Genomic DNA, 67,808 nt, shown 5'->3' on the forward strand with positions numbered 1-67,808 from the left:
ATCTGCTTTTCTGGGTGCCTGATGTCCTCTGCCAGCATTCAGAAGTTGTTTTGTGGAATTTACTCAGTGCTCAAATGTTCTTTTGATGAATTTGTGAGGGAGAAAGTGGTCTCCCCGTCCTATTCCTCCACCATCTTAGGACCGTCCCCAAGGCTATGGTTTTTCCAGTAGTCATGTATGGATGTGAGAGTTGGACTACAAAGAAAGCTGAGTGCTGAAGAATTGATGCTTTTGAACTGTGGTGTTGGAGAAGACTCCTGAGAGTCCCTTGGACTGCAAAGAGATCCAACCAGTCCATTCTAAAGGAGATCAGTCCTGGGTGTTCTTTGGAAGGAATGATGCTAAACTTTAAACTCCAGTACTTTAGCCACCTCATGCGAAGAGTTGACTCATTGGAAAAGACTCTGATGCTGGGAGGGACTGGGGACAGGAGGAGAAGGGGATGACAGAGGATGAGAAGGCTGGATGGCATCACCGACTCAATGGACATGAGTTTGATTGAACTCCGGGAGTTGGTGATGGACAAGGAGGCCTGGTGTGCTGCAATTCATGGGGTCGCAAAGAGTCAGACATGACTGAGCAACTGAACTGAACTGAACTGAGACTTTTGGATAGCAGCCATTCTGACTGGTGTGAAATGCTCCCTCATTATGGTTTTGATTTGCATTTCTCTGATAATGAGTGATGTTGAGCTTCTTTTCATGTATTTGTTAGCCATCTGTATGTCTTCTTTGGAGAAATGTCTGTTTAGTTCTTTGGCCCATTTTTTGATTGGGTATTTTGTTTTTCTGGAATTGAGCTGCAGGAGTTGCTTGTATTTTTTTGAGATTAATTCTTTGTCAGTTGCTTCATTTGCTATTATTTTCTCCCATTCTGAAGGCTGTCTTTTCACCTTGCTTATAGTTTCCTTTGTTGTGCAAAAGCTTTTAAGTTTAATTAGGTCCCATTTGTTTATTTTTGCTTTTATTTCCATTACTCCGGGAGGTGGGTCAAAGAGGATCCTGCTGTGATTTATGTCAGAGAGTGTTTTGCTTATGTTTTCCTCTAGGAGTTTTATAGGTTCTGGTCTTACACTTAGATCTTTAATCCATTTTGAGTTTATTTTGGTGTATGGTGTTAGAAAGTGTTCGAGTTTTGTTCCGTTACAAGTGGTTGACCAAGTTTTCCCAACACCACTTGTTAAAGAGATTGTCTTTTCTCCATTGTATATTCTTGCTTACTTTGTCAAAGATAAGGTGTCCATAGGTGCACGGATTTATCTCTGGGCTTTCTAATTTGTTCCATTGATCTACATTTCTGTCTTTGTGCCAGTACCATACTGTCTTGATGACTGTAGCTTTGTAGTATAGTCTGAAGTCAGGCAAGTTGATTCCTCCAGTTCCATTCTTCTTTCTCAAGATTGCTTTGGCTATTCAAGGTTTTTTTTTGTATTTCCATACAAATTATTTGCTCTAGTTCTGTGAAAAATACCATTGGTAGCTTGATAGGGATTGCATAGAATCTATAGATTGCTTTAGGTTGTATACTCATTTTCACTATATTAATTCTTCTAATCCATGACCATGGTATATTTCTCCATCTATTTTTGTCATTTTTTTCTTTCTTTCATCAGTGTTTTATAGTTTTCTATGTATAGGTCTCTTGTTTCTTTAGGTAGATTTATTCTTAAGTATTTTATTCTTTTCGTTGCAATAGTGAATGGAATTGTTTCCTTAATTTCTCTTTCCAGAGTGGTGATTAAGACGCACTGCTCACATGGGGCAGTACACTCACCAAGCACCTGGTCGCCTGAGCTTCTCGTCTCTTTTACTATATTTTTGAGTTATTTTCTTAGTGGTTGTGCTGGGAAATACAGTTCAAGCCCTCTGCCTTCCCTCTGTAGTATCTTCCTTCCCTTGCCCCACTCCAGCCCCAGGTCATGAGTCATGGGTGGGAGTCACTGCATCTGAGGCTACAGCAAAGGCAGAGAGTGTGGGTGAAGGGACAGGATTGGGTCCTGCTTGTAGAGCAAGGATCCTGGAGGAAGGGGTGAGTCCCACAGGGTGGAGAGAAAGAAGTGGAGAAAGAGGAATGTGGTCTATATGGGGAAGGACGGAGGGCCCTTCCAAGGAGTGACAGGGGCTGCCTGGAGGATGCCCCTGGGCCTAGCTCTCTTCTCTGTTACCTTAGGGATAGAGCCTGCCCTCCTGCACCCCTGAGCCCTGTGCCCAGCTTAGAGATGCACCCCTTGGAGACCTAGGAGATGGAAGAATTGTCATGAGCCATCAGAGATGTACATGAGAAGCTTGGGTGGTGGGGGCGGGGAAGTGCCCCGGAGGCTGTGCCCAACAATGCTGAGGGCCTCCAGGGACAGGGTATGTACTTGGCTCTGGGTCCAGGAGGCACAGTTCTAGGAACATCAAGTACAGCTGAGGGGGACAGGAGCAACTTATTTCAAACCACACGGGTACTGCAGCTGAGGGCAGCCACCCACAGCATGGCAGGAGCATGGGGTCTGGAAGGCATGTGTGGGCAGTATTTAGGCCCTGTTCACCCCGAGGCCCTGCTGTCAGTCAGAGCCTTCCCCAGGCCTCCCCCCAGGACCAGTCCTGCCCTGGGAAGGGCCTCACAGGCCCCAGGATGTTGTGGTCAGAAGCATCTCCTCAGTCAAGCTCAACCCAGCAGGGGGAACTCTCACCCCCCACCCCCACCACCTTCTTGCAGAGCTTCACCCTACCCCATCCCCACTGGTCCCAGGCCCCCTCCAACTACAAGACTATGCCAGGCCCCTTCTTGGCCCCTTCCTTGGCCTCTACTGTGGAGCCTGACTCCCGAGATGGGTAGGGTGCAGGTGGGGTCCCAAGACTTCCCTGCCTGCTGTGCAGGGCACACCCACATCACCTCACCCTGGGCCCCCACAGAGCCCAGGCACTGGTCACTACATCCTGCGGCCTGAGGGCAGCTGCAGCCTGATATAGCAGGCCAGGGAGGCCACAGGACCCTCAAGGTCAGGGTCAGGGGTCACAGCCCATATCTAGAGGCCCCCAGCTGACATGCACTGTGCTGTCCAGAGCAGGGGCTCAGGTAGGTGAACTGAATGCCTGTCTCAGTTCCACCTGAGCCCTCTGCTGCTCTTTTCCTTCCCATTTTCCATATTCTGCAGCACCTGGCCTTCCTTGCTTGTCCTCACACTTGGATGGGGCATTCTTGTGTGAAACAAGCTCGCCCTGCCTGAGAGCCATCCAGGCCATGCACACAGAGCACAAGGAGACAAACAACAGGGTTCTGAGGATGGGAGGGGTGAGAGCCCAGAGGATGCTGGAGAGACACATCAACACCTGCCCCAGAAGAGGCAGCAGCAAGACTCGCTGGAGGCATGTGGCTGGCCATAACAGGGCCTTGCCTGGGAGCAGGCAGGAGCAGAAGGCCAGGGGACACCACTCTCTTATCACCACTAACAATGTGCCTCACAGCCCTCAACTGCATTTCTGGATTGTTACTTCTAGCCACATGCCTCCAGCCAGTCCCGTGGCTGTGTTTCCAGGGCCTGGGCCATGTGATATGTGGCCCTGGCCTGGAATCCTTGTGCCTCTGAGGAGAAGCTGGGGCACTTTGGACAAGTCTCTAAACCCCCCTGTCCTCAACAGGAGCAGAAGGGTCCTAACAGTGCCCACCTCCCCCCAGGGCCCCTCTGAGGACTCAAACAGTGAATGTGGGCCCAAGGGGTCAGCCCGTGGCCTGGTGCAGAGTCAGTGCTCAGAGATGCAAGCTCTTGGGGGTGGGGCTGATTCTTCTCCCAGGCTCTAAATCCTTCAGCACCTAAGTAGTGGTGCAGGGCCATTAGTACCAGGTTTCTGCCATCCCTTATTTGACCAGGTGGGATCATGGCTCTCAGGCTGCCTTGTGGGAATGCCAAGGAAGGCACTGTGATGAGCAGTGCACAGAAGCACAGTGTGGTGGGCATACAGAGAGGGGATCACACTATTAAAAGGCCCAGGTGGGCTTGCAGTAGGACACTTGGATCTGGCCTCAGGGATAGGGTCAGGGTCCAGTCCTCAGCAGCACAATGTTTCCTGGGACAGAGCCCCGGGTCACAGGGTTCTCAGTGGCAATCTGGGCTGGCTGGCAGCTCTGATGAGAGAAATTGGCCCCAGTCATACACACTCTGGCATAGGGAAGCAACCTAAGGGCTAATCTTCCATCTTTGTGATGGGGACCAGGTGCTGGGGAATAGGGAGATATGGCTTTCTATTGTGAGAATGGGAGCCATGAGTTTGAGCCCAGGTGGATAGCTGGGGAAGAAACAGGGCACCTGAAGTATTATCAGGCCAAGTGCTCATGGGAAGGACTCCCAACCAAGCCCAGGGGTAGCAGGCTCAGAATCTGGAGACAGGCCCTGCTCCAGCTCAAGAAGGAGGAGATAGGCTCTGGAGCAGAATGGTATCCTTGAGAAGAGATGCACCCCCAAATGGGGAAAATCTGATAGCAGAGCCAGCTCCCGGTGCAGGGCCACGTCCTGGCCAGGGAGGAATGTCAGGTGCACAACTCTGGGGGCCCCCAGCAGCCAGGAGGTGTGGGTCCCTCTGCTAGGCCTGGGGAAGTGTTTCTAGATTATCTGCTTTTGAACCTTGCCTACCGGCCCTAGGCAAAGGAGCCAGTAGGTACAGGGGTTGGGGGGGGGATGGGCCCTGGGGTAGGGAAGGGGTGGTCCCACGAACAGGCAAAGGAAAAAGAAGAGCCAGTGGAGGGAAAGTGCACATTCCTCTTTTCAAATTCTCCCCCAACCAGGGAAAGGCTGGGAGGGAGTGGTCCCCACGGAGCTGCCAGTGATCCCAGAGCCTGGTGTCCTACCAGCTGACCCTGCCCTCCCCCCACATCTAACCCACTTATTCCTGGGGGCTCCCCAAGGTTCCTGGGGACCCAACCAGCCACAGTCCCTGCCCTCAAGTCTCTGTCACTCAGCTCTCATCCATCCCCTCCTTCCCACTGGTTCCTGGGAGTGGGTTGGGGTATCTGTACCACTGTGTGTGGGGGGCTTCTAAGAGAAGAACACACACACATCTCCAGGAGACCAAGCAGAACTTGGCCTAAATCTCCACTGGGGAAGAACATGCTGAGCTGAGGACCCAGGACCACAGTGGGGGAACTCAGACCTGCTGAGCCTATTGACCCAACAAGAACCCTGGGGGGATCATCTCCACAGCCGCATCCTCATTTCCAAGCTCCTATGAAATGGACTTGAGCCCCTCCTTGGGGGCTGGTCTCTCCCCCTCTTCACCCTGCTGGTGTCCTGCCTCAGGGAGACCCTCTGGCTCCTAGCCAGGACTTCCTGGGACCACCAGGGAAGCCTTTCATGTCCAGGCAGTGGCGGGACCCAAGGGACTCTGTACCTCCTGCCTAGCCTGAACCTCCTGCCTCACCTGTGGTCCCTTTCTCTGCAGCTTCTACTTCATGTGCACCTTCTTCCTCACCTGGGGCTCCTATCTCACCTGACCCCTTAGCCACTGCTACTCTCTGGGTCTGTGCAGGGAAATTGGGCCTATCCTGTGACCCAGCATCAGGGGCCTGGTGCAGGCAGACAACATCCCAGCCCCGCCCCTTGCCTTCTTTCTCACCTGGGGCTCCTGTGACTTATGTCACCTTCAGCCCCCACTGCCTGTTGAGGAAGAGATCCAGCCCCTGCCCAGGCTGCCTGTGGTAATTCTGGGGTCAGGTTGCCTGCCCACTTTTTCAAATTCTGGGGTCACTGCCTGTGAGATGTGGAGCACACTCCAGAGGCTACCTTGGAGCCCTGGTTGGAGCCTCAGGGATGCACAGTCCAAGGATGACCCAGGTCCTCTGTGCTAAGGCCACCGTGTGCTTCCCAGTGCCCCAGGAGAGCCCAGGCGGATGAGGGACAAAGGCCTTGGGGTCTCTGTGCAGGGCCAATGCCTGGATCAGGAGAGCATTTGAGGTGTCAGTCAGTGTTGCTGCTTAGGGAGAACTTGAGGTGGCAAGGCTTGGAGCCTCCAAAAGCAACAGATACACCCACTGGCCCTCCAGAGCAAAGTGGCCTCCATTGGTAACTGTCCCAATTGTGAGGGGTGGGGTGCTGGAAAGAGGACCCTAATAACAGGCCCCACCCTACACTCATATTCTGCCCTCAAAAAGCCTGGAGTCTCTTAAGCAGACACAAGTTGGCTGTTTACAAGCCAAGAGCCCCATTACACCTCCTTACACTTGAAACCCTGACCCAAGGCAGTCGCTGCATTAGAAATGTGTAGGCTTCGGGTTCAGTTCAGTTCAGTTCAGTCGCTCAGTCTTGTCCAACTCTTTGCGACCACATGGACTGCAGCTTGCCAGGCCTCCCTGTCCATTACCAACTCCAAGAGTTTACTCAAACTCATGTCCATTGACGCAGTGATGCCATCCAAGCATCTCATCCTCTGTCTCCCCTACTCCTCTCGCCTTCAACCTTTCCCAGCATCAGGGTTTTCAAATGAGTCAGCTCTTCGCATCAGGTGGCCAAAGTATTGGAGTTTCAGCTTCAATGTCAGTCCTTCCGATGAACACTCAGGACTGATCCATTAGGATGGACTGGTTGGATCTCCTTGCAGTCCACGGGATTCCCAAGAGTCTTCCAACACCACAGTTCAAAAGCATCAATTCTGTGCTCAGCTTTCTTTATAGTCCAACTCTCACATCCACACATGACCACTGGAAAAACCATAGCATTGACTAGACGGACCTTTGATGGCAAAGTAATTTCTCTGCTTTTTAATATGCTATCTAGGTTGGTCATAACTTTCCTTCCAAGGAATAAGTGTCCTTTAATTTCATGGCTGCAATCGCCATCTGCAGTGATCTTGGGGCCCAGAAAAATAAAGTCAGCCACTGTTCCCACTGTTTACCCATCCATTTGCCATGAAGTGATGGGACTGGATGCCATGATCTTTGTTTTCTGAATGTTGAGCTTTAAGCTAACTTTTTCACTCTCCTCTTTCACTTTCATCAAGAGACTCTTTAGTTCTTCTTCACTTTCTGCCATAAGGGTGGTGTCATCTGCATATCTGAGGTTATTGATATTTCTCCTGGCAATCTTGATTCCAGCTTGTGCTTCTTCCAGCCTAGTATTTCTCATGATGTACTCTGCATATAACTTAAATAAGCAAGGGGACAATATACAGCCTTGACATACTCCTTTTCCTATTTGGAACCAGTCTGTTGTTCCATGTCCAGTTCTAACTGTTGCTTCCTGACCTGCAAACAGGTTTCTCAAGAGGCAGATCAGGTAGACTGGTATTCCCATCTCCTTCAGAATTTTCCACGGTTTATTGTGATCCACACAGTCAAAGGCTTTGGCATAGTCAATAAAGCAGAAATAGATGTTTTTCTGGAACTCTCTTGCTTTTTCGATGATCCAGCAGATATTGGCAATTTGATCTCTTGTTCCCCTACTTTTCCTAAAACCAGCGTGAACATCTGGAATTTCACAGTTCACATATTGCTGAAGCCTGGCTTGGAGAATTTTAAGCATCACTTTAGTAGCATGTGAGATGAGTGCAATTGTGCAGTAGTTTGAGCATTCTTTGGAATTACCTTTCTTTGGGATTGGAATGAAAACTGACCTTTTCCAGTGCTGTGGCCACTGCTGAGTTTTCCAAATTTGCTGGCATATTGAGTGCAGCACTTTCACAGCATCATCTTTCAGGATTTGAAATAGCTCAACTGGAATTCCATCACCTCCACTAGCTTTGTTCATTGTGATGCTTTCTAAGGCCCACTTGACTTCACATTCCAGGATGTCTGGCTCTAGGTGAGTAATCACACCATCGTGATTATCTGGGTTGTGAAGATCTTTTTTGTACCCAAAAATCACTGCAGATGGTGACTGCAGCCATGAAATTAAAAGACACTTACTCCTTGGAAGAAAAGTTATGACCAACCTAGATAGCATATTCAAAAGCAGAGACATTACTTTGCCGACTAAGGTCCGTCTAGTCAAGGCTATGGTTTTTCCTGTGGTCATGTATGGATGTGAGAGTTGGACTGTGAAGAAGGCTTAGCGCCGAAGAATTGATGCTTTTGAAGTGTGGTGTTGGAGAAGACTGTTGAGAGTCCCTTGGACTGCAAGGACATCCAACCAGTCCATTCTGAAGATCAGCCCTGGGATTTCTTTGGAAGGAATGATGCTAAAGTTGAAACTCCAGTACTTTGGCCCCCTGATGCGAAGAGTTGACTCATTGGAAAAGACTCTGATGCTGGGAGGGATTGGGGGCAGGAGGAGAAGGGGACGACAGAGGATGAGATGGCTGGATGGCATCACTGACTCGATGGATGTGAGTCTGAGTGAACTCTGGGAGTTGGTGATGGACAGGGAGGCCTGGCGTGCTGCGATTCATGGGGTCACCAGGAGTCGGACACGACTGAGCGACTGAACTGAACTGAACTCTGTGTATTCTTGCCTCCTCTTCTTAATATCTTCTGTTTCTTTTATGTCCCTACCATTTCTCTCCTTTATTGAGCCCATCTTTGCATGAAACATTCCCTTGGTATCTCTAATTTTCTTGAAGAGATCTCTAGTCTTTCTCTTTCTATTGTTTTCCTGTATTTCATTGCATTGATCACTGAGGAAGGCTTTCTTATTCTCCTTGCTATTCTTTGGAACTCTGCATTCAAATGGGTATATCTTTCTTTTTCTCCTTTGCTTTTTGCTTCTCTTCTTTTCACAGCTATTTGTAAGGCCTCCCCAGACAGCTGTTTTGCTTTTTTGCATTTCTTTCCCATGGGTATGGTCTTGATCCCTGTCTCCTGTACAATGTCACGAACCTCCATCCATAGTTCATCAGGCACTCTGTTTATCAGATCTAGTCCCATAAATCTATTTCTCACTTCCACTGTATAGTCATAAGTGATTTGATTTAGGTCATACCTGCATGGTCTAGTGGTTTTCTCCACTTTCTTCAATTTCAATCTGAATTTGGCAATAAGGAGTTCATGATCTGAGCCCCAGTCAGCTCCGAGTCTTGTTTTTACTGACTGTATAGAGCTTCTCCATCTTTGGCTGCAAAGAATATCATCAATCTGATTTCGGTGTTGACCATCTGGTGATGTCCATGTGTAGAGTCTTCCCTTGTGTTGTTGGAAAACGGTGTTTGCTATGACCAGTGTGTTCTCTTGACAGAACTCTATTAGCCTTTGCCCTGCTTCATTCCATACTCCAAGGCCAAATTTTCCTGTTACTCCAGGTGTTTCTTGACTTCCTATTTTTGCATTCTAGTCCCCTATAATGAAAAGAACATCTTTTTGGGGTGTTAGTTCTGGAAGGTCTTGTAGGTCTTCATAGAACTATTCAACTTCAGCTTATTCAGCATTACTGGTTGGGGCATAGACTTGGATTACTGTGATATTGAATGGTTTGCCTTGGAGACGAACAGAGATCATTCTGTCATTTTTGAGATTGCATCCAAGTACTGCATTTCAGACCCTTTTGTTGACTGATGGCTACTCCATTTCTTCTAAGGGATTCCTGCTCACAGTAGTAGATATAATGCTCATCTGAGTTAAATTCACCCATTCCAGTCCATTTTAGTTTGCTGATTCCTAGAATGTAGACGTTCACCCTTGTCATCTCCTGTTTGACCACTTCCAATTTGCCTTGATTCATGGACCTTACATTCCAGGTTCCTATGCAATATTGCACTTTACCACATCAAACCTTGCTTCTATCACCAGTCCCATCCACAACTGGGTGTTGTTTTTACTTTGGCTCCATCCCTTCATTCTTTCTGGAGTTATTTCTCCACTGATCTCCAGTAGCATATTGGGCACCTACCGACCTGGGGAGTTCATCTTTCAGTGTCCTATCTTTTTGCCTTTTCATACTGTTCATGGGGTTCTCAAGGCAAGAACACTGAAGTGGTTTGCCATTCCCTTCTCCATTGGACCACATTCTATCAGACATCTCCACCATGACCCACCCGTCTTGGGTGGCCCCACACGGCATGGCTTAGTTTCATTGAGTTAGACAAGGCTGTGGTCCATGTGATCAGATTGGCTAGCTGTCTGATTGTGGTTTCAATCTGTCTGTCCTCTGATGCCCTCTCTCAGTGCCTACCGTCTTACTTGGGTTTCTCTTACCTTGGATGCAGGGTATCTCTTCACGGCTGCTCCAGCAAAGCACAGCTGCTGCTCCTTACCTTGGACATGGGTACCATTTATTATACAACTCCACTTACGTAAAACTCTAGAAAATGCAAACTACCTTACAGTGACAGAAAGCAGATCAGTGGTTGCTTAGGACAAGTGAAGCAAGAAGAGAAAGACAAAAAGGACTACAAAGGGACGTGAGGGATCTTTGAGAGTAATAGATATCTTTATTACCTTGAATGTAGTGATGGTTTCATGAATATATATATATATATATATATATATATATATATATATGTCAAACCTTATCAGATAGTGCAGTTTGAACATTTCCAGGTTATTGTTTGCCAAATATACCTCAAAGGGGCTTTTAGAAAAAAACCTACAAGTAAGTAATAAAGAGACACACTACCCATAAATGTGAGCAAGTTATTGAACCAACACTTTACAAAGGAAGATACAGAAGTGGCCAGTAAGCACATAAAGACATCACATGCAACATAATTAGTCATCAAGGAGATGATAATTAAAATCACAATGAATTACCACTTCATACCCACTTAAATGGCTAAAAATAAAGGCTGACAACCCCAAATGCAGAGGAGGATTGAAAAGGAATTCTCATACACATCTGGTGGGAACATAAATTGTACAACCACTTCAGAGAATATTCTGGCAGTTTCTTATAAAACAATTCTCCTTTGTGGCAGTTCCCTTTCTAGGTAGTTATCCAACTAAATGAAAGCATATGTCTACACAAGGTTGTACACAAGTGTTCATGGTAGTTTTATTTATAACACTCCAAAATGGAAACAGCTCAGATAGTAAACTTGTGAATGAATAAAAATCAACTCAAATATATTCAGACAATGGGATACTGCCGTTGTTCAGTCACTAAGTCATGTCTGACTCTTAGTGACCCCATGGACTGCAGCACTCCAGGCTCCCCTGAACTTCACTATCTCCTGGAATTTGCTCAGATTCATGTTCACTGAGTCAGTGATGCAATCCAACCATCTCATCCTGTCATCCCCTTCTCCTCTGCCCTCAATCATTCCCAGGGTCAATGTCTTTTCCAATGAATCGGCTCTTCGCATCAGGTGGCCGAAGGATTGGAGCTTCAGCATCAGCCCTTCCAATAAATATTCAAGGCTGATTTCCTTTAAGATTGACTGGCTTGTGTTCCTTGCTGCCAAGGGACTCTCAAGAGTCTTCTCTGGCACCACAATTCAAAGACATCAATTCATCAGTGTTCAGCATTCTTTATGGTCCAACTCTCATATCTGTACATGACTACTGGAAAAACCATAGCTTTGACTATGTGGACCTTTGTCTGCAAAGTGATATCTCTGCTTTTTAATAAGCCATCTAGGTTTATCATAGCTTTCCTTCCAAGGAGCAAGCATCTTTTCATTTCATGGCTTCAGTCAACATCCACAATGATTTTGGAGCCTAAGAAAATAAAATGTCCCTGTTGCCACTTTTTCCCCTTTTATTTGCCATGAAGTGATGGGACTGGATGCCATGATCTTAGGTTTTTGAATGATGAGTTTCAAGTCAGCTTTTTCACTCTCCTTTTTCACCATCATCAAGAGGCTCTTTAGTTCCTCTCCACTCTCTGCCATTGGTATCATCTGCATACCTGAGGTTGTTGATATTTCTGTCTTGATTCCAGCTTGTGATTCATCCAGCCTGGCATTTCACAAGATGGAATACTACTCAGCAATTAAAGGAAAGAAGCAACACTTTAAACAACATAAATAAATCATCATACTGAATGAAGGAAATCAGACACTGTTGGCTCAGACGGTAAAGAATCTGCCTGCAATGCAAGAGACCTGAGTTCAATTCCTGGGTTGGGAAGATCCCCTGGAGAAGGGAATGGCTACAACTCCAGTATTCTTGCCTGGAAAATTCCATGAACAGAGGAGCTTCATGGGCTACAGTCCATGGGGTCACAAAGAGGCAAACATGACAGACACAAAATAGTACATACCATGTGATTCCATTTATATGAAGTTCTCAAATTGGTGAAAGTAATCTAAGATGGAAAAACTTTAGAACACCAGTTGCCCCTATGTTGAATTGTGGTGGGAACTAACGGTGAATGAAGTGCTTCCCAGGTGGCTCAGTGGTAAAGAATCGGCCTGCCAATGCAGAAGACACAGATGTGGATTTGATCCGTGGGTCAGGAAGATCCCCTGGAGGAAGAAATGGCAACCCACTCCAGTATTCTTGCGTGGAGAATCCAATGGGCAAAGCAACCTTGTGGGTTACAGTCCATGGCGTCCCACAGAGTCAGACATGACTTAGCAACTGATGACACACACACGCGGACTGGGAATGGGCACAAGGGAAATTTCTGGGATGTTGATAATGTTCAGTATCCTGACAAGAGTTTAGAGTATGTTTATCAAAACTCACTGCATGGGGCACTTAAAATTTGGGCATTTCACTGTATGTAAATTTTACCTCCAAAAAACAGAAAATAACAGTAAACAGGTATGCTAGGTAATGCTAGGTAGAGCCTCTTGATGAAAGTAAAAGAGGAGAGTGAAAAAGTTGGCTTAAAGCTCAACATTCAGAAAACTAAGATCATGGCATCCGGTCCCATCACTTCATGTCAAATAGATGGAGAAACAGTGGAAACAGTGGCTGAATTTATTTTTAGAGGCTCCAAGATCACTGCAGATGGTGATTGCAGCCATGAAATTAAAAGACACTCCTTGGAAGGAAAGTTATGACCAACTTAGACAGCATATTAAAAAGCAGAAACATCACTTTGTCAACAAAAGTCAGTCTAGTCAAGGCTATGGTTTTTCCAGTAGTCATGTATGGATGTGAGAGTTGGACTACAAAGAAAGCTGAGTGCCAAAGAATTGATGCTTTTGAACTGTGATGTTGGAGAAGACTCTTGAGAGTCCCTTGGACTGCAAGGAGATCCAACCAGTCCATCCTATGGGAGATCAGTCCTGGGTGTTCATTGGAAGGACTGATGTTGGAGCTGAAACTCCAGTACTTTGGCCACCTGATGCGTAAAGCTGACTCATTTGAAAAGACCTTGATGCTGGGAAAGTTTGAGGTTAGGAGGAGAAGGGGACAACAGAGGATGAGATGGTTGGATGGCATCACTGACTCAATGGACATGGGTTTGGGTAGACTCCGGCAGTTGGTGATGGACAGGGAGGCCTGGTATGCTGCGATTCATGGTCGAAACGAATCGGACATGACTGAGTGACTGAACTGAGGTAATGCTATGCAGTAAACAGGTATGCTAGGTAATGCTATACAGCTCTAGGTAATGCTATGCAGGCTGGAGTGTTAAGGTGTGAAATGTGCTTGTATGTCTGCAACTTACTTTGAAATGGATTGGTAATATAAGGATGACCATGCAATTATGCCAGCAATTATGGCATAATGCTAATTGTACAATATTGGTGGTTGGTACATGGGTACACATCTTTCAATTGATCTGTATGTTGCAAAGCTTTCATAATAAAATGTGGAAGGTAAATAAGAAAGGCAGCATGTAGTTAATAAAATTGCTACAAGGATATTTAAGAAGTTGTTTATAATCATTATCACTAATAAAATAAATGTATATTAATAAAAAATGAAAAGTTAGACTATCCTTCAAACTCAGTTTCAGTGCCCAGCTTCATCCTTTCAGTGTGGCTCTTTTTCCCTTGGCTTACTCCAGCATTTTTCTTTTGATACTAGAATATGCCTAATTGGTTCCTATCACAGGGAATTTGCACTTGCTGTTCCTTTTGATACTTTTCCTATCAACAACCTTCACACTGAGTTCTTCTTGTAATTCGAGTCTCATATCAACCATAGCCTCACTGAAGTTTCCCTCCCACCACTCCCAAACACCACCCTAAATGATGTTCTTCACAGTTCTTATTCTTATGCATTGTTTGTTGACCCTTGTTTATTATTGTTTTATGACCTTTATGAAACAGGAATCTTCAAGAAAGCATGGATGGGCTTAGAACACTGCAGAGCACTGCAGCTTCTTAGATCTTTGTTGACTGGCAGATATTCATCTGGAAGCAGCTGTCAATACTTGCAACACCCCTGATTCAAGAATCCTGTTCTTTTCATAGTATGACCTGCTATTTTGAAATTTACTCAAATGTGTTTCCCTTCCATCTTTACTCAAGCATGTGAGCATGCACGTGTACACACACACACACACACACACACACACACACGTTCACAGGAGCCCTTGGGAGCCGAATGCACGGCCCCCTGATAGCAAGGATGTAGCCTGGTTTTGCTCACAGTTGCATTCTCAGTATCTGGCACTGCTAGGGCTCACAAAACCTTGCATGAATGAGTGAGGCACTTTGATCCCTCCAGTGAAGGCTGGCTTTGCTCTGCCTTGCCCTCCCTTCTCATCCCCCCCACCCATATTCCCGTTCTAAAGGCGCCCAAGAGGGAGGGCCCCTGTCCATTTCTTCGTTCCCTCCTTCGTAGGCTTGTCAGTTCATTCGCTAGTTCACTCATTCATTCACTCATTAGTACTCTCATTCCACGCCTCCTGCCTCCACCGAAGCTTCTGGCCTGCGCTCGCTGCTCCCCCAGGGTCTGACCTGACCCTCCCCAAACCCGGGCTTAGCCACGCCCCCTTCCCGTCCCGCCCCCTCTCTGGGCCAATCGGGACTGGCGGGCCGGGCAGGGCCGGAGTCGGGGCGGGGCCTCGCCCTCCCACTACCCACGGCGGCGCCCGCGGCTCCGGAAACGCGCCGCTGGGCTGCTGGGCTCAGCAGTGCGCTAGCTGCTCCGTGGCGCTTCCTGCCACGCGAGGCCTGGGCCTCGCCAGCGCTGCTCCGCCAAGGGCCGCTCGTCGGCCGCCGCCAGGCTAGGGTGAGCGTGCGGGCCATAAGAGGATGTGCGCGGGGCCCGGGAGGGTGCGCGAGGCCAAGATGAGCGTGCGGGCCGCAAGAGGATGTACTGGGGACCGCGGATGAATGTGCGGGGCCCGGGTGATCGTTTGGGCCGCGGGAGGATGTGCAGGGGGCGGTCCAGGAGAGTGTGCAGAACTGGGGTGAGTGTTCCAGAAAGTGTGCGGGGGAGGGAAGGCAGAAGGCGGCCAAGCCTTGTTGGGGAGGAGCGTTTGTGTTCCCGCGGGAAGCTGCTCTGCCCTGGGGCCAGCACGGGTCCGAGATGGCGGGTATGAGGAGGCCGAAGGCCTTCCCGCGGCGGGCAGGGGGCGATGGTTAGGGGCGGGAATCGCTGGACGTGCCGAGGCCTACGCTGCTTTGGGGGTGACACTAAGGGATGGAAACCGGCCACTATGAAAAGAGGGAGATCTCCCGCCCCAAGCGCGGAGAAGGCCGACTGGAAGAGGGCGTTGTGTGGAGGAGTGTGTGTTAAAGGGCTTTTCCCCCCATCTCGGGGAGGGGCTGAGACGCTGTACTGGGGACAGTTCCTGCTGTACTGGGGATGGTTCTTGCAGGCGGAGTCCCTCTTTTCCTTTTAGGAAGGGGTCGAGCCTCGGCTTGGCAGGGAGGGTGAGGGGTAGCCTAGAGCCCAAGGGCTGTGAGGGAGGGGGAGGGGCAGCCCTTGCTGGGTGAAAAAAACGAGCCCAAGGCCCTGGATCTGAACAGAGGTTTTTCTGTCGCTCTTCTCGGGCTACATCTCCCTCTCCAGTGCCCACCACCAAACTCCTTTGCTGCCTGATGCTGGGAGGGATTGGGGGCAGGAGGAGAAGGAGACGACAGAGGATGAGATGGCTGGATGGCATCACCGACTCGATGGACGTGAGTTTGAGTGAACTCCGGGAGTTGGTGATGGACAGGGAGGCCTGGCGTGCTGTGATTCATGGGGTTGCAAAGAGTCGGGCACGACTGAGCGACTGAACTGAACTGAACTGAACTGAATTAGTCTATATTTGGTTGATTAATTACATGTCTTTTTTCATCCTCCCCCACAACACAGTCGCCTGCGGCAGAAAGCCCGTGGTACCTTTCACCACCACCACCACAGACACACACACACACACACCCCACCCCCCGCCCCGCGCCACTGGCCCTCTTCCCAGAGGTCCCACTCTGTTCCAATTGACACTCTCCAACCAGCTTTGGCCCAGCTGGGGGCCATCAGCCCCCTCTAGACTCCTTGGTCAGTGAAATATTTCCTCTTCAACCTCAGACTTGACATTTTTCTTTTACCAAAGGATTTCAGATGGGCTTGCTAGAATAGCACCCCCTCTAGATACTAATGCTGCCTCACCCCATCCCCCATCCTCCCTCCCTCTCTGGGCCTTTAAGTCCAAGCAGCTTGCACAGTACCTGGCACAGTCCAATCCATTCTCTCAAAATGTCTTAGGATCTGCATTTAGAATTCTATTGAACACTGATTTTCAGCCTTCTTTGGCTCAGAGATCCCTTAGCAAATCACTGCTGCTGCTGCTAAGTCGCTTCAGTCGTGTCTGACTCTGCGACCCCATAGACAGCAGCCACCAGGTTCCCCTATCCCTGGGATTCTCCACGCAAGAACACCGGAGTGGGTTGCCATTTCCTTCTTCAATGCATGAAAGTGAAAAATGAAAGTGAAGTTGCTCAGTTGTTTCTGACTCTTAGCAACCCCAGGGTCTGTAGCCTACCAGGCTCCTGCATCCATGGAATTTTCCAGGAAAGAGTACTGGAGTGGAGTGCCATTGCCTTCTCCTAGAAAATCACTAGAAAGTGTGAATTCCCTGCCCAGAAATCAGCAGTCAGCAGAGAGTGGCATTCCATTCAAGAGGCTCATGGGCCAGAAACCTGTCTGCTGAGCGCTGGAGGTGAGGAAGCCTCCAGATTCTAGATGGGCCCAGTGTTAACAAGGCACAACTCTGCATCCCAGTCTCCTGAGTGCTGGTTGAAAATGCAGATTTCTCATCCCCACCTACACCTGCTACTCTGCCCCTTGAGTCGTTAGCACACCCCAAGCCAGGGGTCTAATGCACCCGTCTAGCTCTGGCCCTAATTTGCCTGGGCTCCGCAACTGGCCCAGGGCCCCTTGGTATTTGCACAGCATCCCCCATTCCCATTTAGAGTCATTCGTATCCAGGACAGTGTAACTTAAATGAAGCTATAGATACAATTTATTTTCATTTTCAGTAAGATAGCATTCATCTTCTTGGGGAAATGAGAACATAAACCTTCCCTCAATTAAGTACAACAAACACTACAAAATCCCCTTCTGGTCTACCTTCTGGCTTTTTATAGAAGGCAAAGAAAATGGAAATGTAAACAGAGAGGGGCAGGTGCCCAGGCAGAGTAAGAGAGGAAAACTGGGGAAGACAGAGACAGATGCCTCCCACCCACGCACACAGAAAAAGGCACACACAGACACAAACATCCCAAGAGAAACAGACTTTCCTGGTGAGACACCCTTCTGTTGGCCCTTTAGGATTCATTTCTAGTAGCAATGCATGTGCACATTACAGGGTGAGCCCAAATGGGTGTTGTGGCCACATCCTGGCCAGACGGGTTGAGAGCTCAGGCCCTTGGCATCCCAGAATTGCCTGACTTGGGTAGATTGGTGTCTCAACAGTGTATTCAGTCTCACAGCCTGTCCTTTGAACACTTGTGACCCAAAAAGACATGTTCCCGGAAGGTGTGCCCAAGTTCTGTCTTCCCAAATTATTTTAGTCCAACAGGTAGGACTTTACCTGCCTGAGCAATCGCTCAGAATTGTTCTGAGACATGATGCCATCTCTGTATGTCTCTTTTGGATAAGTCTGGATGTTTATAGACCAGGTCTGCTGGCCTTAAAGCTGGCCATGCTGTTAGAAGACCTCATGGGGATGCAAGGTGGTGAGAAGTATTATTTTGGTTCTGGAAGCATATTTTTATATATGCCAGTGCTGTTGGACCATCTTTGTCCAGATATAGTTCTATTGATCTGAGAGCACAACTCAAGGGAGAACAGACATCCAATAAGAAGAATTGGGAATCCAAGTGATTAATAGGATGATTTAGGGTTAGGGTTAGTGATGGGAGAGGGAGCTGAAGGCACCTATCTGAATTAGATAATAGAAAGTGCAGTCTCTCATGTGATCTATAAAGATTCCCTTCCAGGGCATTTTTGCTGTGGCCCAGTACTGAATTAATACCGTGAGCCACCTGTTATCTTCTAGGGTCTGGGGACATTCTGCTTCAGTCCTTATCTAGATGTTTCAAGGAGACCAGGTGCTTCTGGCACCCCTTCGAAGTTTCTGGAAGCTGCCAGTTCTAGTTTGCGTGGCTTTGCTCCCTCTCCCCTGCGCCCATTGCCCAGGGAAGGCTGGCACCTGCTGAGGAGGTAGCCTGGCTACTTGTGCCATGAAATCAGTCTACTGCTGATCTCTTAGGCTCAGAAGTGACCTTTCCTAGTAATGAGACACCCTCAGTAGGGGTCCTGAGCCCCAAATTGACCAGAAGACACTGAAGTATTCCCTGCTTTTGTGACAAATGTTGGCTTTTGGCTCCATTAAATTCAGCTGTTAATTTCTGTTCTTTCAAATCAGGGTGAAATAATTGTTTTGGTTTTCAGTGTTTCTGATTGGATACAGAAAATTGGATTTAAATAAGTTGGTTAAAATTTACATTGCCGTCTAAAGCACATATCAGGAACCTTTATTCACTGACATGAACTCTCAGGTTTTAGGAAGCATGATGTTTCAGAAATGTGTCTGTGAAGCAGCTGCAGAGTCTGTGGCACTTGGCTAGCTCCAGGGTGGAATCCACAGTCAACCTGATAGAGTCTTTATTCTCTGGGAGCATAGAGTTGTTAGACTACACTAAAGATCCTGCTTAAAGAAGAAAGATATATTGTTTATATTAAGAAGCCAAGATTTGTTTTCCCACAGTCTTTCTACTGACTTCTCTTTCCTGGTTGGGCAGAGGAGTGCACTTACAAGATTTGGGTATGCTTGTCCTGGTGAGTGAAAGTGCCTCATGTTCAAGGTCAGGATCTCCCTGTGTATCCATCAAGTACACGACAATGGTTTTCATATTGTACCTGGAATCGATTTGAGCTTGATTTCATAAGGTTCACCTTTGGAAGGCAGTAGACACCTGTATGTGTCACTTTTGTCATGGAGTCCAGCTTCTTTTCCAGATTAGTTCCACCATTTTAAAGTAGAGTGGTTGGGTGACATAGCTTCTGAATTACCAGATTGTTTTCAGGATTGATGATTATTTTATTTTTAACTGCTGTGGATCATTTTTAAATGATCTTCCTTTGTGTCTTGTAAAGGTTTTCCCCAATATACCTGATTTATTATGCAGAGTTTATCTTCCTTTTGTGAAATCAGGGCTCACTTTTCCCCTCCCATTTTATGGACACCTTTGAAATGGCCTCTGTCTATCATGGTCTCCATGTGTCCATAGTCTCTTGTCACTGTGGGTGGTGATCTAAAGTGCAGTTGGGTTAAGTCCCCTGGGCAAGCCTGGCACAGGAAGGGCCAGTCCTGTTGCTACACTGGAGAAGATAATTAACAATTCACTTGGGGGTTGTGTCTCCAAGACTTCATGCCAATAAAGTGAATACACTTTGGTAGGATCTGCTCAATTAAATGGGAACTTTTCAGGAGGACCTGTTCAATTAAGCATGGGTGGCTTGGAAAAATCGTGAATGAAAGAATGACGTGTGTTATCTGTTGTGCATGGGACTGAAAGCAAGTCCCCTAAACCCATACATACCATTAGGCTTCGATGACACAGTAGCCTAGCCTTTCGATAAGGCCCAGTGTTGGGTATTACTTTGTGGCATATTACTTCTCTCTCTTCTCTGGTATGGCTCAAAATGCCTCAGATCTTGGGAGCTAGACCTTAGGCAATTTAGTTCACCCCTCAGATCTGTTTCTTCCTTCTTGGTAAAACGGAGGCAGTCACTCAGCTGTGTCCGACTCTTTGCACATTTAAAGGAAAAGTATCTACATGCTCAGTCACTTCAGTCATGTCCGATTCTTTGTGACCCCACGGACTGTAGCCCGCCAGGCTCCTCTGTCCATGGGATTCTCCAGGCAAGAATACTGGAGTGGGTTGCCCTTTCCTCCTCCAGGGGAATCTTCCCAACCCAGGGATTGAACCTGCGTCTCATACATTGACAGGCGCATTCTTTACCAGTGCACCACTAGGGAAGCCTGTGAAGGGAGAAGCACAGTGCCAAATGCATAGTAGGTGCTCTGTTAATGAAAGTTATGTAACTCACCCCTCCCTCACAGGGTGTCACATGTCCAGTGAGTGCTAAGAGCTACTGCCCCCTGAATGCTGGGGATTCAGGGGTGGCCAAGAAAGAGAAGGGCCCTATCCTGTGAGAGGTGACATTTTCCCCAGGGAGAATCAGGTAAAAACAAGCAATTTCAGAGGGTAAGTTTTAGGTAGTGAAAAGTGTTATAAGTATGTGATGGAGCTGGAGAGTGAAGACATTTGGAGGAGGTGGCACTTGAATGAGGCCCAAATTCTTCGAAGGAGCCACCTGAGGCAGGTTCAGAGGCTCTCGGGATTATTGCCTTGGTATATTTAGGACGGGATGAAAGCTGAGTGTCTGGAAGGAATGACTGAGACATATGGGTCTGTTGGGCTCAGCCAGGGCCTTGGAGTGGGTTAAAGCCTTAGGTCTCTGGCCTGAGGGTAGTGAGGTGAGACTTGTAACAGACCATCTTGCTCAGAAGGTGAAGGTGAGATGTTCTCCTCTTCATTCTGTTTGGCAACAAAACCTCAATGTCAATCAGAAGTGAATTTTTTAGAATGAACTATGTAAATAATCGATGACCAGTTCATTTTGTATTGGAAGCCAAGGTCAAACCAAATATCAAATGTATGCCAGGAAGAAGGAAGCCCTGCCCAGGGAACAGTGGGTTATAGAAGGCTTGGCTGCTGGGCACCTAGGGCTTCCCTCACACACTGGGGAGTCACTTAAAGATGGAAGTAGAGTTTCTGTGGACTTTGGGGCCAAATGAAGCCTTCCCTCACAGCTGTCATACTGCTTATATCTTGGGGGGATGATCCCAGGAATTCACAATCCCATGGACCTGCCTCTAAGCTTTCTGGGACTGCCCACGCATTCCTGCCAGCCCTGCTCTGTTGTGGCTTGCCTGTGTGGGCACCTCAGGACATTGCCCAGCTTCAAGGACTATTCCTTCTTGTCTTCTTGGCCTTGGCCCTGTCTTCTCGCATGCTGAGCATCTTTCTTATCCAGAGTCTACTGAAATCTTTTAAAATTGTTGTTCCTTTCCAGTTACTAAAAAAATGCAGCTTGGTTACTAAACATTCATGACAGAAACAGAAAGCTGAAGACCTTTCTAGACCTGGACTCTACCCCAGGGTGGTGCACATTGCAGTCTCGATGTGCTCATTAGCTGTGAGTCACTCTGTTTATTCCTTTTTTTCTTTAAAACGCAAATATATACTGTTCTTTCCCCTTCCTCTACAATCTGTGATTTTTTAATAAACAGTTACTGTCTGTCTATAATCTTCTTTGACGGAGGATTCAAAGTTTTATAATCTGCTGTGTATCATGCTGTATTGGCCTCCTGTTGATTTTTTTTTCCTTTTGATTTACTTATTTATCTTTTGTCCTATGTTTTTTTTGTTGTCCCTTACAACCTATTGATTTTATGCTTGAGCTCTCCAGTTTTCTTCCTACTCTGAATTCTAGGATTCTTCAGGAAGGTCTCCCTCTTGTTTTTATGACATTGGGATTACTGACACTCTTCATGTTGGTTATACTGTATTGTTTTCCATCCTTTTGCCTTTTTTTTTAAGAACCATTCATTAACCATTATTAGAGGATGATTTTTTATAAAACCTCAGAGCTGAAATTTATCTCTATAGATACTGTAAAAATTCCAAAATATCTTCTAGACTTCCCTTTTCTTAGTCTTACATATGTATTTATGAGTTTCAACTTTTATTTGACATATATTTTACTTGATTATTATACTGATACCTAATAAAGGAGTTTGTATTTTTATGTAATTTTAGTAATGTTTTTTAAAAAATTGAAGAACAGGTTACTTTTAACCTATCTCTCTCTTTATATTTAAAGTCTTTAACTTTAAAATTTCTTGTAGACATCTAGCACATACTTGAGTTTCTTTTTTTAAAAAAAATACAATCTAGCTATTTCCATTCCGTCCTTTGTTCTGTTCGAGGTAAAAAAAAAAAAAATACAATCTGATAATCTCTGCAAATTAATTGATGTGTTTATCCATTTATATTGAACTTAACTATCCATATGGTTGTGTTTACATTTGCCTCTTGCTATTTGTTTCTGCTTGCCCTAACTGTTCTTTTTCATTTGTTTTTTTAACCTACTTGAATTATTTTTTTAGAATTGTATTTTATCTCCACTACTGCCATGCATCAGAGGCTTGGAGGGCTTCCTTAAGCACAGTCTTACATTTTATTTCTATATATGTTATAAACCCCAATTGTTGGCTTTGTTTAGTTGCTAAGTTGTGTCCAACTCTTTTGCAACCCCATAGATTGTAGCCCGCCAGGCTCCTCTGTCCATGGGATTTCCCAGGCAAGAATACTGGGGTGGATTGCCATTTCCTTCCCCAGGGGAATCCTCCCAACCCAGGGATCCTCCCAACCCAAGGATCGAACCTGCATCTCCTGCTTTAGCAGGTGGATTGTTTACGACTGAGCCACCAGGGAAGCCCTATAAACCCCATACCACCTTACTATTTTTTTCTCTAAATGTTCAGCTTTCTCTTAAAGATGTAAAAGTGTTCTATATTTCAGCACATATTTACATTCCTGGTGTTCTTCATTCCTTTGTGATCCAAGTTTCCATCTGGTACCATTTCCCTTCACCTGAAGAATTTTCTTAAATATGTCTTACTGTGTTGATCTGCTGGTGACAGATTCTTTCAACTTTTCTTTGTCTAAAAAGTTTGTTTTTTGCTTTCACTTTTGAAGGATACTTTCCCTAAATATCAAATTCTTGGTTGACATGTGTTTTTTTTCCCCTTTAGCACTTTAAAAATGTCATAAAGTTGTTTTCTGGCTTGCACATTTTCTGATAAGACGTCAGCAGTTATTATCTTTGCTCCTTTATATACAACATCTTTTATTCTCTGGCTATTTTAAGATTTTTTCTTTATCACTAGTTTTCAGTGATATGATTATGATGTGTCTTAGTGTACATGTGTGGGTTTTTTTCTGGTTTTTTTTGTGTGTGTTTGTTTAGTCTTGCTAGGGGATGATTGGGCTTCTTGGATCTAGGTTTTATCCAATTTAGAAAATAATAAATTTTAACCATTATTTCTTCAATTATACTTTTATCACTCCCTGCTTTTCCTCATCTTGTCAGATTCCAATTATATGTGTGTTAGACCACTTTTTGCTATCCCCAAGTCAGTGAAACACTGTTAAATATTTTTTCTGTCTGATCTTCATTTGGGATAATTTTTATTGCTAGGTCTTCAGATCTTCTAATCTTTTGGGGCAGGGGGGAGAAGGCTGTATTTAATCTGCTGTTAAGCACATCCAGTGAAATTTTCATTTTAAATGTTACAATTTTTACCTCAGTAAGTCCCATTCAGTTTTTGTTTTTATCATCCATTTCTTTCATTATGTTCCTGTTTTTCTTTAAATAGTTATACATTGTTAAACTAGCTGTTTTCCTTGTCTGTCAGCTATCATTTCTGGGTGTTTCTATTTTCCTTTCCATGAGTCACATTTTTTCCCTGCTTCTTGGCATTTACTTAATTATTTATTGGATGTTGAACATTGTAGAGATTATGTTGTTGAATGTCTGAATTTTGTTGTTTCACTGTGAAAAGTTAGACTTTGTTTTTGGAGGCAGTTGCTTGTGGAATAGTTTCATCCCTTCAAGCCCTATTTTTATGTTTTTCTAGAGCAGATCCAGGGTCACTCTGGCTCCAGGGATAAATCAGTCCTACTACTAAAGCATGGCCTCTCTGATTCTCTACTGAATATCCCAGATGATCACTGAGAACTCTATACTCTGGTTGGCTGGACCCTGAATATCTCCCTACCTTTGTGTGTCTTAGGAATTATTCAACTTACAACTTCCTGGTCATTGTTTTCCTAGTCTTTGTGAGTTTAATTGTATGCATGCATGGCTTAGTGGTCAAGAAAGACTCAAGGGGAATCTTGTGCAAATTTTTTTGAGCTCTTTTTTCTGCATAGCTCCCTCCTTTCTGGAACTCTGCTTTGCCTCAGCTTCCCTGAATGCTGATCTGTGTTGATAATAAAGCCACCAAGCTCTCTTTGGTCCCCCTTTCCCTGTAATCTAAATCTGGAAATTGCCTCCAGAAGATACCTGGGACACTGATAAAGCTTATATTATTTGTTTCTCTTCTCTCAAGGATCATCATCCTGTGCTGCCTGCTGTCCAATACTTAAAACTGTTGATTCACATCTATTTTGTCCAGTTTTGTATTTATTTATGATAAAACATTAAATCTGTTCCTTGTTATTCCATCATGGCCAAAAGTGGAAGTCTCTGTCCATCCCTTTTAATATAACATCTAATTTTATGAAAAACTATTTCTGGAGTACCTGGGTTCTGTAGTCCTTGAGCTAGTGTAAAAATGCTTTCTTTTCATTTAACTATGAAACAAATTGACTTGATAGCAGAACAGAAACTGGGTTCCTGTTTCTGTGAACTCACTGAAGTGGGCGGTCTGTGATGCAGACATACCCGTGGTGGGATCTGAAAGAAAAAGGCAACTTGCACATGTGGTTCAGATCTTTTATTTAGCAACTTAGTCTTTGAAGATCTTTTTTTTTTTTTTTGAGGTGTCTTTTTCCAGCTATTGTTCAACTTTTCATTTTGTCAAATATATCACAGAAACCTTCTTCTCTGCAAGCTGTCACCTGATGAATTGTTTCGGTGTGGTGGAGTATGGACTTTTGAGGGCCTTACTGCTAGTCAGGAAGCCCTTGCTCCTGTTCCCTTCCCTTTAGTAGCCCAGTCTGTTTTTTTTGTTGCCCCTACAAAGTTGAAAAAGTTCTCTCACTTCCCAGTTATTTCTTCTGATTTTCTTTTGGGGAACACTGCCTTCCTGTGCAGTGTGAGCATGAAACTCTCCAAGGCCTACTGCTAGGAGGCCTATGGCCTACCTGTCTCTGAGAGCCAGTATTCCTGCCACTGGCTTTCAGTCTGAGTTTGTCTTCTCTCTGTGCCTGGGCTAACATTCATTTGTCTTGTCTGGATTCTCTCTAGGCTGCCTGTATCAGTTCTCTGCCAGCCCAGTTTCCTCACTGTTTGGGATATGTTTTCTTAGGTATGTCCGTGTTCTACTTTGTCAGTCAACCTCTGTGCAAGAGAAGACTCAAGAAGATTTAAAACAAGTGGAAAGGAAATCACCAGTCTCATCCCAAGGGACCCAGAGGCAGGGCTGCTGTCGCTCACAGCTCTTTCCACTTTCATTAGCTCCCCCTGATCCCCAGGGTCTGACCCTTACCCAAGAAGTCAAGTCCTGTCCAAGTCCTTACCATTCCTGTGAAACCAAGTCCTGGCAGTGCCCCCTTGGAGTGCTTGAGGCTCAGATGAGCTGTGCCTCCCTCAGCCTAGCTTGGGAATCTGTCACTGCTTCCTGATTCTAGTATTGGTCTCTGCCTCTTGCCCCAGCATAACACACAACAGGGCCTGAACCCCAGCTGCTATCTTTCCTCCCTCTTTCTGCTTCTCTCCCCAGAGTCTGCCAAGGAATTGATACTTGCTGGGTTTATAATTTCCATCATCCCGATTGGGGAGCTGAGTTTCAGTACAGGAAAGTGATTGAGCTAATGTCCCTTGGGAAGACAATGGGAGCCAAGGCCACAGCCCAGGTCTCCTGGCACATGGTCAGGTTCTCTTTCTAGGACTACTTAGATTTCCATGTTCACATGTATACTCACTCTAGACTCTCACCTCTCATCCCTGGGATTACTGGCATTGCCCTTGCCTCATTCTAGAATGAATGGAAAGACAGATTGTTCCTGGGAATTCTTTCAGGATTCGGTGATGTTTGGTAACATGGCACAATACCTCATCAAAGGGAGTGATTGAGGCTGGACCCTGAGCAGAGGACCTCAGCATATTGAAGAAACGTGGTATCTGTGGGTGAGTATGACCCCAGCCCTTCCACAAGATTTGCCACCAGCTTCATGGTTCTGTAGAGCTGGGAGTGGGATAAGGAGGCACCTAACATAGTCCCACACAAGCCCAACTTCCAGCTTATGCTCCCTGGGAATGGGCTGTAAGGAAATACAGAGGGTCTGCTACACATGACCTGTCAAAGTAGCAGGTGTCCCTCCCAACTCGTAATGGCTTAGAAAGAAGTTAGAACAAACTGGCCACCATAATGAAATACTTTTTTAACCCACAAATTATGTAAGTTGTATGGGAACTTTATTGTAGTTTACTGTTGAGAGAGGCTGACATGGCAAGCTCCTTTGCACCATGAGGGGCTGCATGTGTGAGGTGGGGAGGCTCCTTAAGAGGAGAGACTGCCAGGGGTCAGCTTTGATAGTTATGGAAGGACCCCAAGTTCAGTGTGCAGACCTTAAGGAGAGTGGACAGGGTAAAGGGAGGATCCACCCCTCAGGAAGACGACCTGGTGCTCTATGGGGATAGACCCAGAGCTTGCTTCATCCAGCCCCTGGAAGGAGCTGACCATTGGGAAAGGCATTTGATATTAATGGATGACTTGCCTAAGGGAACAGCCACTCCAGCCGTTGAGGATTGAAAGCTTCCCCTTCAAAGGCCCCAACCTGATGTCATCTCTGGCTGCTGCTACTGCCTGTTTCTTTTTCCATGAGAAGGAGTTCCTGTTTTGACCCTCGCCTTGGTCTCTCACCTGGAGCAAGTCAGAGCCATCCCCTAACGTGGATTGAGCTAAACATTCAGGTGAGTAAAAAAGAAATTTGAAGAAATGTCAGGGCATCATGGGGGAGGCCCAGCTGAACTTTTGGAGAGGAAGCCACATGTTTGGGGTGTTGGTTGATCCTCAGTCACCTTGAGAGGGAGCTTCCAGCAACCAGGCCCTTATGCCCTTTATGTCTACTGTCCTTATTTCTGGTTGGTGACCTCCTGCCAAGTGGTCAGCAGCTGTCTTAGGAGCAAAGTGATTGTTGACACTCACTCGTTTTGCTGATTGTTCCTTCCTCCTCTTGAGACTGCACTGTCTTGTGGTTTTCATTTCAGAAAGCATCTGGGCAACCCAACAGCCAATGATGGATGAAAATGCACAGTCACAGGAGATGGCTTCCACAAGCTCCCCGAGGGCCAGTGAGCCCAGCCCTGAGGTCAAACAGAACAGGGACTCAGGGGGGAAGGAAGGAAGCCCCCAGAATTTGCCTGTAGAGCATCACTTTGCATGTAAAGAGTGTGGGGATACTTTTCGGCTTAAGGTCCTCCTGGTGCAGCACCAGCGAATTCACAGTGAGAAGAAGGGCTGGGAGTGCGGCGATTGCGGGCAGGTCTTTCGCGGGGTGGCTGAGTTAAATGAGCACAGGAAGAGCCATGTGGCTGCAGAGCCCCAGCCGGGCCCCAGCTGGGTCCTCAACGGGGCCGTGGAGAAGAGGGAGCAAATGGAAAAGGAGGCGAAACCCTTCGAGTGTGAAGAATGTGGGAAAAGGTTCAAGAAGAACGCGGGCCTCAGTCAGCATCTGCGTGTCCACAGCCGAGAGAAGCCCTTTGACTGTGAGGAATGCGGCCGCTCCTTCAAGGTCAATACCCACCTCTTCCGCCATCAGAAGCTGCACACTTCGGAGAAGCCCTTCGCCTGTAAGACGTGTAGCAGGGATTTCCTGGATCGCCAAGAACTTCTCAAGCACCAGCGGATACACACTGGCCACCTGCCCTTCGACTGTGACGACTGCGGCAAGTCCTTCCGAGGAGTCAATGGCCTGGCCGAGCACCAGCGCATCCACAGTGGAGCGAAGCCCTACGTCTGCCCCCACTGTGGCAAGCTCTTCCGGAGGAGCTCAGAGCTGACCAAGCATCGGCGGATCCACACTGGCGAGAAGCCATACGAGTGTAGCCAGTGCGGCAAGGCCTTCAGGCAGAGTTCCAGCCTCCTAGAGCACCAGCGCATCCACACCGGGGAGCGGCCCTACGCCTGCGGCGACTGCGGCAAGGCCTTCCGGGGGCCTTCCGACCTGATCAAACACCGGCGCATCCACAGCGGACTGAAACCCTATGAATGTGACAAATGCGGGAAGGCCTTCCGCCGGAGCTCCGGCCTGAGTCGCCATCGGAGGACCCACAGTGGAGCAAGACGCTGCGAGTGCAGCGAGTGTGGCCGCGTGTTCAAGAGGCGGTCAGCGCTGCAGAAGCATCAGCCAACCCACCACGAGTAGGCAAGGCTCGCAGCCCCACCAGGGCCAGGTCCCTAGAGGGGGAGGGCACAGTCAAAGGAAATGAACAGTTTTGTAATGCTTATATATTTTCTCTTCAGAAAGGTTGAAATCAATTTATACTACCACCAGCAATTTATAAAGTATCTGTGTTTCCCATTTTGCCTATCGAGAGTAGCTTTTACCATTTTGATTGATTTTGGCTGGTTTGGCCTCGAGTACCTTCAAGGTATTTAAACCCACAGGCCTTGAATCGGAGAATGAGAGAAGAGAAATCTGGATGTGGGAGGTGGAGCTGGATGGAGATGCTTGTTTTCCTCCAAGCTCCCCCTTCAGGGAAAGGGAGACCCAGAGCTATTCAACGACAGCATCTGTAGATTGTGAATCCCAACTTTCCCTAACAGAGCGATCACCCCAAAGTTTTTGGCCTACTTGAATTTATAAATTTTTAGGGTTGTAAATAGAATAATCAAATGTATTATAATATTTAATTTATTAATTTAGTTATACATACCTATTATAAGTCACATGTTATATATAATAATATATTAATTTAGAAAGTATTCCTTTTTTGCCTGACTCTGCTCCATGAGATCATTTTATTCTAATTCTTCCTATGCATTTCTAACCACACTGTCTTCACCAACCTCAGAGCCCCTTTGGAGTCATCATTTTCAAAGCCTATCCAGTGGCTTCCATCTATATGAGCTGTGTGCCACGTAGCACTGTGACAATCCCTGCACAAGGCTCTCACTAGAAATCACCTCCCACAAGCCATAAGTACCTGTTCATGTAACATTAGAATGATGGTTGTCCTTTTTTAATTTGTCCTATAGCTCTACAATGCAGCCACTTAAGGTGTTCCTTTTTTAAATGACCTCTAAAAGGCTTTTTTAAAGCATTAAAAACTTGTCATCATGAGCTCATACTCTTAAGAAGAAGCACTGAATCTGAGTTACATTTCTTTTGTGTCCTTTTTTCTTAAACCAATTCAACCTGGTGACTTCCATGCATATCCAAAACTAGCATTGACTGGAGTTTATTTCAGGCTAATGGGTCTCATCCTCAAGCAGGACTATTCAAAATCAAGTATTTGAGAGAAGGTCAACATGGTAACAATGACATCCCAAGGACTTAAGCATAAGGTGATGCCTCCTTTTAGGGAACAATAGCCTCTCTTGATATGGGGCCTAGATGATACTTCTCCAATCCTCCATTTCCACCTCTGTAAAACGAGGATGATCACAGGACTACCTCCTAAGGTTATAGCAAGGACCGTGATGCCTCACCTGGCACAGAGGTACACACTCAGTGAAGTCATCTGCCATCACCTCCATGGTTATTGCTGTTGTTCTGTGACTCACTGGTATCTGAACTGGGAATGGACCCAGGGCTCCTGACTCCTAGTCTCATCTTCTTTCTCTCACATGATGGCTTAAAATACTGTTTCCGTTTGCTCGCATGCAGATCATACGTGCATTTCCTTTGACCAGTTATCAAGTTACCTTTGAATATATTGACTTTATACAGCAGTTCTTTCTATATCAATTGTGATGCTCTCTTTGCCAGTTTTATTGCTTTGCTTTTTGTAGCAGTTTTATTACATTTTTGTTGTGCAAGCTTTTGATTTTTACATATCCAAGCGTTCATTGTTGTCAGTTAAATCGTGACTTCCATTGCTTCAGTAGTTAGAGATGATGACATTTTCTTTTAGATATTGAATTACAAATGAAAAGTTGAAAGTCCTGCCCCACCAGAAGGTGGATGTCCAGGTGGGCAGGCTGGATGGAAATGGGCCGGAGATGCAGGCTCACTCCTCATCCAAGATGAAGACTCTGCACATCTGTGGGCAGTACTTGACTATCCAACCTGGCCACCCAGGCACTCAAGAGGAATTTCTATCTTGGATTGGCCAGAACACTCTTGACTGTTCCTCAGCATAGCCCTGGCCTTCAGCAGTGGGGCGGGACCTCACTTATGGGTCAGGATCAATGGGACGGTCCAAACTTGGTCTTGGCAGCAGCTGGCCAACCTTCCAACTCCTGGGAGCCTTGGCCATGGCTCAGCATGGATTCAGTGCCTGAGCAGCAGATCCACCCAACAGACATCTCAAACACGAAGACTCAACCGATTGATGGCTGTCACGTGGATGGTATCCTCTTCCTAAAGAGTGATTCTGGAACTAGAAAGAGGTCAGCAGTTTGGTGGCTTCCACTTTTGGTGACTAGGAGGAAATTCACCTGTGTGTTCTGATGTCACCTCCTGCATCCACATCTGTGAGGGGGTGACAGAACAAAGGCTTGGAGACAACCCTGTCCCTCTGATGGCCACACCAGGCCTGGGCTGTGACTTGCCACAGCCTTGCCCAAGAAGGGCAGTTAAAACAAGGGTTCAGAGGGCAATGATGCCCTTCTGACAACAGCCCGTGTGGCATAGAAGTAGAAATTGGTCATCCTGGAACTGAGCTCTCACTTTCAGCAGCCTCCCCCAGGAGGAACAGCAGCAAGGGCTAGCCAAGAAACTGGCCCCTGTAGCGTGACTTCTCAGCAGCTGTGCCTGGGATAGAGGGGGAGCTTGAGAGCCTGCCAAGGAAGGGCACCCTTCTGACAGGCCCACTGGGGCTGGGAAGCAGGGTCCCACAGTGACCTTGTGACCTTAGCCAGAGGTACTCTGGAATGGCCCCCCCAGGTCACACCAGTGGCTCTCTGCGACATCTCCATCCTGACCCCCCGGGCTGGAGAGAAGCTGACAGCTCTTGTTACATAGCAATTCTTTCTGCTAGGGGGCCTCAGTTCTTGCAGTAGGTGTAAATCTGTCTGAAATCACTACTTCCTGTCTCATCAGTTTTCTCTTTTCAAGCTGTTTATGACGTATTTGCTGCAACTGTCATTTGGTAACGAATGTTGGCGTCCATGGGGGCAAGTCTGGCATTGCAACGAAGTAGCCTGCCATGTGTTGCCTGGGTTTTAGGAAGGATCTAGATGCAGTATTAACTCAGAACTTAGCATCGTCAACACCACTCCACTTGTCCCCAGCCAGGACCCAGCACCTTGGCACCTTGTCATGCCCTCCTTTCCTTTGTTCCATTTTCAGTTTTATGATTTTCTCTCAAACAGACCGTCTGCCAGAGTGAACACATCTTTTCTGTCACTGTGTTTGCGGGTGAAGTCCATGCTCTATCTGTGGCTTTAACGTGTGTCCTGTAGTTGCACCGAGTTCAGTATTTGCCTCGGGTCCCTGGGGGAGGGGGTGGATTTCCTTGGACTCTCTAGGTCTACTGCTACATCAGATGCAAAATGTGATCAGACTTGCTGTCGTGTGTGCTTGTCTATGCATTTATGTATCTACCTCATTTCATTTTTCTTTCTAATCACATGTATTCCTTTTGCAAGGCAAATGGAGAGCAGGTTGGTTATGTAGAATGCCAGCTGTCCTTCAAAATGGGTCCTTTTCTTATATTCTGAAAAAAAACCTTCCATCACTTTTATTAAAGTTTTGAATACTTGCTGAAATTTTCAGAAGAAAGTAACTGTTTACCACTTCTGTTGCTTAATAAGATGAACTGTGTGGATTAGTTGTGTCATACCCACTCTCCGGTTTCCAAAATGAGCCCCACCCTGTCCTGGTGGGCATCTCTGTTGCCTGGGGTTGCATTGCGCATGCCCGGGGCTATGCCCTGTTGTCTGCTATGTGACCCCCACCTCATCAAGATCATGTTCATTCAACCAGAACTGAACACTTGACTCACGGGCAGTAACTGGTCGACAGAGCTGGAGACGTGGATCAGATCTTTAGGGTTCTCTGTGAAGTGTAAATAAGAAAACAGAGAAGTTTCTAGTTTGTGCTGGAAGGAAGAGGGAGCCACCTGGGATTTAGTGGAGTTGCCCTGGTGGGCAGCACCAGCTTGAAGATCTATGGACTCCTGCTGGGCACCCTCAGAGAGGCCTTGACCCCAGCACTGCAAGGGAGACTGGCAGTTCCCTTCTGGGCTCTCTGGCGACTGCCCTGGTCCACTTGTGTCCCTGCCGTAGACCCCCTTAACCTGAGCCAGCTTGAGTAGGCCTCTGCTTTTACAGTCTGTCAAGAGCAATTGCATTTCCCCATTTGTCCACTTCCTGAGAAGAATCACATGGTTGGCTTTCCTCCTGTCCTACCCAGCCCTTGTCCCCAGACCAAGCCCTACCTGACTGTTCTAAACACCTCTTTTCAATGTGGTATTCTGTTTGCTAACATGGATACAAATCTATGCCTCCCAGTCTCAGTGAGTTTGACCAATGATTTTTCTGTCTGGGCATTGTTCCTTTCCTGACCCCATGTTTGCCCCAGGAAATGAGTTAAGTCACTGCTCACCCTATTCTTGATTTTGGAAGTGTCTAGTTACTTCCAGCTACTTCCCAACTGTCATATTGGGAAACTGATAACTTTTGGATAACTAGTATACTTACAATGTATAGTTCTCATTGCATCTGTTCAGGTGGTTATTTTCTAAAGTAGAAATGGTCTCTTTAAACAAACATGGCCTTCAGTGTTACTTGCAGATCTGAGAACAGTTATGCCCTGCCCCAGTTCATGTTTTGGTTGTTGGCTCTCTTTTTCTCATTCCTCCCCAGTCTCCTTAACTTGTCTGTTTTATGGCAGTTACTATAATCAGCCTTGCACTAGCGCTTTGCTCTCCCCGCCCTCCCCAACCTGTTAGATTGTGAGCTCTTAGAAGACAGGGGTGGCCCTTCTTGTCTGATTCCCCTTCCAGATCTAGCACAGTGCCTTGCATCGAGTAGATTTCAATAAATATATGTTAAATGGCATTGGTTGTCCTTGACTTATTTCATCAAAGCTTGGTTTATCAGTTCTTCCAATTTTTCTCCACATTCTGGACTTCCAGCCCCTGTCTTGCCTCCCCTGTGCCCTGCAACTGCCTGCTGGATGCCTAGAGGAGAAGGGGGGATCCCTGGAGACAGAGTTGGTCTTCCTGGAAGTTCGAGCTGTTCCTTGGCAGAAGGGGCCTGTCATTTAGCCAGGTGCCTCTGTTCACCACAGCTGAGGCTCTCCCCTAGGTCTAAATTCCAGGTGGAAGCGGAAGACCAGCTTTCCCCTTAGCTTCTCCCCCTAGGAATCAGAAGTGAGGTGACAGAAGGGGCTTCTGAGACTTAAGAATTGTCCAGCCTCTGTGACCTGCATAGGAACAGGAGGCGAGAGGTCAGTCTTCTTGGTGCTCAGTGACTGGCCCCCTCTGTGGTGTCCGTTGCCTCAGAAAAGGCAGGAGACAAGGACAGGCTGCTGGTTCCCTGACCGTCTGAAATGCAAACAGAGCTCGGCCTTGGAGTCAGCTGCCCCATTCTGGAAGGCCAAGTGAAAAATGGGCTCCAGGAAGTGCATGGGTTGGCCCCTTCTGGGCCACAATGTGCCCCAATAGGAGAGAGCTGCATTTTGGAAAGGAGCATGACTCCACCTACCAACCTGGTCTCCCTGGAGGTGCACAGGCAAGGCCTATGTCTTCTTTCCCCCAGGTCCTGTCAATTACTTTACCCAAATGCAACTTCCAGGCAGGTGGTGTGATACTGCCTCACCCAACCGAGAGCCCAGCCATATCTGCTTGAACCACTCATTCGCTTTGCTGGTATCATGATGTGCTTGCCACCAAGAATTTCACCTCTTTTTCCTTCAAACATGTGCAAGCTCTGTTCGGGCAAGCTACATTGTGCAAAAGTCAAGGCCACAGGTCCACTTGTTAAGAATGGGTCCGGGGAGAGGGGACAGGCTGGGGCTTTTATCTTGGTGTCTTGTGGGCCTCCAGTAGGAGGTGGAGAGTGTTCATCTCTGCTCCTCTCTTAGTGCCTCTGCCTTCCCGAGCCCTGGAGCTTCTCTCAACACCACCCTCCTCTGAGTCCTCCCAGAAGTCTTACCTGAGAGTTTACTGACCCCAGACCCCCACCTCATGAGCCAGCATCCAAGCCTCCCTCATTGCTAAGGAGGCTCCCACCCACAGCCCTCTGTCTCAGTTCACTTCTGCCCAGCTCACATACCACCTGAGAGGGGCCACTGGCATTGTCTTAGTCCATTCAGGCTGCTGTAATAAAAATACCATGAACTAGGTGGCTTCTCAACAGACGTTGATTGCTCACAGTTCTGGAGCATGGGAAGTCCAACTCATGGCTGGCAGAGCTAGTATCCAGTGAGGACCTGCTTCCTCATGCATATGTAGCTGTGTCCTCCTGTGTTGGAAACAGTGGGGGAGCTTTCTGGGGTCTCTTTTATAAGGTCACTAATTCCATTCATGGGGACTCCACCTTCCTGGCCTAGAAGCCCTTTAAAGTCCCACCTATTGAACCCATCTCATTGAGGGTTAGGATTTCAGTGTATGAATTTGGAGGAGACACAGACCTTCAGTCAATAGCAAGTGTGTAAGTAGAAAGGGAGTGCTTGGAGGAGACACAGACCTTCAGTCCATAGCAAGTGTATAAGTAGAAAGGGAGTGCTCTGCTAAAATGCAGACTAGTCCCAAGAGTCTCCTAGCCCACTAGCCTGATGCTTCCAGAGCTGTTTCAAGATCCACCCTCCCCAGTTCTTCCAAGAGAGGCTGAGCATCTGCTGGGTACCAGCCCTGCTGGCCCAGGTCGTGATCAGAGCTCTGTGCTAAAAATGCATTTCATTCAAAAGAGACAGCTGGGCTGCCACTAGCCTCACACTGAAGGGCATCATTGATATGAGTCTGAAGTGGCCTAGCAGGACTGGACAGAAGCCATCACACTGGTGATGGGAGAAAGGAGAGATGCACATGGGGAAGAGTGCCCTGCCCACCATTAATGGATGTGAAGGGACTTGGGCTTTGCTTGGGTTTGTACATTTGTGAGTTTGATTTACCCATTGGTGAGCTGTTTGACCTTGTAACCACTGAGCACATATTATTCCTTTAATTCAGATATTTTGAAGTATATAATAAAAAACGGCCCCCAAAGTTTTCAGACGGGACAGTGGAGAAAAACCCTGTACTCCCTCACCCCTTTTCTGAGCTTCATTCAACCAGCACTTATTGAGCACCTGTTTGCCAAGCTCCAAAAGAGATGATGCAATTCCTGCCCCCAGGGGCAGAGCACCAGAGAAAGCCAGACGTAAAACCAAAATGTCACCACAAGTGGGACCTGTATTCACCAAGCTGGGCTCCTGGGATTTGGGCAGTTTAATGGAATCTGGTTACACTTCACTTAAAAAAAAAAAAAAAAAAAAAAAACCCGAGAGCCAAACACTGTGTATAAGATTAGCAAACGAATCCCCCTCCCTCCATCCTCTCGTCCTGTTGATTTTACATCCCAAAGACCACCTGGCTCAGCCTAGCCTGGGAGTCCATGGCGATGCTCATGATGCTGCTCAACCTGGTGGAGCAGCTCCAGGAGGTGGACAAGGAGCTGGTGGGCATCTCCGTGGAGCTGGGGGACTGGTGTGCTCAGAGGATTCTGTGGCACGTGCAGGTGGGGGCAGGAGGCTGACGCTGGCTGCCAGACCAGTCCTGTGGGGCTGGGGCACAGGGCAAACTTCATTCCCCATCCCCGGGCCCACACCCGCCTTCCGAGCTGGGGGCTGATTTTGCGGACTGGGAGATACAGGGAGGTGTAGCCCAGAACTCCCCGAAAGGGGTGGGGGTGGCGGGGAGGACCCCAGTGAGCCGGGTAGGGGTGAGGCCAGGAGGGTGGGGTCCAGACCCCAGCCATGTCAGGGGCCACAAAACCTGCTCAGGCTCAGCTTTATCCCAGGCCTCTGAATGTTCCGGAACAGCCACTTCAAAGTCCAGTGGGAAAAGGCAGGTGAGTGACAGGGCCTGGGGGATGGGAACGCAGGCAGCCTTGGCCTTGACTCAGAAGCCTCCACCCTCCCAACACAGACCAGGAGCCACCTGCACTCAGGAAAGCTGAATGGGATACGCTGAATTGTGTGGGGTGGGGACTCTTGACCTTGAACCTCAAAAAGTCTCACAACACCAAGCCTGACAGAAGGGCATAGAAGATGGCCAAGGCCAAACCCCGTATCTCACTGTCAGGGAATGAACTTCTGAGATTCAATCATTCTGAACTTTTCTCCAAGTGTAACTATTATTACAATTTTGTGATCCACTTTCATCCTCCAACTTTCAGGAAACATGCTTCTCAGTTGCCTGTGACTGATCCATTTGGTTCCTGTGCTGCGCATTTGCCTGGTTTACGCTGGCTTCAGCATGACCTCTAATGCTTTGCAAGAATTCGGCCTCTATAGCACTTCATGTGACAAGATTTCCTTTAAATTTTCTTTAGCAGTTTAAGCATTTTTTTAGTCTGGTTTCTCTTGAGAGTCTCGTTTTTCTCTAAAACTTGATTGTTTATTTCATACATTCACATTCTTTATTATTTCAGAATCAGAGATGATTTATCAAACCCAGTTGTACACAACTTTGCAGATTTTCCTTCTGGAAAATTTTACAAAATGAAAATTCCCTGTAGGACTTTTTCTGAAAACATTTATTATGACCTAAACGGAATCAAACAACTGAATACTAAATTTCATTCTTAAAGTTCTTTTACTCAATGCAATGAATGCTGTACTGGTATACCAAACCACTGGATGACATTATTATTCTGTTTTACCATAATTTTTTAATGTACAAACATTCTCTGCTTAACATTCTGTTAAATTTATTTTTAATGACACAATCAAAAGATGGATATAATCTCATTTTAAAATATTAAGTAGGGATAAAACAGACATACTTTTAGCCCCTCTCTAGGCCCCAAAGTATTCTTCCTGACATTTTCTGCACATCTGCATGCATAAAGGTACATATATATGTATGGGAGAGTTTCTCATACTATATGATTATTCTGCAACTTGCTCTCTTCATATAACTAAGCATCTCTGGGAAAGGTTTTAACAACAGCTGAGCATTGCACAGCATGGATATAGCACAGTTAAATGGTAAAGAATCTCCCTGCAACGTGGGAGACCTGGGTTCAATCCCTGGGTCTGGAAGATCCCCTGCAGAAGGAAATGGCAACCCACTCCAAAATTCTTGCCTGGAGAATTCCATGGACAGAGGAGCCTGGTGGGCTACAGTCCGTGGGGTCTCAAAGAATCGGACACGACTGAGCGACTACCACTTTTTTTCCTGGTCCTTAGTGCACATTCAGGTGCCTTGCAGGGGTTTGGAAACTAATGCTGCATGGGCAGACTTGCCCCATCACCCAGGACGGATGCTGTCATGTAGGGCAGCTCTAGACACCTTCAACAAAGAGACCAGCAATAATGTGGTGGTTTACGGAAGAGCGAAGATTTTTCTTTGTTCACTGAAGTCTGAGCTGAGGGGTCCAGATTGATGGGGCAGCTCTGCCCCACACAGTCTCTCAGGGACCTTGCTGCTGCTAAGTCGCTTCAGTCGTGTCCGACTCTGTGCGACCCCATAGACGGCAGCCCACCAGGCTCCCCCGTCCCTGGGATTCTCCAGGCAAGAATACTGGAGTGGGTTGCCATTTCCTTCTCCAATGCATGAAAGTGAAAAGTGAAAGTGAAGTCACTCAGTCGTGTCTGACTCTTAGCGACCTTAGCGACCCCATGGACTGCAGCCCACCAGGCTCCTCCATCCATGGGATTTTCCAGGCAAGAGTACTGGAGTAGGGTGCCATTGCCTTCTCCGCTCAGGGAACTTAGGTCCTTGAATCTTGTTTATTCTCTTTCCTCCAGACCAGGTTACATCCCCACTGCAATCCATAACCCTGTCAATATTCATTTATCTTTGCATTTCCTGGGGAAAACCCTATTTGGGCATGATAAAGGATATGGCTTAGCATCTTTCTGTTTGTGTTCATAAGACATATTGGTCTCTTTCTCCCAACCTGGAACACACGTTTGATGGCCGGAGCTTCAGCTGCAATCTTGGCACAGTAACGAAAATGCCAAGAAAGTAATGAAAACCTCTCTTGGTATCCTTTAGCAACTAACAAAAGCTAGCAACTTCCCACTTCCAAACATCTAAATACATGAGAAAAATAAACTCGGTGTGTTTAACCACCTGTTTTTTGTATCTGTTACTCCATCAAACACAGTTCCTATGTTCCAGTGCCTATGGAGGTAACCAGTGTTATTAGTTTCTTGTGTGTCCTTCTAGAGATATTCATTTTATTCCATTATTCTAGGTATATATTTTTTACTTTTATTATAGAAATTTTCAGACATACACAAAACAGCAAATAGTATGGCATGTACCCATCATCCAGCTTCAACAGTTATCCATCAATATTCTATGAATGTACATGTGCACACATACATACATATTCTTGTTTTACACCAATGCAGCACACTAGCCACACTCTCCTTTGCCTTCCTTTTTAAAGTTAACCATATATGCTGGAGATGGTTCCATATGAGTACTTAGTGTCTTCATTTTCTTCATGTCTCTTTAATGTCTAGTATTCCTTTCTCATTTCATACGTATGCAAATGTATGTGTAGAATGAACGCCTAGATGTGGAATTGCTTGGGCAAAAGGTATATGAATTGGCAATTTTGAGAAATGTCACCAGGGTACCTGCATAGAAGTTGTGCCAGCCCCAACTCCAATCGGCCATGCAAGAGAAAGCCAATGCAGTATGCTGGCAATTTTCTACTGCTGCCAAACTGGTAAGTGGAGAAAGGTAGCTCCCTGTCATTTTAATTTTTCTTATTTAGAAGTCATTTGTATTTCTTTCATATAAGCTGTATTCATAGTTTTTGCCCATTTTTCTATTGAGTTATTGCCACTTTTCTATTTTGTATGCACTGTTTAATGCAAAAGCTAGTCTTTTATCTCTTATCTTCTTTTCTTTTCTGGCTTCTCAGGTCTAAGTCATACCTTAACAGTTCTTTCCTCCTCTAACATTATATTTTAAATCTACCGTGGTTTCTTCTAATAGTTTCATGGTTTTGCTTTTTTAATCTTTAAATCTGATCCATCTGAAATTTAGTTTGCTGTATATTGTATATGCCTGTATGCAGGACAAGAAGCATGGAACAACAGATTGGTTCCAAATTGGGAAAGGAGTACGTCAAGGCTGTGTATTGTCACCCTGATTATTTAACTTCTATGCAGAGTACATCATGAGAAACACTGGACTGGATGAAGCACAAGCTGGAATCAAGATTGCCAGGAGAAATACAATAACTTCAGTTATGCAGATAACACCACCCTTATGGCAGAAAGTGAAGAACTAGAGAGCCTCTTGAGGAGAGTGAAAAAGCTGGCTTAAAACTCAACATTCAAAAAACGAAGATCATGGCATACGGTCCCATCACCTCAGGGCAAATAGAAGGGGAGAAAGTGAAAGCAGTAACAGATTTTCTTATCTTGGGTTCCAAAATCACTGTGGACGGTGACTGCAGTCATTAAATTAAAAGACGCTTGCTCCTTGGAAGGAAAGCTATGACAAACCTAGACAGCATATTAAATAACAGAGACATTGCTTTACCGAGAAAGGTCCATATAGTCAAAGTTATGGTTTTTCCAGTATTCATGTACAGATGTGAGAGTTGGACTATAAAGAAGGCTGAGTGGTAAAGAATTGATGCTTTCAAACTGTGGCGCTGGAGAAGACTCTTGAGAGTCTCTTGGACAGAAAGGAGATTAAACCAGTCAGTCCTAAAAGAAACCAACTCTGAATATTCATTGGAAAAACTGATACTGAAGCTGAAGCTCCAATACTTTGGCCACCTGATGCAAAGAGCTGACATATTGGAAAAGACCATGATGCTGGGAAATATTGAAGGCAGGAGGAGAGGGGGACGACAGAGGATGAGATGGTTGGATGGCATCACTGACTCAGTGGAGATGAGTTTGAGCAAACTCCCAGAGATAGTGAAGGACAGAGGAACCTGGCTTCCTGCAGTCCATGGGGTCACAAAGAGCTGCGCATGACTTAGCAACTGAACAGCAACAACAAATATTGTGAAGTAGGGATTCACCTTTATATTTTTTCCCAGATGGCCACCTAGGTGTCCCAACACCATTTATTGAGTAACTCATTTTCCCCTGAACTATTTTCAGCATATACTAAATTCTTGTTTCTATTTTGGTATATTTTAGACTTTCCTTTATTTCTATTCTGTCACTCTATCATACACCATTACCATACTTCTAAAAATTGCTGTACATTTATTATGTTTTAAAATCTAATGGAACTAGTACTCCTCTCATTTGTGTGTGCTCAGATGCTCAGTTGTGTCCCCTCTTTGTGACCCCATGGACTATAGCTTGCCAGGCTCCTCTGTCCATGGAATTCTGGACAAGAATACTGGAGTGGGTTACCATGCCATCCTCTAGGGGATCTTCCCGATGCAGGAATCAAACTCACGTCTCTTACATCTCCTGCATTGGCAGGTGGATTCTTTACCACTAGTGCCACCTGGGAAGCCTTCCTCTCATTAGTCTTCCTTTAAGAATACTTATGACTATTTTCACTTTTTTAGTTTTCCATAATAATATATGAGAATCACCTTGTAAAGTTCCAACAAATTCTATCATTGCTATCATTGTATTTTCAGATAATATTTAACTTATAGATTGATGTAGGGAGATTTTGTATCTTTATGAAGTTAAATTTTCCTGTCTGAGAACATGGTAGACCTTTACATTCATTCAGATTGTTTTGTGTCCCAAAGCAACATTTTTAAGTTTCTTTACATAAGTCTTGCATATTTCTTGCTTAGTTTATTTCTAGATATTTTATCTTTTTTGTTGAATGGAATTTTTTTCTTTCATTACATCTTCTAGTTTGTCACTTGTCTAAATAATTTTGTACCCAGCCAACTTGCTGCATTCTCCTTAACTCTCTGTAACATTTTTAAAGTAGATTCTCTTGGATTTTCCATATATCGAGGCATCAGTTCAGTTCAGTTCAGTCGCTCAGTCATGTCCAACTCTTTGTGACTCCATGAATTGCAGCACACCAGGCCTCCCTGTCCATCACCAACTCCCGGAGTTCACTCAGATTAATGCCCATCGAGTCAGTAATGCCATCCAGCCATCTCATCCTCTGTCATCCCCTTCTCCTCCTGCCCCCAGTCCCCCCCAGCATCAGAGTCTTTTCCAATGAGTCAATTCTTCACATGAGGTGGCCAAAGTACTGGAGTTTCAGCTTTAGCATCATTCCTTCCAAAGAACACCCAGGGCTGATCTCCTTTAGCATGGACTGGTTGAATCTCCTTGCAGTCCAAGGGACTCTCAAGAGTCTCCTCCAACACCACACTTCAAAAGCATCAATTCTTCAGCGCTCAGCTTTCTTCACAGTCCAACTCTCACATTCATGTCCTCTGCAAATGGTCTTGCCATGTGGCGCTAGTGGTAAAAAACCCATCTGCTAATGCAGGAGACCTAAGAGATGTGGGTTCAATCCCTGGGTTGGGAAGATCCCCTGGAGAAGGAAATGGCAACTCACTCCAGTATTCTTGCCTGGAGAGTCCCACGGACAGAGGAGCCTAGCTGGCTATGCTCCATTGGGTCTCAAAGAGTCAGACACGACTGAGCAATTTAGCATGCATGCACACATGTGCATCCTCTGCAAATAGTCATCATTCCAATTCTGCTTTGTAATGTCTTACCCTTTCAAATTGTGATGTACAACATCATGGCAGAGAAGGGTGTAAATCATATGTTTTACATGCCTTTCCTGACCTTTAAATGAATTGGACATACTTTCAGGGACTTCCCTGGTGGTCCAGGGGTTAAAACTCCATGCTTCCACTGCAGGGGGCAGTGGTTGCAGAACTAAGATCTGCATGCTGTGTGGCATACTGAGAAAAAAAAAAGTGAACATACTTTTTATTTAAAGCGAAAAGAAAGAAAGTGAAGTCTCTCAGTCGTGTCTGACTCTTTGGGACACCATGGACTGTAGCCTACCAGGCTCCTCTGTCCATGGGATTTTCCAGGCAAGGGTACTGGAGTGGGTTGCCATTTCCTTCTCCAGGGTATCTTCCCAATCCAGGGATCAAACCAGGGTCTCCTGCATGGCAGGCAGACACTTTACCATCTGAGCCAACAAACTTTTTACTTAACTCTCCACAAATTACTTAGCTTGCATGTGCCATCTGTTTCCTGTTGAGCCACTGACTTGATTCAAATGTGTAGTATTTTTTTAACCATTCAGTGAAACATTATGTAATGTCCATCATGTTTTTGTCATGGAACCCTGGGTATTTAAATGTGTGTTTCTTCATTTCTAAACACATGGGGGTTTTTCTAGTGATCTTTTTGTTATGAGTGTCAACACACCCAGGAACACATCTGTAGGTGAGCAAGATAAGCCTATTACTCTTGGCAGTGAGGGAAGTGCATGCCATGGGGAACTGTGGGGGGTCTGAAAATAAGAGTGTTAGAAAGAACTTAGGACTTCCCTCATGGTCCAGTGGTTAAGAATTCGCCCACCAATGCAGATGACATGGGTTTGATCCCTGGTCCAGGAAGATTCTACGTGCCATGGGCACCTAAGCCCATAAACCACAACTTCCAAATCTGGTGTGCTGAGAACCTGTGTTCCACAAGAGTAGCCACTGCAATGACAAGCCTGTGCACTGCAACTAGGGAGTAGCCCCCACTCACCACAACCAGCAGAAGCCTGCCCGTGGTAACAAAGACCCAGCACAAACAAAAATAAATAAATAAAATTTAAAAGAAAGAAAGAACCTATTGTAACATTTGGGATTTTGGGGAGAGTCCAAGGAATCAAAGGTTTGCTTTAGATGCAATCAGAAAGCAAGGACAATTCTATGACTGAAGATGTCAATAAATCTTCTCTATAGGAAGATCAATATAGCAAGGTGAAAGTTTTGATTGGGAAAGTCAAGTAAGAGGGGATGTTTGGTATCTGCAGGTTGCATCTTGACCTCGATTTTATCTGGGCTTAGGAAAAAATCATGAAACGGTTTTGCTTCATCTCATTTTATCATGGTCTCAGATTAACCTTGTCTGAGACTGGTATTCTGTGAGAGAGTTTACATCCAGTAAAAGGAGACCAGGCCAGCTTGCAAATGTCAGGAGTTGCTGTTCTGTTCTTTTTTGCTCATGGGCTTCTGGCTTAGTTTTCATAGATCATGCTATGAATAATTTTGATCTTCTGAAACATGTTAAGACTTGCTTTAGTTCCAGTATGTGGTCAGTTTTTGTAAAGTTCCCTTATGTGTGCAAAAGAATGTGCAGTATGATGTTGGGTGCAGTGTTCTATACATGTTCACTAGACAAAGCTGTCATGGTTTCAAATCCATATCCTTACTGATAATTTTGTCTGCTTGATCTGTCAATTACTGGGAGAGGGCAGTTAAAGTCTCCCAGCTCCATGTATGAATTGCTCTTGCTAAAAAGAAAAAATTGAATCCAAATTTGGTCAGCCCTCTAGATTCAACTCATAATTTACAGGAAGTAATAAGCTCAGAGGAACTTGTTAAACTGCCCCACAGGGATGCAATCATCAACATACAGACTGTGGGAACTCTACAGTACAAACAACACAATTTTCTCAGCAAATAAATTGCAAGATTAAAAAAAGATAAAGGAAGAACCTATAGATTTAAAGACATTTGAAAATATATCATTCCACTATGGACCTCAGTTGGTTCCTAATTTAAACAAACTACCTATAAAGAAAAAAATGTGAAAATGGAGAATTTGAACACAGACCTGGATATTTGACAGTAGTAAACAATTGCTGTTGATTTGTAGTGTGATAATGGTATTGTAGTTATGTTATTAAAGAGTCCATCTTTTAAAAGTACATAGGTAAAATTGCATGTGACAATCCATCACCTTTGCTACATCAAAATATTTTATAATCTTGATGCTATTATAAATTAAATGTTTTCTATTTTTATTTGGAAATCATTTCCAACTTACTAAAAAATATCCAGATTAGAATAAAAACAACCCATACACATTTTAACCAGATTCATCTACTCTTAATATTTTGCCCCATTTACTTTATCATTGTCATCCTCTCTATTTTTTCTACTAAAATCAAGAGTTGTATCTTCTCCCCCATTTGTTTGTTCATCTATTTATCTCTGTATTATGGGTTTGGACTCACAGGTTTCCATCTTGCAGTGGCTTATGATCTGTTACCCTCCTTACTTATTTGAGCACTTCTTTACTTCCTACCCCAATTCTGATATCAACTATTTCTTCAAGGAGCCCTAGTTTCTTTTAGTGAGGAATGGTATTAGGGACCAAGATCTGAGTGTTGAGTATGTTAGTTCCTACTGGGCTTTTTTCACTGAAAGGAGCTAAGAAATATATGTGTGTACCTATTAGTATACACACATATTTAATACACATATACATTTACAAGTGAAAAAGCTGGCCTAAAACTCAACGTTCAAAAAACAGATCATGCAACCAGTCTCATCACGTCATGGCAAATAGAAGGGGAGAAAGTGGTTCCAGTGACAGACTTTATTTTCTTGGGCTCCAAGAAAATAAATTTTGTGACTGCAGCCACAAAATTTAAAGACACTGGCTCCTTGGAAGAAAAGCTATGACACACCTAGAAAGTGTATTTAAAAAACAGAGATATCACTTTGCCAACAAAAGACTGAATAGTCAAAGTTGTGATTTTTCCACTAGTCATATATGGATGTGAGAGTTGTTGGACTATAAAGAAGGCTGAGTGCCAAAGAATTGATGCATCTGAATTGTGCTAGAGAAGACTCTTTTAAAAAGTTTATTTATTTTGGATTGAAGGATAATTGCTTTACAATGTCAGGTTGGTTTCTGCCAAACATCAACATGAATCAGCCATAGGTATACATATGCCCCCTTCCTCTTGAACTTCCCTCCCACCTCCCTGCCCATCCCACCACTCTAGGTTGTTACAGAGCCCCAGTTTGAGTTCCCTGAGTCATACAGAAAATTCCCATTGGCTATCTATTTTACATATGATAATGTAAGTTTCCATGTTACTCCCTCCATGCATCCCACCCTCTCTTTCCTCCCCCTCCCCCCTCCCCACACCCCTATGTCCATAAGTCTGTTCTCTATGTTTATGTCTCCATTGCTGCCCTGCAAATAATTTCATCAGTACCATCTTTCTAGATTCCATGTATATGCATTAATATATGGTATTTGTTTTTCTCATTCTTTCTTACTTCACTCTGTATAATAGGCTCTAGGTTCATCCTCCTCATTAAAACTGACTCAGATGCATTCCTTTTCATGGCCAAATAATATTCCATTGTATATATGTACCACATCTTCTTTATCCATTCATCTGTTGATGGACACCTAGGTTGCTTTCATGTTCTAGGTATTGTAACTAGTGCTGCAATGAACAATGGGGTACATGTGTCTTTTGCAATTTCAGTTTCCTTAGGATAAATGCCTGGGAGTGGGATTGGTGGGTCATATGATGCTTTTATTCCTAGTCTTTTAAGGAATCTCCATGCTGTCTTCCATAGTGGCTGTATCCCACCAACAGTGCAAGAGGGTTCCTTTTTCTCCACACCATCATCAGCATTTATTGTTGTAGACATATTGATGATGGCCATTCTGACTGGTCTGAGGTGATATCTCATTGTAGTTTTGATTTGCATTTCTCTAATAATGAGCTATGTTGAGCATTTTCTCATGTGTTTATTAGTCATCTGTATGTCTTCTTTGGAGAAATGTCTATTTTTGTCTTTTGCCCACTTTTTGATTGGGTTGTTTGTTTTTCTGGCATTGAGTTGTATGAGCTGCTTGTATATTTTGGAAATTAATCCTTTGTCAGTTGTTTCATTTGGTATTATCTCTCCCATTCTGAGGGTTGTCTTTTCACCTTGTTTATAGTTTCTTTGGCTGTGTAAAAGCTTTTAAGTTTAATTAGGTCCCACTTGTTTACTTTTGTTTTTATTTCCATTACTCTTAAGAGGTAGGTGGAGAAGACTTTTGAGAGTCCCTTGGACAGCAAGGAGATCAAACCAGTCAATCCTAAAGGAAATAAGTCCTGAATATCCATTGGAAGGACTGATGCCAAAGCTGAAGCTCCAATACTTCGGCCACCTGATGCAAAGAGCTGACTCATTGGAAAAGACCGTGATGCTCGAAAGATTGAGGGCAAGAGAAGGGGACAACAGAGGATGAGATGGTTGACTATCATCATCGACTCAATAGACATGAGTTTGAGCAAAACTCCAGGAGACAGTGAAGGACAGGAAAGCCTGGCTTCCTTCAGTCCATGAGGTCACAAAGAGTCGGACACAACTGAGCTACTGAACAACAACAACATACAGATACATGTGCACATGTGCATGCATACACATCTATACCTTCTTTCTACATTCATCCCCCTCCCCTGGCTTCTTATTTTTCTTCCTCTATTCCTTATCTGTACCTCTCTTCTTTTTTTAATATAAATTTATTTATTTTAATTGGAGGCTAATTACTTTACAATATTGTATCGGTTTTGCCATGCATTGACATGAATCCGCCATAGGTGTGCGTGTGTTCCCCATCCTGAACCCCCCTCCCACCTCCCTCCCCATCCATGTATATTATCATATGTGAAATGAATCGCCAGTCCAGGTTCAATGCATGATACAGGATGCTCGGGGCTGGTGCACTGGGATGTACCTCTCTTCTGTCACAGTGAGAACCATGACTCCCAACAATGACACATTCAGTCATTTGCCCCAGCCTATAATATAGCATACTTCCTTCATACTTCCCAGCACCATAAACAAACCTGTAGGAGCTTGGGCCTCTAGGCAGCCCCCTTTGGTTCTCCAACCTTTCCCAAGAGTGAAGGTAAATAGTCAAATAAGCTTAAAATAATTTTTTAAAATAGTGTTTATGAGTTACTTAGTGTTCTATTTCCTCCTCATTGTGGTTATGGTATTCAGCTGACATCCAATCAGGTTCATTTGTTTTCAGTTCTAGGGTTTTTCCCCCTTTCTTATCCTTATTGATTTTGTTTTCTGAATATGAAGAACATTCAGTTCAGTTCAGTTCAGTCGCTCAGTCGTGTCCGACTCTTGGCGACCCCATGAATCGCAGCACACCAGGCCTCCCTGTCCATCACCAACTTCCGGAGTTCACTCAGACTCACGTCCATCAAGTCAGTGATGCCATACAGCTATCTCATCCTCTGTCGTCCCCTTCTCCTCCTGCCCCCAATCCCTCCCAGCATCAGAGTCCTTTCCAATGAGTCAACTCTTCACATCAGGGGGCAAAAGTACTGGAGTTTCAGCTTTAGCATCATTCCTTCCAAAGAACACCCAGGACTGATCTCCTTCAGAATGGATTGGTTGGATCTCCTTGCAGTCCAAGGGACTCTCAAGAGTCTTCTCCAACACCACAGTTCAAAAGCATCAATTATTTGGCACTCCGCCTTCTTCACAGTCCAACTCTCACATCCATACATGACCACAGGAAAAACCATAGCCTTGACTAGGCGGACCTTAGTCGGCAAAGTAATGTCTCTGCTTTTGAATATGCTATCTAGGTTGGTCATAACTTTTCTTCCAAGGAGTAAGCGTCTTTTAATTTCATGGCTGCAATCACCATCTGCAGTGATTTTGGAGCCCAAAAAAATAGTCAGCCACTGTTTCCATGGTTTCCCCATCTATTTCCCATGAAGTGATGGGACCGGATGCCATGATCTTCGTTTTCTGAATGTTGAGCTTTAAGCCAACTTTTTCACTCTCCTCTTTCACTTTCATCAAGAGGCTTTTTAGTTCCTCTTCACCTTCTGCCATAAGGGTGGTGTCATCTGCATATCTGAGGTTATTGATATTTCTCCCGGCAATCTTGATTCCAGCTTGTGTTTCTTCCAGTCCAGCGTTTCTCATGATGTACTCTGCATATAAGTTAAATAAGCAGGGTGACAATATACAGCCTTGACGTACTCCTTTTCCTATTTGAAACCAGTCTGTTGTTCCATGTCCAGTTCTAACTGTTGCTTCCTGATCTTCATGACCATAAAAGTGAAAAGTGATCAAAAAGGCATATTCAGAAAAATATATCTACACCTTCTTCACACACCTCTTCTGCTCCATTACCCCACTCCTTACAGATAACCAACTTCTTTGTTTTCTGTATTATCCTTTCCTTGTTTCTTTTTGTAATGGTTAGCAGATGTATATATATTTCCTTATTTCCCCTTCCTTATCATACAAAAGGCACCATACTCTATATTCTCTTTGCACTTTCCTTTTTCCACTTAAGCATAACTCTTGTCTTTTCTCTTGAGTGAATTTTAGGATTTTATCTTTACCTTTGATGGTCTATACCTTCACCACAGTATAGAGTGGTTGAGGATGTGTTTTCTTTTTTCTTAAACCTTGCTTGGTAAGCTGTTGAAATTTGAGGACTTGTATCTTGATTCAAATCTGGAAAAATTTTAACCATTGACTCCTAGAATATTTGATCTCTCATATTCACTGGTCTTTCTTTTTTTTTATTTTACTTTACAATTCTGTATTGGTTTTGCCATACATTGACATGAATCCACCACAGGTGTACATGCACTGGTCTTTCTAATTGGATATCTTATTTAATTTTGGAGGGCCTTGACTGATTATCATCCATGCCTCATTGTCTCTCTGTGTTATGCTTTAGCGGCAAGAAGTTTCTTGTTATATTAATATTTCTCTGTTAGGGACTGAAGTGGCCCCTGCCTCAAAATTCCTATGTTGAAGTCCTAGTGCTCAATATCTCAGAAGGTAACCCTATTTGGAGACAGGGTCTTTACAGAGGTAATCCAGTTAAAATAAGGTCCTTGGGATAGCCCTAATATGACAGGCACATTTATAAAAGGGGACACTTGGAGATGCAAACACATACGGAGGAAAGACAACACGAAAACACAGGGCACAGACAGCCTCTCCAATCCCAGAAGAGAGGCCTGTAACAAACCCTCCCTCACGGCCATCAAGGAGGAACCAACCCTGCCCACACCTGGATCATGGACTTCCGGCCTCCACGACTGGGAGACAATATGCTTCTGTGGCTTAAAACTACCCAGTTTGTGGTACTCTGTTCCAGCAGCCCCTGCAAACTTACCCCAAAACAACAGTTCTCTTCAACTCTGTCTGTTCCACTACTTGACTTGACAAATGAGATTTTCTTCCAGTAGCCATTTTAAATTTCTAAGCTCTTACCTTAGTCTTTCTTCTATGTCTTCCTACCTTTGTTTTATGACATCCTAATCTTGTCCTAAGGGTGCTATTTCTTCCTTTATCTCTTTGACATGATGGAGGACTCTCTGGCAGGGCTTTGAACTTCTTGGTGTGGTTATGGTTTCAGTCTGGGAGTTCATCCTTAGAGGGAGTTCTGAGCATGGCTGATGCTTGCCTGGTCGGGCAGTTGCTTTGTTAGTCTCTTGGCTCAGGAGGATACCTCCCCGCTTGCAGGTGATGCTTATCCCGGCTGTCCATCACAGATGATGCTGGCTGGGCGTTCAGTACTCCCTTTCTAAACTATTCTCTTTTGGCTTCCACCCCCAACTCTTGTCCAGGTCATCAATGGCCTCCAAGGTATTAAATCCAATAGGCACATTTATGTCCTCATTTCAGTCAGTCTCTCAGCAGAATTCAACACCGGTGGAAACTTTCCCTCCTGGAAGCACTATTCTCTTGGCTTCTGTGACACCACACACTCCCAGTTGTACTTTCAGCTTTATCTTCCTACCATTCTCCCCCATGTTCACTCCATTCTGGCCTTACCAGACTCCTTTCTATTCTCGCCACATGGCCTTTGCACTGTTTCCTCTGCCTGGAACGCTCTTCTCCCACACAGCCACATAGCTCATATCTTAGACTGGATTTCCCAGAGCAGACCCTAAAATGAGGATTTAAGTGAAAGTGGTTTATTTGGGAAGTCATCCCAGGAAGGCCACTGGGAGAATGGGGAAGTGAGGCAAGGAAGGAAGGATGTCAGCACTGTGGGCAAGGGGATCACAAGCCTGAGATGCAAGACAGCTGAGGTATTTTTCCTCCAGCTCCCATCTGTCATCGCCTGAGAGCTGCTTTCAGGACCATTGACCCTCGCACCTCCAGCCAGCCCCTTGATCACAGCCCAGCAGGATCCTGAGCAGAGGACCAGCCAAGTCCAAATACCTAAACTAGGGACTGAGTAAAGTCGCTCAGTCATGTCTGACTCTTTGCAATCCCATAGACTGCAGCATGCCAGACTCCTCTTTCCATGGGATTTTCCAGGCGAGAATACTGGATTGGGTTGCCATTCCCTTCCAGGGGATCTTCCTGACCCAGGGATTGAACCCAGGTCTCCTGCACTGCAGGCAGACTCTTTACCATCCGAGCCACCAGGGGAACCCAGTGACTGGGAGATAACAAACATGTGCTGTTTTAAGCTGTGAAGTTTTTAGTCATCTGTTATGGGGCAATGGAAAACAGATACCTGGGGACTTCCCTGGCCGTCCAGTTAAGACTTCACGTTTCCAATGCAAGGGTTGTGGATTGGATCCCTGGTTGAGGAACTAACATCCCACATGCCTTGGGGCTAAAAAAGCATAAAACAGAAACAAGATTATAACCAATTCAATAAAGACTTTTAAAAAAGGAAAAGAGGGCTTCCTTAGTGGCTCAGTGGTAAAGAATCTGCCAGCCAATGCAGGCGACAGGGGTTCCATCCTTGATCCGGGAAGATCCCACATACTGCAGAGCAGCTAAGCCCATGCACCACAATAATAAGCCATGCTGAGTCTGTGCTCTAGAGCCCAGGAGCCACAACTACTGAGGCCACATGGTACAACGACTGAAGCCCCTGTGCCCTAGAGCCTGCACTCTGCAACAAGAGAAGCCATCACAATGAGAAGCTTGCATCAGCCCAACTAGACAGTAGCCCATACTCTTCACAGCAACAAAGACCCAGCACAGCCAAAAATAAATGTAAATAATAAATTTTTTGAGAACAAAAACACACACCTGTTGTAGAGAGCTGATTGGTGGCTCTCCCCCCAAAAAAGGCCATATGCACATGGAACCTGGGAACATGAACTTATTTGGATGAAAGAACCTTTACAAGGGTGATGACACAAATGATCACTCCAGATGAAGGCAGACCCGAAGTCCAATGACTGAGTTCACAGAAGAGAAGACAGACACAAACAAGAAGCCACATGGAGGGATTGAAGTGACCGGCCACAAGCTGGCATATTGGCCTGAGACAGATTCTCCCTCAAGGCCTCTGGAGGGAACCAAGTCTGCCCACACCTGATCTCAAACTTCTCCCTCCAGAACAGGGAGAGAACACATTTCCATTGCTGTAAGCCCGCCCCCCGCCCCGGTTCGTGGCCCTTTGTTATGGCAGCCCATGAAAGCCATACCCTTGTAAGTATGCCAAGCAGCAGTGCCCAGGGAAGAAAGTGATGGAGTTCCAGAGTCCAGTAGGGGTGGGAGTGGAATCAGGCTTGATCCTAAGGAAAAGGAAGACTTTGAACACAGAGAAGATGCGTGAGAGAATACAGAAGATGGGCTGTGTCCATCTGAGGGGCAGTGTTGGCTCTGGTGAGTTTTGTGTGCAGAAGGCTGAAGGGACATTGAAGAGCTGAGACTGATTCTGCTGCTGGTGTGGGCCTCTCTGATGAAGGCTGCAGGGAGGCCGCCCAGTGGCTTTAAGCAGCTGAGGGCAAGCTGCGAGTGGCATGTGCCAAGGATCCCTCTGCTGCTGGGTAGAGGAGGGTTTGGAGGAAACCAACCTGGAGGCCAGGAAAGCCAGAGGGGACAGTCCCCATTGTTCAGAGGACAGAGCAAAAAGGAAGGAGACGGGAAAGAGGACCCTCGAGGATGGAGCCAGTGAGACCGAGAGAAGGTAAAGCTGGCAGGAGAGACAAAATAGGAGTGAACACAGAGCCTCTTTGAGACCAAAGAAGGGTCTCAGTTTCACAGTGAGGTAGACTTTGTTCCATGCTCAATAACCCAAAGAAAGTAGGAAGTGCAACCACAGCAGAAAACCATGTGGTTATGGAAGTGCCCCCGGTCCCCCAACTGTTTGAATCATCGGGCGGTCCTCAATGGACCGATCAATCCATCAACTTGTCCCTCTTAGGTGACTGCAGTGGCCCTTCCCTCTGTAGGCTGATTCTGAGCTCATTAGACCCCTAGCTGGGCCAGGGCCTTTTCAGTCCTTCTCACTTTCTGAGTAAGCATATTGGAATTCTAGGTACGAGGGAATCAGCTGTTCCAGGAGTTGAGTCTTCTAGGCCAGCTTCCCATGTCTTACATTCCTTTTGGATTGTGCTGAAAATCCCCAGCAGACTGTAGAATTTTCCAGAGAGGGCAGGCTCTGCCCCAGTGTGTTCCCAAGGCTTCCGCACCTCTTATAACTGCTCAGGCCCCTGTAGCCAAGGCCAGTGAACCTGTGGTGGCCCCTGGGAGATGTCCGCTTTCTAACCCCTGGAGCCTGTGGATGGAGCACTTTGCAGACATGCTTGAGCTCAGGACCTTGAGATGGGGAGAAGACTCTGGGTGATCTGGGTGCACCTTAACTGCAATCTTCTGTATCCTTATAAAAAGGATGTGAACAACAGAAGTGAGAAGGCAATGTGATGGCAGCAGAGAGAGTTGAAACTGTTCTCCTGCTGGCATTGATGATGGTAGGAGCCACAAGCCGAGGAGTCCAGGTGTTTCTCTAGAGGCTGGAAAAGATCATGAAGTGGATTCTCCCCTAGAGCCTCCAGAGGGAGCACAGCCTTACTGACACCTTGATTTTGACCCAATGAAACTGAGTTTGTTTTTCTGACGCCCACCCCCACCCCCCAGCCGACTGTATAAACTCCTTGGGCACAGGCTCCTTCTCAAGTCCTGAGAGGGGGACTAGCAATATTGTAGCTGTAATTTTATGTTCTTTCCCTTGTAGCTCAGCTGGTAAAGAATATGCCTGCAATGCAGGAGACCTGCGTTCGATCCCTGGGTTGGGAAGATCACCTCGACAAGGGAAAGGCTACCCAATCCAGTATTCTGGCCAGGAGAATTCCATAGACTGTATAGTCCATGGGGTCACAAAGAGTCAGACACAACTGAGCAACTTTCATGTTTCACGTTTCTTAAAGACAACAGCCCTCCAAATTGCATCAGCTTTAAGCTATGCAAACATTGGATCCACTTGTGGCCAAGCACCCACTGGGACTTGGAATGAAACCCTCATAAATGGCTCACTGTGTTTGGCAGAATTCCTCCTCTGAGCCCCCTTCTGCATGAGGCCTCAATCTTGGCTGAGAAAGACTTGAACAAAACACTGACATAGTTTTGAACAGCTTGAATCTGCCTCCCTGGGATGACTCTAGCCTCCTTAAAGTGCCTGCCTGAGAAAACTCAAGGCTGGCCAAAGAACTTGCAGTTTGCTCCAGCCTGCACCTAAAGATGGATCCTTATTTCCCAGCCTGTGTGGGAGGGCAGGAGCCTAACTTTGAGAAGCACCAGTTAGAGAACCCATGCAGGTTTCATGTGGACCAGCCTCTCCTTAAAATGCCCAGTCCACTCTGTATGGATTGGAGTTGCATTGAGTTCATGCTAGGCTCTTTTCCCCGCTGCAGTAGTAGATGACTAATTAGCATCTGTTCTTTTGCTGCTTCAACTAGGGTTAGGCTTTGATTTTCTCTGACCAACCCCAAGTCCCAGCCCCTGGGGTATCCTCCCTGTGTGATGCTCCAGCCTGCAAAGTTGATGGGCCACCATGCCCATTACTGGGTTATGTTCTAGGTCACAGGTGACTTCAAGAAAGAGAAATTATCCCCAGTGGACCTGACCTAATCCCATGAACCCCTTAAATCTGGGCCCAGCAGCCAGGGACCAGGAAGTTAAAGATTCAAAGCACAAAAGGGATTCAATAAGAAGGAAATTCTCCTGCTGGCTTTGGAGATAGAGGAGGCCTTAAGCTGAGAGCAGTTCCCAGCTGATAGCCAGTGAGGGAATAGGGACCTCATTCCTATAACCACAAGGAGCTGAACATGCCAACGACTTTGATGAGACTGCAGAGTAGAAGGCGGCCTGGTAGTTGTAATTTTATGTTCTTTATGTACCTCCAGTGCAACCTGAGAACCCAGCTACATCATTCCTAGAACTTCTGACCAACAGGGCTGTGAGCTGAAAAGTAGGTGGTATTGGTGAAGGCCACTGAGTTTGTGGTAATTTGTTACACAGCCATAGCTAACTAATACACTTGTCACTCATGATGTGGCACCTAGCTGAAATACATGCCTGCGGCAGGCTAACATTCAAGAGAAGGGATGCTGCTCCTTCTCTTCCTGTAGATTGTAGCACAATAGTCACTTTCTCGGGGCAAGTTTTCTGCCTTTCTCCTCCTAGACTATATTTGGATTCTGTTCTGCACTCAGGGAGCCTGGCACTTTCCTACACAGCTCTTTGTCTCCATTTGTAAGTGGCCATTTTTCTGTGAGGTGACTTTCCCATGTCTGGGTTGTGACATCCATGAGGGCAGGGAGCTGTGTCTCAGCAGCTAGCAGGCCCACAGTTAGTGCTCAACAAATGGGATGGATCAGCAGCCACATGGGAGGCAGGGGTGTCGAAGAGGTGGTCAGGGGCAGCCCCTGTATTCCAGGCAGTGAAGAATAGGAGCCCAGAAGGGGCTGGGCTTGTGTTCTCTCCCATCAATGTCACAAGAGGGGGTGGTGGGGAGGACAAAATCAGGAGGTATGGGCCCAGTGAGGGCGCTTGGCTGTTGGGGGGAGGGGTGGGCAGACCCAGGGTGTGCCCACAAGAGCAGAGAACCAAGGGGGCAAGGGGCAGAGACAACAGGGATAGTTGAGATGCATCTGACTGGAAGGGTCAGACTGTATACACAGGCGGAGGCATGCAGGTACATGGAGTGACTCTGAAGGGCAAAAAAGATGGGGGGACAGGAGTGTAAGATGGCAGCCCCTGGAGGCACACCTCAGCTGAAGCAGGAGGTGAAGGAGAGGAGGGTGAGGGCCAGAGGAGGCCATGGCAGAAGGGCTGGGGAGGAGCCCAAAGGAGAGTGTGGAGGGCAGTGCAGGGTAGGGGTGTGAGGCCCAGGGAGCTGGCATTATAGCACCAACCAGCAAGAGTGGCAGGTGAGGCTGGTGGGTTCAGCTGTAGCCAAGATTTCCAAATGGACCTCAGGGGTCCAGGTGGAGACGGTAGGGCCCAAAGAGAGCTCTCACTGTCTCCCACCAAACTCTGGGTTCCCAGGTGGGCCAGAGTGGTTGCTCCATGGATGTGGATGACCTAAAACAGCACCTGCTATGTGTAGGCCAAGGGCTAGGAGCTGGGGTGTTTGGTGGTGGCAACGTATTCCCTGGTCTCACGGAGCTCATTGTCATGAAAAGGCAATGGGCATCTCTCCAGGAAGGAAGTGGGGTCATGATGTAACAGTTCTGGTGAAAGGAGCCTCAGTTTGGGTCACAAGTACCACACAAGGCCTTGGCACATGAGTCCCACTTCCACGGAACCCCCCTTCCTGTCCCTTGCTGCCAGTCCTTCAGGTGACAGATTCAAGGTCACCTGCTCAGAGCACCTTCCTTGAATCCCCCTGCTCCCACCCTGCTCATCTCTATCCTGTCTGTTCACTTTGGAGCACTCCACCCTGTCCATTCTTTTCCAGCATGTGAATGGGACCTTCCATGAGCATCCAGGTCCCTGAGCCCATTCTCTGGGCTCTCAGGTACCCCACAACCCAGGCTGGTGCAGGCCAAGCCTTGGTGAGTGCTGGCAGACTAAGTGAAGGGAGGGGTTGTAAAGATGAAATGAGGTGAAGGGTGGAAAAATGTCCAGCGCCGCATCTGCTAGAAAGTGCTTTTGGCATTTCCTTGAACTGTGAGATCCGAGCGGAATGTCAGTTTCAGAAAGTTGGTAACCACAGCAGTGGAGTTGAGAGTGTTTCCCATCAGGCAGGCTTTGATCACTTGACCACGTGGCTCCAGAGGTTGCCTCCAGCCCTTCCTGGGCACCCCTGGCCTGAGTCACGGGAATCCCTAAGTTAGAACACATGTTTCCATCAACAGAGCTGCTGATCAAGGACAGATCTTGTCGCCCCTAGCCACCCTCCCAGCCTCTGCCCCTGGAGCTCTGCTTACTGACTGAGCACCAGTTCAAGGCATCAGGCCCTTGGCCCCAGAAGCCCAGAGGAGGCCCCTCTCACAATCTCTCTTTCCTGGAGCTACAGCTTGGGGCCCGCCACCCTCTACATTTCACATCGCCTTCACAAACACGTCCTGCATTAGGTACCAGAGAAATGGCCACCCCTCCTCCAACTCATGTATCCTAACTTGAATCAGGGCCAGGGGAGGCCCCATGACATTTGAGGGCTGTAGGGAACATATATTTTTGAGGACTCACTAACCCAGCGTGGTTACTTGTGTGTTCTTACTGATCATGATGGATGGGAAGCCACCCAGGACCTGGCGTTACACTTTGTGTTTCCTTTTGTCCTGGTGACCTTTTTTAAAAATGTCACTTCTCACTGTTTACAATAGCTAGGACATGGAAGCAACTAAAATGTCCATCAGCAGACGAATGGATAAGAAAGCTGTGGTACATATCTCAGCTATTTTTAAAAATGCATTTGAATCAGTTCCAATGAGGTGGATGAAACTGGAGCCTATTATACAGAGTGAAGTAAGTCAGAAAGAAAAACACCAATACAATATTAACGCATATATATGGAATTTAGAAAGATGGTAATAATGACCCTATATGCGAGACAGCGAAAGAGATACAGATATAAATAACAGACTTTTGGACTCTGTGGGAGAAGGCAAAGGTGGGATGATTTGAGAGAATAGCACTGGAACATGTATATTACCATATGTGAAATAGATCACCAGTCCAGCCTCGATGCATGAGACAGGGCTCTCAGGGCCGGGGCACTGGGATGACCCTGAGGCATGGGATGGGGAAGGAGGTGGGAGGGGAGTTCAGGATGGGGAACACATGTACACTCATGGCTGATTCATGTGAATGTATGGCAAAAACCACTACAATATTGTAAAGTAATTAGCCTCCAATTAAAATAAATAAATTAATTTTTTAAAATGTCGCTGCTGTGGGACCCCATTACCCAAGTTCAAACACATGGCACTGCCTTGGGATAGACACCAGGAGGGATGTGAAGATGCCGTCCCAAGTTCTGACATCAAGAGCAACAGTAAGAGGGTGTGAAGTCCACCCCCTCCCCGCTACCAGCCCTCCCAACGTGGACCACACATGCACACACCCACCCCAGTCCCCAAGCCCTCACTGACTGTGACCAGGCAGTCTTCTGGCCCTCCTTGCTGCTTGTATTCTCTTTCCACCATTTTCTCCCAGAGGCCAACAGCCAGTCCCCTCCATGGGGCCAGGGGTGGCGCAGGGGGCATACCCAGACAGTGCAAGGTGACACTCGCCTTCTTGAAGACCACAGCCCATGGGCTTGTGGGGCCCTATGGCTCTGGAGCTGAGCTGAGACCCACTGACTGCGTGGTAGTTCCAGGCCCATGCTTACCAAATCAGAGAGGGCCGTGCTACCTCACTCAGATTTCAGGGAAGCCAGAGATGACACCCACGAGGTAGGAGGCAACTGACATTTGGCCTTGGGCCTAGAAATTAGAAACATGATCAAATCTCAAGCTATAAGGTTTTGTTCCACAACCTCCTTTCATCAGAGCTGTTCTGTCTGAGACCCACCCGTGGCAGGCGGCCACCTGGCTCCCACAGTGAGCCTGACTTGGAGTGCACAGAGCTTGTTTACAAAGAGCAGGATGGCTTGTGCATATTTGCAGACTGAACTAAACTCCCACAGGAAGGTCAGGTAGGATGGTCCTCTTGTGACACATGGCTTTACCAGTGGCCCCGTGTGCCTGGGGGCTTCCCTGAATGCTCAGTCAGTAAAGAATCCATCTGCAATGTAGGAGACCCAGGTTTGATGCCTGGGTCAGGAAGATCCCCCAGAGAAGAAAATGGCAACCCGCTCCATATTCTGGCCTAAAAAAATCCCACAGACAGAGGAGCCTGGAGGGCTCCAGTCCATGGAGGTGCAAGAGTCAGACCCCACTTAGCAACTAAATCACCACCACCATGTGCCTGGCTGGCTCTGTGTGGTAAATTACTTATGTCAAACTTATGATGGACTCTGTGCCTCTTAAGGACATGGGTTCCAGACTCCACCGGGATTAAAGCCTATTTCATGACGCAGAATCACCAGGCCCCGGCGACAAGGAAGTTTAGCTCGGCAGGCAGAGCCCTAGCAGGCTGCATGTGGTTTTCCTCGTAAATCCCATCTCCCGTGTCAGATGAGTAGTCTGCTGTTGCCGTGGTGAATTGGTATTATACTGTGACCTTGATTCTGAGCAAAAATGTACGTTGCCTTGACCGTGATTACACAAAACTGGTTGTCTAGGAAACAGCACAGTTCCAAGAACAGGAAGGGCTAGATCATTTGGGACTTTGACTGGAAGCCACACAGGGTTACCTTGTACCCAGGGGCATCTTAGCTTTCCCTGGGGGGCCTCTCGTCTTCGTGTTTCTGTATGTGACACGGTGGGGGCGGGCAGGGAGGAACACAGAGGCAGACAGAAAAGGGGGAGAGCTAGCCTGCATCTGCCCCCCAGGAAGTTTCAAGCCACTAGAAGCCTCTCCAGCTGTGGTTACAGGTGAAGGGGCTTGCAGCGCCCTCTCCCATCTCTGACTGGGATGCTGCTGGGGAGGGGAGTGACGTTCCTCAATGCTTTTGGCCTCCTGCCCATTTGCTCTCACTCGACAGAGCTCCAGAGCTGGGGAGGTCACCCCAGGCTCTGGGACATTACTGCTTCCCATGGAGGGTGTCTGGTTCCACCTGTGAAAAGCTCTCACACACACACAGCGCACCCAGCACACCCAGGGCAGATGGATGTAGCTGAACTGCACATGGTCTCAGAGATGGCTTCCCAGGGCAGCTGTGAAAGCTGCCTTGACCTAGAAAGAAGCCTTGGAGGAGGGCTGCTACCCGCCTGTGGGAACAGATGCCAGTGTGGCAGGGGAGGCAGTTTCCAGCAGGGCACACTTAAAGAGAACCCAGCAGAGGCTGCCCGTGGGGGGCATGGCCTCCTCTACCCCAGCACCCTCCCGTCTCCCAACCCAACCAAGGAGCAGCCCAGGTTAGGAGCAGCCCAAGTTAGGAGCAGCCCAGGTTAGGAGCACATCCCACACCCCTAGGTATACACACGTGCTGATCACGAACCCCCATCATTTGCCCAGGCTGAAAACCTCCCCGTCATCCTTGACTCCTCTTCTTCCTCAACCAGGAGCCCACGCCCCTCTCCAGGCAGTCAGGAATTCCCGTTCTCTCAGCCCCTCCTTGGATCCCCCAGTCCAGCCATCCCTCCCTCTCCACTCTCCCTGACAATGACTCCTGGCCCAGGTCCCATCCTCCATCACCTGACAACTGCACCCAGGACAGGTACCATCAATACTTCTCAAATACATAACTGAGGAGGCCTCGCTTTACTGAGATATCCACTTTATTGCTGTAGTCCAGAACCAAACCTGAGACATCTCTGAGGTGTGCCTGTACCACACTAATTTGACTGGGGGCAAAGAAAAAGAAATGGCAAGACCCTTGAACTTGTACTAAATGCTTCTTTCCAAGGAGTATTAGTTCCTAAAAGATCTCACAAAAGTTAAAGAGTAAAATTCTGAAGAATGCTAAGTTTTCTGAGATATTTGAAGGATTATGTTTAATGATATCTTCCAACACAGTATCCAATGACTCTTGGCTCTAACAGATGAAGAAATCATTTCACCATCTTCCTCCTGCCCTCTCGGTTCTCCACTTCTGGTTTTGGTTAGATTATTCCTTTTACATTGTCAAGGTTTCAAAAATTTGCATTCTGTCCTATAGTAGGACAATGATTAATACATAATTCCACAATTATGGAATATTAGTTCTGCATATAAATGGGTTCAGTGATTGGGATAGTTCCTTCCATCTCTAAGGTCTTGCTTTCAGTTTATCTTTTAGTTTGCTCTCCTTTATTGTTCAGTGGTAATTTCAACTTTCTGCTTTTAGACTTGAAGGACAAGTTGGACAAATGGAACATTCTCAGAGCAAACTGCCTTTTCCTCAAAAGTTTAGAAAACTTTCCCCACTGGCATCCGGCATTGAGAATTGATTACAAGATGTCTAAGGCCAGCGTGACTTCTCCCAGGAAGATATTCTTCTCTTGATTGTTCTCTTCTCTAGAAAACCCATTATATATGTGCTTCATCTCCTTTGCTGCCTCCCGGACTGCCGTCTGCTCTCCACTCCTCTCTCTCCCATTTTATATTGTGTGACTTCTTCAAGCCTTAATGCTATGTCCCCACTTCGTCTCTATGTGTGTGGTCACCTTGGTCACACTGACCTGAATTGCTCTCATTGTGGCTTTCATCTCAGCAATATTTTTATTTTTTATTTCCATTCTTTTCTGAACTCTGCTACCTTTCTTTCAATTCCTTCTGCTTTCTAATCATCCCTTCTTTGAACTCTGTATCTCTTCTTCAAATTTTATTTTGAGAAATCATGTTTTCTGAAATTTCTTTGAGGTTTTTTTTGGGGGGGTTGTTTTTTTGTTTTTGTCTAGAGTCTTTCTATATTTTTCAGGTATTAATGATTCCCTTCATGATGTGCTTTTCTTCTGTTTGCTCCCATTCATTTCCTCCTCTTATTATTTTTGTAATTGGTGCCATTTCCATGTTACAGATAGGACTCAAGTTGGGCTGTGAATGCCCTGGCTTTTGCCAACAGGTCCACATAATCTCCCTGGGTCTCCGTAGTGACATTCCATGGCTCCAGTGTTCTATGTCCTTAATTTTCCTTGATCTAACAAGACCTTCCAGACTGACCCTGGACTTTGGGGCAGTCTGATTCCTCCTCCACTTCTGAGAAGGCATTTGCTCCCTACCCCTGTGCAGACATAGCAGTGTTTGGCTGGAGAGCTTCCTAATTTATGGCCTGGGGATGTAGTTGTTTTTCTCTTTGAAACCAGGCTAGCCTATCATTTTTCTGTGAAACTACGTGGAGGGGTGGGAACCCAATGTTTGGAAGAATTTCCTTTCTTAGGTCGATATCTACCACAAGCAGCTAGACTCAGGCAGGAGCACAAAGCACCTGGCTCCACCAGCTCCCTGACTCTGGACTGGGGAGGAACCCAGGCTGGAAAGGCCTAGCTTATCCAAGCTGAGAGCTTCTCTGTGGGGAAGAATATGGGTAGAGACGACTGTCCTCTGCCCTGCCCTCTGCCAGCCATCATACTTGTGAGATCACGTGCAATGTGTCTGTTAACGTTACACTGGGTCACTGGGAGATGTGTCATGGCCAGGAGGCAGCCCTCAGCTGGCTGCCTCTCAGGGGCCCCAGGAGGGAGCTGAAGACAAGCACAGAAGGAGATGTCAGCTCTCTGAACACGGCTGGATGTGGAGAATGGGCTCTAGCCCTTTGATGAGCAAGTTGAGACTCCTGGGAAGTCCCAAGTCCGAGCAGTTTTTTAAACTTGGACCCAGGGCATTAGATGGCAGACTTTCTCAGCCACCCAGAAAGAAGTTAAAGAAAAAGTAGCCCGAAGTAACTGCTGAAAGGCAAAGACAGACTGCAAGTTGCCCAGGAAGACAGAGCAGAGCAAGATGCAACAAAGAGCCAGCAAGCCTGTGGTCAGCCCGAACCTGGGACCCTAAAGAGCAGGGAATTCTGGGAAAACTAGTTGCAGTTCAGCCCAGGGGACACGGTACACTTGACAAGTGCTGTCTCCCCATTGTAGATGCCTCAGTTTCCTCCAGGCTTCCCTCTTAGCTCAGTTGGTAAAGAATCCGCCTGCAATGCAGGAGACCCTGGTTCAATTCCTGGGTTGGGAAGATCCACTGGAGAAGGGACAGGCTACCCACTCCAGTATTCTGGCCTGGAGAATTCCATGGACTATACAGCTCATGGGGTCACAAAGAGTCAAACACGACTGAGCAACTTTCACTTTCCTTTCACTTTCACTGTTTCCTCCACCCCTCCCCACTGCTCCTCTATACACACCTGCAAACATCGGCCTTCTACCTCAGAAGCACACGTGTGCACTCAGGTCCCCAAGGCGCCGCCTCCCCAGCCCTGAGGGCACCTGTCTCCATGGGCACCAGAGGGCAGGACTGAGTGGGGGGATCACTGCAGGGAAACTGTTGGGGCCCAGCCTCTTGGGGACTCAGCAGAGAAGCATTGCCCTGCAGCTGTGGCAAGATTCTCGGGCAGCCCAAGATGGTGGAATGCACCAGATGCTAAGATTGGCAGCTTACGTGAAGATGATGGACACGGTCTCCAGCCTGAAGCCTTCTGAAAGCCAGGGCTTTGGGGCCTGCCAGACGGCCACCGGGACACAGGCTCACAAGCTCCCACGCCAAACTGAGCCCAGATTCCTGCTCACCCGGAAGTCGTTGGCTCCCTGAAGGACCTGGCTGTTAGCAGAGTCCCTGGAGCCCTGCTCTGGTGAACTTGTCCCTAAAGCCCAGCATGGCTACTGGGATGTGTCCACAGAGCAAGACTCAGGCCCCCACACCAAGGCCCCTGTGGAGGAGCTGCTCAAGGCCAGTTCCTCAGTGCTCCCAAGGGTCAGGTACCAACTTGCACTCCCCCCAAGCATCCACCCTTATAGCTGAGTCTCAGGGGCTATTGGCTGAATACAGTCTCCCCCTCTGCACATAGAACTGGGCTGGGACCGAGATGGGCCAGGGGACTGCAGGAGGCACCAGCAGGATCTCCCCAGGGCTTAAGGAGGGTGTCCACATGGTGAGCTGCCACCCCTTGGCAGCAGAGCCGTGGACACAGCCCTGCCCACTAGAAAAGGCGTGTGAGGGAGTGGAGGGCATGCCACCCCACAGGCCTCCACCAGCTGCCCCAGGTCCCAGCAGGGCCAGAAGGGGCTACGCCAACGTGGGCTTGGACTGCAGGGCAAATGGGGGGCGGAGGGAGACAGAGAGGGAAATGTGAAAGGTGATGTCAAGGTCTGTAGAGATGTCTCCAGCCACCCCATCTGAGACTTGAGTAAAGTACCCGAAGCTTTGGGGAATGGGAACAGGGTGGCACACTGGGGACAGGGGCTCTCCCTGCAGCCAGTCTGCTTGGCACCCTCAGTTGGCTGGAGTCAGCTGATGTCTTCTTCCTCCAGCTCACAGGGAAGATGGAAGCCGGTGGAAGTCTCAGGCTCCAGTCAGCAAAGGTGATGTGGCCTGAGAGATAAGCCCTTCCATGCCCACACTCGCTCACACATATATGTAGCCACACACACACACACACACACGCTCAAACATGTTCACATCAACCCTACACACTCACACTACACAATCACGCACACTCATAGTCACATACACCCGCATATGCACCACACACAAATGCATACACATACTGAAGCTTTGCCTGGAGATTCCCAATCCCAGGGCCTCCCCCAGGGGCTCACAGACTCCTCACCACTGGCAATCAGCCCTCCCAGGCAGCAGGAGGCACCAGCTGGACATGCATGCGTGTGTGCCCTCAGACTTCAGTTCCAAGAGACAAGAGGTGAAGACCCACCCTTTGTACCTCTGCCTGGTTTGCCCTAGACTTGCCCTTGGGGCATCAGCCCCAGCTTTCTAACTCCTGGCCACCCGGCAGGTGCATGCTAAGGTCTGGGATCCTTTCAGTGAGTGTCACTGAGCAGCCTTCGTATCACTGACAGACTTTAGCCATCACATCTCATTGTGACCAGTGGGAGCACAAAGGGAATTAGCCAAAGGATGCCCAGGGCCCCATCAGCATTCGGGGAGGGCTGGAGAGCCAGGCCCAAAGGCTTTGCAGAAAGGAACAAAGCTCTAAATCATGCCACAGTGATGGACAGGCGAGGACACCTCTCTGGCCCCCTCCCTCCCACCATTTCCCAGGTGGCGCTAGTGGTAAAGAATCTGCCTGCCAATGCAGGAGGCACGAGAGATGCAAGTTCAGCCCCTGGGTCGGACAGCTTCCCAGTGCCCTTAGTGTCAGGTCAGTATCCCCCCTTCAGAGAGCACCCCTGGCCCTCCCCCTCACATGACTGGGCCTTCACCCTTGCAGGTCTCAGTAGGCTGATCCTGTCTTCTCTTCAAGAACAAATTTGTTTTCAGGTGGAGGTGGTGTGGGTATGTTTGCACCTGCTCTCCCAGAAACCCTACGAGTGTCCAGGCCTGAGTTTCCACTGCTTTAAGTGCTGTCACTGTTGTTGCACAGTGAGGTTTTCACATTTTACAATCCCTCAGCTTAAAATACATTTGGGTTTTTTCAAAATTCTATCAGACTAATACTAGCTTTCTCACCAAGGAGGCTAGAGACCTCCGGACATGCCAGTTCCTTGTTTTGGAGCCCCACTCTGCATCCCACCTCTTGAGCAGCCCTGGGTCCCAGGCACTTGGATGCCAGGGGCACCTGCCCCTAGTAAAAAAAGAAAACCAGGATCATCACCATCCATTTTCAAAAGACAGAGGACTATTCTGTCTCTGTCAACTATAGTTGTGTTCAAAAGACACAACTATACCAAAATGAGAACAAATATAACCTCAAAATGTTATGGTTCACCTATCAAATGGAAGAAAAACCCCCACCATGTCTGGGTCTTCAAAGTACCTCAGGGTGCTGAGCAGGAACCTATTTTGCACTCCCCCCACCCTGCTGGGACTGCAACGCAGTGCTGACTCAGGATACCAGGCCATTGTCACTCCCCCAAGCCCCAGCCCCACCCCCAGCAGCCCCTCCCCTCCACTGTCCAGAGCAGAGACAAGACTCAGCTGAAACATTCAGTAAAGTTTATTGAAGCACAACGCAAACTGAAACCACTGAAGACAGGGAATGACAACACAGGGAACTTTTGATGGCTGCTAGAGATCACAGTCCCGCCTTCCCTCTTCCCAGAGTCCCTAACGAGGTGCCCTCCCTCCCGCCACACAGCAGCCCTCCCTCCCCACACCCTCTCCCTTTCCGAGGGCCTCACGGGCAGTGTCTTGCCAGGACGGTGGGCACTGGCAATGCCCGATCCCCCTAGGGCAGCCCCTCCCACTCGGGGCCACATGCCCTATGGCAGGCACAGGACAGTCACACAGCAGGATACTGCAACAAACCGGGAACACCAAGTCCCAAGGAAGCACGGCATGGCCCAGCAGGGCACAGGTCCCAGGGGCCTCCTGAAGCCCCACTGCGAAGCCCCAATGCAGATATTCCTTCCTGAGGTCCCGGAGTGGTCACCAGTCAAGCCCTCGTCCATCCCCTCCTTCTCACCAGCTCCTGGGAGTGGGCTGGGGTGTCTCTGCACCACGGTGGGGGGAACTGCTCAGAGAAGAACACATGCACATCTCCAGGAGACCAAGCAGAACTTGGCCTGAATCCACACTGGGGAAGCACACGCTGAGCTGAGGACCGGGCCTTGGCTGGTGCTGAAGCTCAGAATGGCTGACTGGGTAGGTGGGGACACCCGGCCTGGGTTCACGGGCACCTCAGGGCTCTGCAGGGGTTGGGAGGGGAGTTGATGACAGCTCAGGGATGTGTTTTGACAGGGAGGGGAGAGGGGCTGGGCCAGGGAGGCGTTCCTTGAGATCTGGGTCACTAGGGGACCTACAGGGACACATCTGGACTTCCCAGGACAGGGAGCAGCCTGTCCCAGGGGATGCTGAATAGGGGACCCCTCTTGGGGGGGTGGGGAGGCCCAGGCACCATGACATGGCCCCTAACGTGGGGCCAGGCGACTGCCTGACCTGGCCTCTCCCTGCTTCCAGGCCGGGGGCCTGGGACCTGCTAAGCCTATTGACCGGAGGAGAACCCTAGGGGGCTCATCTCTACAGCCCCTTCCTCATCTCTGGACTCCTCTGGGATGGGCTTGAGCCCCTTCTTGGGGGGCTCCTCAGCCTCCCGGTCTCCTGCCTGGGGGAGACCCTCTGGCTCCCAGCCAGGACTTCCTGGGAGCACCGGGGAAGCCCCGCCCATCCAGGCAGTGGTGGAGCCCCAAGGGGCCTCTGAGGGTGCTGCTTGACCTAGGCCCAGGGGGCTGGGAGCCCTTCCATCTTCATGAGTGGTCTCCCCAGGGGCAGAGGCTGCCCTGGCAGCACCACGGGCTTCAGGAGCAGCCTGGGCAACCTCGGCGCTGCTGCCAACTGCCTTACTGGACTCTTCACACGTTGGGAGGGCCTCAACACCACCTTCCTTGGAAAAGGCAACCTGAGCAGAGGTATCTCCACTGGCTGGGGAGGCCTCACTTCCACCTGCATCTGCGCCCTCGGTGATGATCATGTGGCCTAGGGCACCAGCCAGGTCTCCAAGGACCCCACGGGCCTCCTCCTCCACTGGGAACTGCTCACCCGTTGCTGGGTCGGTCTCCCAGGTCTCCGTCTCCCGGATGAGCTGCAGCATTGCCACGAAGCTGGGGGGTCTTCTCTCCATCCGCATCCTCTTCAGCTTGTTCTGCATCAGGTCGTTGGGCCGGGCCCGCATGAGCACCTGTCGGGCACGCAGCTGATCTGCGATGGCTGGGTGCATGGCCCCCTTGCCCAGGGCTGACTGCAGCAGGCCTTCCAGGCGCATCACAAAGGCAAAGAGGCTTTCCTGGGGCCGCTGGGCGCACGTCATGAACTTCAGCCGAGCGGTCACCTGGGGATCTTTGCTCCCGAACGCCTCCACCAGCGCCATCAGGCAATCCTGGGCTGCCAGGTTGGGATCTTCCGCCAGAAGGCTGCACAGGAGATCCAGTGCCGGACCCCCCAAGCTCTCCACCAGCCTCCTCCTCCGCTCCATCTCGGTCACATGGCGCCACAGGTACAGCATGTCGTTGGCATGATCCAACCAGCTCTCAAAGGACTCTTCCCCTTCACCCGGCTCTTCCATCCCGGAGAAGGTTCTCAGCTCCAGGTAGCCCATATTCTCTAGCATGGGCTCCAAGGCCAGCCACAACTGAGGGGACCGGGCCCGTGGCTCATCCATGGCTCCGGCGATGCCTGCAGCTGCAGCCTCCATGGGAACTCCTGCCTCCCCGGCCGCTCCTGCCATGCTCAGAGATCCAGCCACACCTGCAACTCCCATATCACCTGCCGCTCCCTCCTCATCGGATGTTCCTGCTTCATCTTCAGCTCTGGCCTCACCCTCAGCTCCTGCCTCACTGGCCACCCCGGCCTCATCTGCAGTGTCTGCTTCACCTATAGCACCTGCCTCATCTGCAGTGCCTGCCTCACCTGTACCACCTGCCTCACTGGTAGCTTCTGCCTCACAGGTAGCTCGTCCCTCGAAGCCAGCTCCTGCTTGCCCTGCAGCTCCTGCCTCCCCTGCAGCTCCCTCCTCATCTGTGGGTCCATTCTCACTTGAGGTTCCCTCCTCGCTTGAGGTGCCCTCCTCGCTTGAGGTTCCCTCCTCACCTGCTGCTCCTACCTCACCTGTTCCTCCAACATCACCTGTGGCTCCCTCCTCACCTGAGACTCCCACTTCACCTGTTCCTCCAACATC

General features: G+C 47.4%; 2 protein-coding genes across 4 annotated transcripts in view; one reads left to right on the forward strand and one right to left on the reverse strand.

Annotated features, from left to right (window-relative positions):
- Positions 1–14,874: 14,874 nt before the first annotated feature.
- ZNF275 (zinc finger protein 275) lies at positions 14,875–33,211 on the forward strand. Of its 3 annotated transcripts, none has more exons than XM_040265528.1 (3): positions 14,875–14,979; positions 26,062–26,955; positions 27,253–33,211. In XM_040265528.1, exon 3 carries the CDS (start codon positions 27,279–27,281, stop codon positions 28,407–28,409), a length of 1,131 nt encoding a protein of 376 aa, XP_040121462.1. In that variant the 5' UTR covers positions 14,875–14,979; positions 26,062–26,955; positions 27,253–27,278; the 3' UTR covers positions 28,410–33,211. The 3 variants fall into 3 exon arrangements, with proteins under 3 accessions (XP_040121462.1, XP_040121463.1, XP_040121464.1); XM_040265529.1 differs by lacking the exon at positions 14,875–14,979 and adding an exon at positions 14,996–15,160; XM_040265530.1 differs by lacking the exon at positions 14,875–14,979 and adding an exon at positions 21,333–21,447.
- A 32,908-nt stretch (positions 33,212–66,119) lies between these two features.
- PNMA6E (PNMA family member 6E) overlaps positions 66,120–67,808 on the reverse strand; it is a 2,131-nt gene continuing 442 nt past the window's right edge. Inside the window, exon 2 of the mRNA XM_040265302.1 lies at positions 66,120–67,792. Coding sequence (XP_040121236.1) covers positions 66,120–67,792 — 1,673 coding nt within the window. The remainder of the gene's footprint in view (positions 67,793–67,808) is intronic.

Source organism: Oryx dammah, unplaced genomic scaffold (genome assembly GCF_014754425.2).
Source record: "Oryx dammah isolate SB20612 unplaced genomic scaffold, SCBI_Odam_1.1 HiC_scaffold_23, whole genome shotgun sequence".
In the NCBI taxonomy this organism is placed as follows: domain Eukaryota; kingdom Metazoa; phylum Chordata; class Mammalia; order Artiodactyla; family Bovidae; genus Oryx; species Oryx dammah.

Coding starts and splice junctions, on each gene's coding strand:
- ZNF275 (XM_040265528.1), top strand. CDS start 27,279: ATGATGGATGAAAATGCACAGTCACAGGAGATGGCTTCCACAAGCTCC.